At 38.3% G+C, this 72089-nt stretch overlaps 3 protein-coding genes and 1 long non-coding RNA gene across 5 annotated transcripts; 1 reads left to right on the top strand and 3 right to left on the bottom strand.

Moving 5' to 3' along the window:
- Nucleotides 1-8191: 8191 nt before the first annotated feature.
- On the bottom strand, nucleotides 8192-16678 carry LOC145784628 (uncharacterized). Of its 2 annotated transcripts, none has more exons than XM_082596496.1 (7): nucleotides 16516-16678; nucleotides 14557-14791; nucleotides 13739-13904; nucleotides 12805-13017; nucleotides 10064-10327; nucleotides 9462-9591; nucleotides 8192-9083 (listed from the first exon to the last, which is right to left on the bottom strand). In XM_082596496.1, the coding sequence occupies exons 1-7, from the start codon at nucleotides 16604-16606 to the stop codon at nucleotides 9079-9081; spliced, it is 1104 nt and encodes a 367-aa protein (XP_082452622.1). In that variant the 5' UTR covers nucleotides 16607-16678; the 3' UTR covers nucleotides 8192-9078. The 2 variants fall into 2 exon arrangements, with proteins under 2 accessions (XP_082452622.1, XP_082452621.1); XM_082596495.1 differs by having other exon boundaries at nucleotides 8192-8998.
- A 10651-nt stretch (nucleotides 16679-27329) lies between these two features.
- On the bottom strand, nucleotides 27330-28597 carry LOC145784880 (uncharacterized). Its single transcript, XR_014291066.1, has 2 exons — nucleotides 28393-28597; nucleotides 27330-27878 (listed from the first exon to the last, which is right to left on the bottom strand). It is a non-coding gene; the product is annotated as an uncharacterized LOC145784880 (long non-coding RNA).
- A 13006-nt stretch (nucleotides 28598-41603) lies between these two features.
- On the top strand, nucleotides 41604-59353 carry LOC145783971 (uncharacterized). Its single transcript, XM_082595732.1, has 20 exons — nucleotides 41604-41700; nucleotides 41994-42137; nucleotides 43036-43152; nucleotides 43772-43817; nucleotides 45075-45227; nucleotides 45878-45983; nucleotides 46268-47535; nucleotides 47656-47773; nucleotides 48170-48325; nucleotides 48972-50779; nucleotides 51087-51226; nucleotides 51372-51456; nucleotides 51834-51880; nucleotides 52188-52280; nucleotides 52899-53002; nucleotides 53264-53428; nucleotides 54235-54435; nucleotides 54888-55059; nucleotides 55373-55497; nucleotides 55992-59353. The coding sequence occupies exons 1-20, from the start codon at nucleotides 41604-41606 to the stop codon at nucleotides 56226-56228; spliced, it is 5382 nt and encodes a 1793-aa protein (XP_082451858.1). The 3' UTR covers nucleotides 56229-59353.
- Nucleotides 59354-59395: 42 nt separating this feature from the next.
- Nucleotides 59396-71752, bottom strand: LOC145784174 (CCAAT/enhancer-binding protein zeta-like). Its single transcript, XM_082595940.1, has 19 exons — nucleotides 71507-71752; nucleotides 70169-70279; nucleotides 69242-69578; nucleotides 68678-68803; nucleotides 68312-68418; nucleotides 67954-68107; nucleotides 67570-67660; nucleotides 65570-65746; nucleotides 65005-65111; nucleotides 64529-64659; nucleotides 63523-63644; nucleotides 63063-63347; nucleotides 61816-62076; nucleotides 61229-61420; nucleotides 60877-61032; nucleotides 60507-60568; nucleotides 60233-60316; nucleotides 59877-59979; nucleotides 59396-59679 (listed from the first exon to the last, which is right to left on the bottom strand). The coding sequence occupies exons 1-19, from the start codon at nucleotides 71624-71626 to the stop codon at nucleotides 59502-59504; spliced, it is 2904 nt and encodes a 967-aa protein (XP_082452066.1). The 5' UTR covers nucleotides 71627-71752; the 3' UTR covers nucleotides 59396-59501.
- Between the last annotated feature and the right edge of the window lie 337 nt (nucleotides 71753-72089).

Below are 72089 nucleotides of genomic sequence, written 5' to 3'. Positions count from 1 at the left end.
ACTTCTCACGTGCTCTTTTGCATTACCTTACCTGCAACTGTTCAAGAGTCTTAGATGGTCTTTTGTAATCGAGGATCGCTACTATCTCAAGTTACAGTATCATCATTTTCCCTGACTGCACCCCGAGGCTATCTCCGTTCGATCAACCATAGCTCTCATCTTCAACAAAGATACGCAGACTTGCTGTCCGAGTTGGATAGACGGAAAATGGTATACTTCTTAATGATGCAACAAATCAACCCAGCTCAAGTCTACCAAGTTTTTGATTGGTCAATTAACTCCGTTTGTAAACAGTCAGAAGATAGTAGTCTAAATATATAAAAATAAAAATGACGAAAAGTAAAGGAACTGATTGAAATATAGCCTAGACCACGGGTCGGCAACCTTTAGCATGGAAAGAGCCATTTGGTCTTGTCTCCATTAAACTAAAATTTGCTCGGAGCCGCACCATCTAACTGACCGCTTACAGCAAAAACCCTAACGCTTACAGGAATGCCTTTTGTTCGAATTATTCGGCCGCACCCTGTAGAACTGATTTGTAGTTACCATTCCAACAGCTGTCAACTTTTAACATGACTGGGAAACACAACTAATCAGTTCATGGTCAGATATAAACATACAGATATTCGTTTAATGATTTATTTCACGCAGTTAATGTGATTTCTGCTCCTGAACCTCATTGCATAGCGCATCGTGAGCCAGAGCGCAGAGATAAAAGAGCCGCATGTGGCTCCGGAGCCGCAGGGTGCCGACCGCTGGCCTAGACAGATACCATTCAATATCCACCGCTGCGTCAGCACATTGCTGAAAGATGTTATATTTTTTCAATAGCTTGCAATCTGCCACTGTGAAAAACATGCTAATAGATTATAATCGTTGCAAGACGTAAATTGAAAACCGTTTGAGGTTTAATGTAAACTGACGCTCATTTGGAGGAGCAGCTGGTTCTAAAATGAACTATTGAAATAAACGACCTATCCTTAGCTTGCGATAAACAACCTCATTGTAATCATTAAATTCTAACACTAAACAAGCTTTTGAATACTTTAAAATACCGCAATTCATGCATTGGTCACCGTACTTTTAAAACTGATGCCTATAACTGATTTGTAGTTAACTGAATTACAGCATGGCCCAAGATAAATTTCACTGCTCAAGTGCGACTGCGAGCTTCCATTTAATTCGGAAAGTCTCTAGGCGACATGCAGAACCGTGTGAGCACTATCTTGCTCTCCTTCTCCGAAATCCACTAATGGGATTCTATGTTTAGTGATGGCTCTTAAACATAAGACAAAAAGCGTTAGATTATGACCGCAAACTTACCTTGGCTTACTTCCCGGAAAACTTTGGTAAATATAATCTTCACTTTTTAAGCATTGTGGCATTGTGTTCTGTTCCTCCAGTGACTAGGATAGCAATGCGATCTACCATTCCCTGGCCGCTAGCATCGATTAATAATTTACCATCCCAGTAGGCTACAGAAAAAGTGGAATTTTCGGTGTGAACTGTGCCTTGATTGATGCAGCTGTTTTTTTACGTGTTACAATACGGGATCTTTTAATAGTGTTCCTTGAGAGAACAACTACCTCCAAACATTCTTCAAAGCGAAAAAAAATTGGCAGGAGTAAGTTTCAGGTTAAATGCAACAAGAAAATGCTTGTGGAGCATGACATTTCCAATTTTTTTTTTTGGGCCAGTCTACTCTGCTTGTTTGTTAATATAGCATCATCATCATCATTTTCAGCTTGTGAGAGCCAATTGCAGAGCGTAAGCCTTCCCCTTTTCATGCCAATTTACATGATTATGTGCTAGTTGGTACCAATTGGTTGTATTGCATTGTTTGTCAATGTCGTCCCTCCATCTTACTTTTGGTTTTCCTTTCTTTCTTTCGGTTTCTCGTGGTGTCCATGTTGTTAATTTTTTAGCCCATCTATTGTCCTGATATCTTGCTATATGACCTGCCCAGGACCATTTTAGTTTTTTGATTATGCTTAATATATCTCGTAATTTCGTTTGATTTCTGATCCATTCGGCAGTCTTTTTATCTCGCCATGTTAAACCCATCATGATTCGTTCATGTGCTCTCTGCATAGTTCTTAGTTTAACTGTTAATTTCTTTGTAAGGTTCCAAGTTTCTGCACCATATGTAGCGGTTGGAAGGAAGCATTGATCGTAGACTTGTTTCTTGAGAGAAAGAGGCAGTTTTGACTTAAATATCGAACTTGCTCTTCCGAAGGCTTGCCATCCAAGTGATATTCTTCTTTTGATTTCATCTTCTTTATTGGAGTTGGTTGTAATTTTTTGGCCAAGATATATATAGTGATCAACTTTTTTGATAGTCGCTCCGTCCAAAAGAATATTGCTGTCGATGTCTGCCAGTTTGTTAAACATAACTTTCGTTTTGTTAAAGTTCATATGAAGGCCAATCTTTTTGCTTTCTATTTTGAGTTCACTTAGCATTGTTTGTAGTTGTTTAGGTTGCTCAGATATAAGGATGATGTCATCAGCAAAACGTAAAGGTTTATGTATTCACCATCAATTTTGATTCCTTTTTCTATAATTTAATTAAATAATATATAATCCTTAATATATGGCGTTGTTAAAACAAAATAAATTGACTTGACTAAAATAACGCACCTCCCAATTGACTGAGAAAAACCATACTGATACTGACTTTTTGTTTAGCACTTAGCAGTTGATTTTAAGGAAGCTCAGTGTGATTAGAATGCTTCAAGCAATGCAGCGTGCGGCAGATGCACAACGCTGAAACGACGTAAAACTGCGTATATGTAGATCGAACTCTACTGAGTGGTACAAATTTTAAGGAAACGCCCAAATTCTAGCCAGCGTTTCAAATTCTTAACAAACACAGATTTCACAACGGCAATAATACGCAAGGAAACACAAAAAAAGCCGCAGGCGCTATTATAACCATAGTTAGCTTTGTATGTAACCAAATTAAAATTAAATTTGGATAGGTGTGGTTTAAATTTTAGTTTAGAAATACTTCATTCACAACTACAGAAGGATTTCCATAACTTATACTGTGAAAATTTGTGAATTTAGCCTAGTATCATACAGGGCTTGGAGCAGGCGTAAATGTTAAACTGCTTCAGCTCCGGAGCTCTCTTTTATCATAAATTAGCTCCAACTCCGGAGCTCATTGATGCCACTGCTCCGGCTTCATTACGTTAAAAACTGAGGTTTAAGGATGAACGTCAGTCAGTCGTCAGTACCATCGGTTGCAGCTATAAACATGTGACTGCTCTGCTGTCAAATCCCCAGCAACGTGGTTAGCAGGGGGGTCTAGGTGGTATGTATGGACCCGGGCCAGGAATATTTAAGGGGCCCGGATTTAAAAAATTTCCCGCGACTTCAAACATTATCAAGATCTTAATATAATCAGATCTAAAGGAATTGCCATCAAAGGTTAAAACAGCCCTTTCAGCCGTCAGATGGTAAAGTACCGGGCCCCCTTATGGGTACCGGGCCCACTTTAGCTTTCTGGTGATAAAATAGCCACTTCTACCACCAAACAGTAAAATAGGCTATGAATTTAGTCTAGTATAGTGATTTTCCTAACCACAAATATTTCCCGAAACACAAATTTCAAAATAAGCAGGCTAATATTTGTTCAAACTCAAAAACTGAAATGGCACAGGTAAGAAGATTAATATCCCTATTTCTGCACTAATAGACCAAAACCGCTTATCCGATTGCAGCAATCAGTAGGCTAAATGTTTGCCCTAGGCTCAAACACCTTTCCGAAATCAAATTGAAAACTTTATGACTGTCTGCAGTGCTGTAAATTCTCTTCTGGTGAGCCTAGAATGACCAGTGATACATCAATGGAATCGGGAAGTAATAGTCTAGCGCCATGTGACAAATAAAATTTAAAAAAAAACAACTGCTAGATAGAGATAGGAAGTTTTGCTGTTAAAGAAATTTTAAGATTGCGCAAGATTTGTTAAATGACAATGCTTAAACGACATCAATAAAAGTTTGTACACAACCTTTATATTCATAACTTTGTCGATGAAGGGGGCCCGAAAATAAATTGGTACCGGGCCCGAGAAACCCTGTCAACGGCCCTGGTGGTTAGTTAGAAAAGATGGCGCCAAAGAGGCAACGATTTTTAATTTTGTGAAGGGTTGCTGTTAGATTATGTGAATTCAGTCAATAGTAACATTCATAGCATATTATGAAATACATCGGAGCCGGAGCTATTTTTCAAACAATCTCCATCTCCTGCTCCATTTGAATTTCACGTAGAGCTCCGGCTCCAGCTCCGTTGAAAATGCACGGTTCTGGGGCTCCGGCTCCAAAGTCCTGGTATCATATAGGCTTTCAGCAGGCTAAAGTTGTCAACCTCCTAGTGGTGAGCCCTGGTAATTGATTCTTGCAATCAAGCGAATGACAACAAATCGAGACAGCAATTGTAGCTCACAGAGCTCCATGCAACTCCATCCTGTACAGAGTGATGCCGACCCAGAGCATGCGCCCTTCATGTCAAATAGCTGTTCAGGGCGGGCAACTTCAGTTGTCGTATGGGAAGGCATCACCTTGCTGCAGTTGACCGTGGAAGGCCTGACCAAGTCAAAAATCGACATTTTAGAACAAATAGTGAAGGCCAACCAAGTAACGGCTATTCTTCTACAGGAGACACACGCCACCAACAGTGCTGTTCTGAAAATTCACGGATACACATTGGCTGCACAAACTTGTAGTAACATCCACGGTATTGCCACTTTTGTAAAAGATTCTATAAAATGGAAGCCAGTGTCCTCCTCCCACCCTAGTTCTGCATTGGAATGGTCAGCAACGGAAATCAATGGTACAACTGTAGTTAATCTGTACAAACCACCTCTCACTAAACTTCTGCAAACCTCTATTCCCATGTTTCTGGCGCCATGCATATATGCTGGAGATTTTAATTGTCATAGTACCACCTGGGGCTATCAACACTCAAACCAAGACGGATTAGCTTTAGAATCCTGGGCATCAACCTGCGGTGTCCAGCTCCTGTTTGATCCCAAACAGCCTAACAGCTTCCGCTCCGGAAGGTGGTGCACTACAACTAACCCTGATCTGGCCTTTGTTAATCTAACTGGCCCAATACCACAGCGAATGATCCTCGACCCATTTCCAAAATCACAACACCGGCCATCACTGATTACCCCAGCAAACCCCATCGCACCCATCCCTACAAATCCAACAGTTAAAAGGTGGAACTTTCAAAAAGCAAAGTGGGAAAAGTTTACACAACAGGTTGATAAAGAGATAAAGAAACTTCCTCAACCCGCCTCTGCCGACATCAACGCATCCTACCGAGCCCTTTGCAATATCTTCTCTCGGGTAGCTAAGAAGACAGTCCCTCGTGGCGTTCGACACAAATTCATTCCCACTTGGGACAAAGAATGTGACTTACACTACAATGCCTTTTTGAGCGCTGACTCAAATGAAGATGCTGCAGTCAGTGCCTCTGACCTGATGAACTGTCTTGACAAAAAGCGATTAAAGCGTTGGCAAGATACAGTCCAATCAATCGATTTTACTCACTCCAGCAGGAAGGCATGGAAGACGTTCAACCGTCTCACTGGCCGCAGTTCAAAGCCATTTAAACCCTGCCCTGTATCAGCCAACAGCATTGCCCACCAACTTCTAGCTAATGGAAAATTCCCTGGTGCTGACAAGAAACACGAACTTAAAGTAAAACAGGAGTGTAGCAGACTTTGGAGTGCCCCGAGTGTTGATGGCGTTTTGTCAGCTCCTTTTTCTACCCAAGAGCTGCAAAAGGCGATCCAACAACTGAAATGTGGCAAAGCTCAAGGACCCGATCACATACCACCAGAGTTTCTAAAACACTGCGGCCCTACATTTCTTTCCTGGCTAAAAGACTTCTATTCAATCTGTCTGAACCGCAACACAATTCCAAAGATATGGCGGAAGGCCAGTGTGATTGCCCTACCCAAACCGAAAAAACCGTTAGACGACCCCAAGAGCTATCGTCCTATTTCTCTCCTCTGTGTCCCCTACAAGATTCTTGAGCGGCTCATTATGACACGCCTTGAACCAGTCATTGATCCGCAACTTCCCGCAGAACAAGCTGGCTTCCGCCATGGGCGTTGTACAACCGATCAAACAACTAAATTGACCAGTGACATAGAGGATAGTTTCGAGAGGGGAAATAAAGCCGGTGTCATATTAGTAGACTTAACGGCTGCTTATGACACAGTGTGGCACCAAGGCCTAGTGCTTAAACTCCTACAAAAAATTCCTGACAAACAACTTGTTCGCTTTCTCGCTAACATTATAGCAAACCGCTCATTTGTGTTGAAAACTAGCGACGGACAATCCAGCCGCCCCCGTCGTCTAAGGAATGGAGTTCCACAAGGATCTTGCTTAGCACCCATGCTATTCAATATTTATATTAGCGACATTCCCCAGACAAAGTCCACACAGTACAGCTATGCAGACGATTTGGCCCTACTATATACAAACAAAAATTGGACCAAGGTAGAGGATGTCCTCACCGAGGATATGAAATTGATCTCACAATACCTAAAGGATTGGAGACTAAAACTCAGCACAGCTAAAACCACCATCACACCTTTCCACCTCAACAACAAGGAAGCTGGCCGCCAGTTACGAGTCCCCCTAGATGGAACCTTTATCCGACATGACCCCTGCCCTACATATCTGGGAGTGACCTTGGATCGGCAACTCACGTATAAAAAACACTGTGACTCAGTTCGTGCCAAAGCATCAGCTAGAAACAACCTTCTCAGATGTCTAGTTGGGTCGACTTGGGGATCGAAAACCTCAACACTGCGCACTAGTGCCCTAGCGCTTGTGTACAGTGTTGCCGAATATGCTTCTCCAGTCTGGTGCCGCAGCACACACGCGGGAAAAGTAGATATCGCCCTTAACGACACCATGCGCATAATCACTGGATGCCTGCGTCCAACTCCCACAGACTTACTACCAGTGCTTTCAGGCATCGCCCCACCAAAACTACGCAGAGAGAATTCCACCGTACGGCTCGCATTAAAGGCAGAGGTCAATGATTGCCATCTCCTCCACAATGTATTCCTTGACGCACAACACCTCACACGTCAACGCCTACTTTCCAGGCACCCTTTTTCTCGACACGTTGTGGCGCTTCATGAAGGTCACTTTGACCTGATGAAGTCATGGAGAGATCGCTGGGAAACCATCTCACGGCCCAACCAGTTCCAAGTCACACCAGACACTACGGTACCACCTGGCTCAGACCTGCCAAGAAAAGAATGGGTGACTCTGAATCGCCTCCGTACTGGTGTTGGTCACTTCAAGCACAATATGTTTACCTGGGGATTGTGTGACTCACCGGCCTGTGTTTGTGGTGACCATCAAACAGCACAGCACATCATTAATCACTGTCCAGTGTTTCGACCTGCAGAACATGTGGATCTCATAGACCCTGATATGAAGACATTACTCTGGTTACAACAATTAGGAGATGTTGCCTGAACTGCTGCCTCATAAGCAAGAAGAAGAAGAAGAAGAAGAAGAAGCAGGCTAAAACGTCAAAAATCTATCTGAGGTGTCCTCACCTTGCTTCACTAAAACTATTTTCATGGCACACTTGACCTTATTTATGGGCAATTAAATGTTTCAATTTAATGTTTCAATTTAATTGCCAATTAACTAGGCTATTTGAGTGAGCAATGTTTACTTCGGGATATTACATTATTTTGTTAGTTTTTGTGTGACATAAAAAACTTTTTACTCCCTTAATCCACTTCTGAAACTGTAGCCCACGCTAAAGTCACTGGTTAGGTGAATCAATGGGTGGTTGAGCGAGCAAAGCAGGCGAAAAAAATTAGAAAAAATGGGAAAAAATTACACAATGTAAAATTACAAGCCTAACAAACTAAATGTGAGTGGGCATTCCGCATTTAGACCGAGGTGGGCCCCCAGCCGGAGGTTTGGAAAGCAGTAATTACGGCCTTACATGATTTAAGCTATTGATTATCGAGCTTTTGTAGCAGCTTTTTGCTGTCATGACACATTGAACAGACACAGACTGAAATGAGTGGGTCCCTGAACAGTCGTGCCATCACACCCCCCGACCGGGGCACCGGGGCGGTTACCACGGCCCTGGCAACATGATTGTGTTGGAGACAGCTCACAAGTTGTTTTTCTGACACATTGTATTTGTTATGAACATGACTAGCTTACAATAATCAATGAAAAATTTGATATATTTATAAAGATCATACAAGCTCCAAATTTTTAAAAACATTAACATATCAATCTGATAAAGTAATTAATCAAGCATAAACATTATGAAATTCAATTTTCTGCAAACAAAAATGCTTTCATTACAGTGAAAGTAGCTACATCAAGTAAGAACACACAATAAGTAATGATTACACTTTCAATGAAAAGATAACAATTTTGACTGAATATACCACAAAAAGAGGCGCAACGTTTAAAGATAGCATGTCAGGACAGGTGGTTAGGTTAAAGAGGTAGTAGAGGTTAGACTTCCAGTCTCAAGAGAGTAACTATAACGGTAAGTATGCGATTAGCCGTCTCGACTTCCTAGTAAGATGAGAGGAATGTAAAATACGTTCATCTGCTTGACCTCACGACGCATATCAGTCCTTTAGGCGGATGATGCGACAACCCTTTTGTCCAAAACGAGAGAAATGAAATTTTGTTGATGCTAAGCTGATGTATGTTAGAGTTTTTGTCAAAGTCCATGCACTATAGGCACGATTGACACCCACAAAATCAAAGTAATACATAACATAATATTTAACAATAACATTTTCTGGGTCGCCGAGCAGTGACAGCATCTGATTGAAGCTCGAAAGGATCTCAGCTCGGTTGTATGCGACTGTGTCTTGTGAAGTCATAAAGAAAAAAGTGTTCGAAAGTGAAGACGAAGATTGGTTTTCGTTTCTTCGCGTCTGTTAAACTTAAATCCGGAAAGACACACGCCTACATACTACAAAAAAAAACAATGATCAAAAGTATGGATGCTGCCTAACTTCCCAGATTGTAATTTTTGCCATCTAGTAGTACTCTTTACCCTGAAAAATACATTATTTTTCTTGAAATATTTTAGGAAAACCAGGCTAACGCAGAAAAAGGTATACTTAAAAATTTGTCTTGTTTTTACGTCTGAAGATGTGAGTTTTCATTTGCAAAAAATAACAGCTACGTAGCTTACAGCTGTCTCCTGAACAACGTCAACGCTGCACCTAATTTCATCCACACGGTGACCAACTAAGTACTATCATGCACGTTTAAAAAAACGATAAATTGTTACTGCTTCAATCAATGCGCACATAAGACTAGTGTATTTAAAAAGTATTACAAATGTTCTTGCTTTATTTAGAAGTTTTTCACATTTCTCCAAGCGGTCAAATTAACTTTAAAAAATGCAACCTTAGCCTATTAGTCTGCACCTCTAGAAGACCTCCAAACTCTCCGCACGAGATAAGCGAGGTAAATGTATGGACTGAACACGGCGTAGACGTAGACAAGAAACTCGGCCACAATCTGAAGGATTGTCACAGGAGAATTGTCTTCACAGCTCTGTACAGTACATTAAAAATATTAATATGCTACACATCAATAATAATTTGTTAATTTATAAGTTAACAGGATAATAAATGTTCATAGTTTTTGGTTATGGAGATAGTACATGAAGCCAGCAACACGACCAATTGTCGATACGAGTTTTATAACTTTGACTTTTTTAAGATATTAAGTTGGCAGGCTGGGTCTCAATTATTGAAAACCATGGAATTTTTTCAAAGTGTTCATGATAAAAAGAGTAAGTTAATTTTATCTGCATTTTACATTAATCATTCCAATATAGTCATCATCAGTGACAGGCTTTACTTGTTGTCGTTACGGCCGCGCCTACAAGTCACGCATTGGACTTTTTAGCCATAGGAGGGCTTGCAAATGACGTGATTTTAAACTACTATCTTCGTTCCGAAGTACTGTCATATATATTTCAATACAGAAGAACAAATACATGGCCTATTATAACACAACGCACCAAAAAGATGGAATTGATTCCTTGAAAGTTCTGTTTCAAGTGAAATGCGAAACAAAGCAACCAGGAAACAAAAAAGAAACTGGTCATTAATGCGCTTATCATTGTTAATCGGCGCCGACTCCTGCGAGTTCCTTCTTCCTGCACCCACGTCACTGATGAGCTTTGATTTTCGGTTTCTGACAAAGTCGTTAGTTTTTTCGGAGGGGTGTGCGATTTTTGGATGAAAGTCAATTTCCAAGCGCCCCAACTGAGTAAACATGCAACCTGTTGTAGAAAACAAACATTGTAAAAATCAGACATGTGAAAATTAAACCTGCATGGAGGAGCAAGCAACTCCAAACAACACAATTGCTTTGTAAAATTTATTGAACTGCAGCTTGTTTGTTTGTTTAATGTACATTGTACACTGTAAGTTGTTCAGAGCTGAATTGGGTTTTATGTTTTTGAATATGTAGCCTACAACTTAAATGAAAATTGGCTTTTGCTGCTTTTTTTCGCTTTTTGTTTGTCTTGTAGTTGGATTTGCTTGCTGAGAGTTATCGGAATTCGCTTGCTTGAGTAGGCTACCTGCACTGACTTAAGAAGACATAAACGTAAAACTTTCAATCAGTAGCCAACCTGAGGAGCAAGCTGTTTCAGTGATTGAAAAGTACTTTTTGCATGTGCATTTTCAACTTTTAATCTTTATCAGTCATGACTATGGCAAGTTTTTATTAATCTAAAAATAATAACAAAAATAATTGACTTTATTGACTTAGCGAAACTTTGACAGAATGAACCATTGTTTCTTGTATGTTATATTTAAAATACGGCTTTTTCTTCTTTGTGTACTATGCCTGTTCCAGGCGTTTATGCATAGTTTTTTTCAGTTATCCCAATATTTAACTGTATTAAAAATTGTTGCGGTCGGAACGTGAAGATGATCCTTGAGGTTATTGAGAAAAGTGACACTCTGTTTTCTACGATCTTGTTTTCCTTTGATCTTTCCACAAAAGCAGTGTGTTCTAATGGTTCTTTCCTCATGACATGGCCAAACAAACTTGCTTGTCGTTTGATGATGTTTTTCAAGAGAGTTCTGGTTTGATTGGTTGGAGTTAGTACGTCTTCATTTGTTTTGCGACTGATGTATGATATTCCTTGCATTTTTCGTTGCAACAAAAAAAGAAATTTAAATCAACGAAAAAACATTGAAATCTTCAACAGGACATATTAGATTCATTTGGAGGTAAGCAAGCAACTCTCCACAACGAACATCACGTTAAGCCATCCAACGAACATCACGTTAAGCCTACAGTTTACAGTTACGCAACTTTTAGCAAAAGTCGGTATTTAAGATTTTTAATGCAAAATTTTGTCCACTGCTTTACTACCTTACCATTAAATCGATGGTTATTGTGTTGTTAACCCACGGCTGTGGTCACCTGTGGCAGCCTACGTTTACTAAATTGAGGCGTACAATGAAAAGGAAGTTGATTGCTATTTTGCCACCAATCACTGTTTGGACCAATTAGCCGAGTAAGCAATTTTTCTGATTCCGGAAAAAAATTCTATTTCAAAGGCCCTATTATGATAACTGCAGACAAGCTTTAAAAATGATTTGTACGCACAAACCTTGATGACGCATGCAGAGTAATAAATTGTGGTGGTCTGTAAAAATGATAATGCTGGCAAAATTACTTTGGAAGTGGAGCTTTTCAAAACGCCTGTAGAAATGCTTGATGAAGAAAGTAAAATAAAAATACAAATAAGATTAAGACTTTATTAGTAGTAATTTAAGGATTAACTTTTATTTTAGCGTGAAATGCAACGTGGTCTTCCACTGGCGTAAGTTAAAAGTTGTGCCAAAAGACAATTATTGCTAAAGGAATCCAAAGAAACTCGTTGTCCTACCACTACCAATTACACCTTTGAGGCCTGATTTTACCAATCCTTTTTTATCGGGTTTAGAAAAATGTCAACTGTATTGACAGTTGACATGATAACTTTTGGGTGATGCTGGTCCTAAAAGTAATGGAAACATTGCGTTTTAAATTGAATGTTTTATCGGTGTTCAGCGCACAGCAGATATGGATACAAACAGAGAAGCAAGAGACAAAAGCATTGTTGTAACTTTTCTTATACTATTAATTCTTTTGATTTGTGTTTCATCAAAGTAATTCACAAGCCAAACCTATGTCCAAGGTAAAAAGCAAACTTCCCATCTTAATTTATAAACTTTTTTTATTATTATTTCAACAACACCACATTAGCTACAGTATAGGTTATTAACCGCTAGGGCAAGTTTTTCCGACTTCTTTTAAAGCTTTAAACAGCTTCTAAAATAAATAAGACAACATTCCTCAAAAATAAGAGCTATTTTCTCACTCTTTGCTTCCACAAAAATTTTCCCTACCAATCACACTTCAAATTTTAGTTATTTAGCCTATCTGCTTAGTAAAGCGCTAAGAGCAACGCGTTGGTTACAACGTTATATAAAAACACATCAGTATTATTTTAATTATTGGTATTTTCATTATTTGCCTTAAAATTTTGAAAAATTTACATGTAGGCAACTTGTCAACATCTGTACCAATAGAAATGTCGGTATATTGAAAAAAGTGCAACAGGAATTGGTGCAGTAGCTTCCTACTGTAGTCTGTAGCTATTGAATTTTTGACAAAACTAAAAATACGCACAGAAAATGTAGGCTTGCTGTTACTAGCGAGTTGTCACCGATTAGTCTTTTCCAGTATATCACTTACTATAGCAGCCGCCACATATATAACAGAGAAATATGTCAAAAATGCTTTTGCCAATATGCTGGAAACCGTGTGCACGGCAATGGGGATGCAAAGGACAATGGAAACCAACCAAACCAAGCCGGTGACGAGGTAAGTGAATACTCTTGAGCGAAATCGTTTGGTGAGAGACGCAGAAGTCTCAGAGTTGGATAAGAAGCGATCTATGCTCAGAAGCTGAAATAAAAAAGACAGTGTGTTTTAAGTCAAAAGTCTGATTCTTATCACATTGAAATCTTTTACGGTAGTTTTGCTTAAAATTCTATATTTTTTTCTTATCTTAGTGAAGTAAATGATAACAAGAATAAAACACTTTTCAATTTAAGACAAATAAAATTGTGGAATTTCAAGCTTATCAATCTATTTTACCTCACTTTACTCATAGTTAACATGCCCTTATACCGTATTTATCCTATTTTGCATCACTAAGACTATAGACTACTTCGCCCAATTTCACCTTCCCCTTGTTTAGTCCAAATGTTACAACCAGATAAACAGACAATGCTTTGCAATAAAATACCAAACACAGCATAAGTCCGACGACCGCATTTAAAAGCTAACCCGCATTGCTTCGTTTGCATTGCTTGTTTTAATGAATTTGCAATATGCTATCGGCATTGAAAGAAAGAGGCAAGGAGGATAAAAGAGATATGGTGCAACTAGATAGCATGCAATAAGGTCAAAGCAGCATCAGATTCTAGATCATAACAAAAAAAAATATGGCTTGAAATGTTAATGAATCTTGAACAATATGATTTGAGCTATTTTAATGAGTAGTTACAATTTATAAATTAAATGGACTGTTTTCATATAGCCTGGCTACAGTGCTGAGCTAAAGTTACAGTAACTAAGACAGTTGTTATTACTATTTTTTTATAACATATTGTAATTTTCTTACAATCAGAAAAAGGGCAGAAGCGAAGAAACTGATAAAAAGAGTGGAGCTTCTAGCAATGCAGATGCTGGCACTTGTTTGGATTTTTCTTCTGAATATTTTCTCGAACAAGAAAAATGTCAACGACAAAGTCAAAAGAAAATTTGCAATGGTGATCTGAAAGATATACCTGCAATATCGAAACAGTATTTTTAAACTTTAATAAGTAGAATTAAAAATTTTCATGCACGAAAACAATCAATATTTCTCAAAATTTATTATCTTATTACAACTTTTTGAATACACAAGTAAATTGCCATGCAGCAAAGGTCACATCGAATAAATGAACACCAAGTTTTTAAGTGATGATGACTTTTTAAACCATTGCTGATGGTCATCATTTTACCAATAAAAACTAGTAGGCATCATCACTTTGTTAACTTATTGGGTATGATTGGAGTATTATTGTTTTGTATTAAATGCTAACTTTAACATCGGAAAACTTTATCAAGTCACAAACACAACACATATTTGCAAAAACTTTAAAGTGAATAGCTTAATTGCTGTGTCAGGTATATGTTTAAATTACTGTAAATTCAGCAAAAAACGTATAAATATTTCTTTAGGTCTAATCAACATTTTTATGTTCTAAATAGGCTTCTTTGCTTCAATTTCCTGAACTTTTTAATAGTCAAATATATCTTGACGTTTATTACAAACCCTGAATTTTGGATTATAAAGAAACGAGTTACTTTGTAAACTGTAAGTACACTGTAGTCTGTAGATGATAAAATATTAAACATTATTGTTATTGAAACTTGTATCTTGCATGGGATACGCACCAATGTGTTGTGAGACTTTTTTTTCGACGAAGGAGTGAAACCAAGACAGGCACATTTCCAGCCAGACCAATCAAACACAACACAAGCGCAGAAATGACCAGCTGCCACGTGGAGTTGTATTCAACCGAATTTGAGTTTTTGTCGTCAATCATGGTAGTCAGATCATTGTCAACCTTAATGACTTGAAGAAAACTTGGATAAATTGTGGTGAAATTGAAGTCGGCATTGGTGGACCCTAAAAAACATAAAGAATAAAAAACGCCAGGTACAATTTTACAGTGACAAAGCTAAAAAGAAAAAAAAATTGAGGCAAAAGAAACTGTTAGGAGAAAAACGTCATCCAACATAAATTATAATGGCGTTCAAATATTGTAAGTAGTGATTTTTCGGAGTGGCTAAATAAAATTTCGGTAGGGTGATTGCTTTCTCCCTCAGGTCTCTTCCTTGATTACGTCCTTGTAATTTTTGTAATAAAAGCAACGATTAGAGTCTATGCTTTAAGCAAAAATGGGTTCACTGAACAACGCCTCCTGAAACATGAGCCTTGCTATTTTGACTGGAGAATAGCCTCATCAGTGGTGGTAGTAGCATTAGCAATCATTTGTGTCGAGCCAGTAATATCCCGTATGTTTGCTTGACAGACGATATCTTTCACACAACCTCATAGAACGGAGTCCAAGGTTATGATAGCAGGTGGTCGTAGTGGCTATGGGATTGGCCCATTCGTTCCAATTTACCAAACTGGAAGTTTTTGAAAGAAAAACTGATGAATATGAATCCTTATTGGATTGGGGTGGTGCAGCGCTTGTTTCCTTGTCGAGGTTAAAGAAGAAAGAACAAATTATTCGATTTCGTGTAATTTTGCGCCACGCATTAACTTTTGGACTCACGATATAGCTCCCTAATTAACCATCTTATTGAGATTTACTTAGAAATTCTCTTAATTAACATTAACAAAACATCGGACACACAAAATTAAAATTTAATAAAATCTTCGACAAACACTGATAAAAACGAAAAGTTGGATTAAGATATCTCATTAATTGCGTACATTTTTTTTTTAATTTTTTAATTTAAAAAAAAATTATGAACACACCATTATACAATCTGTAGTCTAAGTCAACAAATTATATAGAAATTTTTAACTTGAAAGTCGATAAGTTACTTTATATAGCCTAGTAATAAGACGTTCAGTCTTAACTCCAAAGTAGACCTACGTTTACTGCGCTAAGGAGACCTTCAGATCGAAACAGTGGCGTCCAGTCTGCGGTTATGAAAGTAGGCTTAAATAGAAAGGATACATTTTCCGCGGTTTTTAAAAATGGAGTTTCTTTCTAGAAATAAAACGCTAAATGTGACAACGAGACGTGACCTTATCGATCCTCTCGCTGTTCAAACACACGGGCTTTCTACTAAAATGCTTCACGCCATTTTGAATTGGACGATACGTAGAATATTTTTCTCGGCAGCCGATATCGCAATAGTAAGAATTTACAGCGATAGGCAGTTAGGCACGTGTTACGTAAGATTACGACAACTTGAATAATTATGAACAATCGGCTTGTTAACAAAATTTTAAACAAAGGAATAAAATCCAAACAACGATAAAAGCATAGTTGATTAATCGAAAAATTATTTTTGTTATTATTTTGTCATATAGTAAGCTAACGTAAGTTAAACAAAGCTCGGTTAGCTTTTTTGATTTATTAAGGTTATTTACAATAACACAAATTTTGCAGCAAGTTCAAAACTACAGTATACCTTTCTCTGTTTCGCCAGCCAGACTAACTGCACCAAATATAGCGCGCTGCGTCAGAGCTTAAATAACACGCCAACTTTTAGTTAATTTCATTTGCCCTGGCAAACAATATTCTCGAACTTAGTCTTCACATTAGTTGTAAAAATGTATCAAAAAAAAAAAAAAACAAACATTAACGTAAACAAACACCAAACACCTACCAACAATTTTGTAGGGCACGTATCCTTGTATGTCGTACACAAAGGTGTCGGGGTCAGAACCGAAAACGTCGTATACGTCGTAGCTTGGCATGGTTATAACTTTTTCTGTGTGGAGATCTATGCTATCTGGCAGTGATATTGAAATACCCTACCTCATTGAAAGCGTTTTCTGATGAAAAACCAAAGCAAAATAGCTTATATATTCATAAAATTTCATATTTTTGTAAACTCTTTTGTAAATTTTGTGTGCGGCTGAGCCTGCTTCACAAAACGTAAGTACACGACCAAGATTTTACTAAAAACTCCCTTTCTTATCTTTTCGTCAGCTCTTGCGCGGTCAGTTGATTAATAAAATCCAATCAGTAACTAGCTGTCAGTTAGATTGTTAATTGTTTCAACTTGTAACAACGCTTAAGCAATGTAAAAGGGAAAACTTTACTTGCTTGATGGCTAGCAAACGTTTTGTTGGTGTAACTCCATTTTCTGACTGAATCACTGAGTGGAAATAGTTAGACATCTTTTCACGACTGAAACTGTTTTTGAACGTATCCCGCTGGTTAAAGTTGCTATGCATTGCGCTGCACTGGTCTACTCAAATCAATTATATATTTTATGCACGCCATTTTTTTCACCTTTCATTTCCGTATTTGTGGTAACGGTTTGGCAACAGTTAAACAGCTGATCCCTGAATTGGATTCGGTTGCGCAGTAGGCCAGTTTGCAATAGATTTCTTTCCAACTCAGCATATTGTTGGCAAGGAAGGATATTCCACTCGTCACGCATCAACAAACTTCTCGCAACGATTTCCACAATCTGAGGGAGTTGAAAAACAAAGCGCACAAGCTCTTACCTTTGCATCACTAAACGCTGCCCAATTCGCAATATACCAAACTTGTTAGCTGATCAATACCATTGTGGTTGGTCAAAATATACCAGGAAACTGTTTACGTTGATTTCTTCTATTGATTAGCGATGAGTCAGAACATGTTGGTCTATGATATTTGAGTTAGATTAAATTATAAAAAAATGTTTGAGGAAATGATAACTCCAAACAGATAATGCAATAATAAGTGATGCGTGGACAAACTCACATGCCGCTTCAGTGTTAAACAACAAATCTTTCGAACCAAGATTGACAAAAAGCCATAGCTCGTGAGTCATGGGCATGATAAAGCGGAATACAGTGTCGATCGGAGTTCTTACAAACGCAAACCTAAATTTCCTCAATCTATATTCAAATTTCCTTAAATTGCGTAAAAATTCCCTAAATTTACCAAAACAATAACAATTAGGTGCAATGTTCCAGCACTATCGATTAAAAGGGTCAGAAATGCTTAATCACACACATGGCCGTTGAAAGAATGATTTAGGCCCAGTACCAATAAGGCCCTCGTGCCTCGATTCAACACACTTCTATGAAAAATGCATTTCATACAAAGAATACGACGTAGTCTGTTCAAGTACTGGGGGCCCTTGGAAAGATTACCGGCCCCTAAAATCACCCCGGGACCAGATCTGAAAGTACCTCCTGGACCCCCTGTCAACGCTATTGCCTGTGTCGTCAATAAAGTGCTGGACCACCAATAAAACAGCAGTTCTTTTTAACTGTCCTAAAATATCCGAATGTTTGTGAACTGTAGGCGTATGCTTTTTATTTTGGTGCATTTTTATTTTTGAATATAAACATTCCCGTCAAATGCAAATAAATAATGAAAATACTGTCCAAAATCTTCTACGATTAAAACGTTCTGCCACAACGCGAAAAGCAGATGATAGAAAGTAAATTAGATGAACGCCGTCGGCCAGCGTGGCCTAGCATATTAGGGCTGGAGAAGTAACCTACTGTAATAAACGTTTCAATGACGTGGGTTCGATTACCACTCTGGCTATAACTCTTTTTTCTTCTTTAAGTAGTAAAAAAAGTTCAACTCTCTGGCTGAGTGCTATAAAAGTTACAATGACTGAAGCATGGACTTCTAAATGGTCCATGACTGTAGCCACTTCCACGTCACGAACAACGCAACTTCTGATTGGTTCGAGGTTGGGTTGAATTAAAAAGAAGGTCATGATATCATCATAATTATCTAAGTGACTACTAAAAAAGGTTACAGATTAAAGTGAACCTCTTACACCACATAGCAGAAAGGGCTTTATTCACATATGTGCCACTAGGGCGTAGCCTTCACATCACATGATTAAACAACATTTTTAATCTTAACAGAAAAACAACTTGAACGTGTTCGGCCTCCACGGAACCATCATCATTAGCAACTCAACATGTTAAATGGTGCTGTCAGGTTAAGGAAATTTAGTTTTCAGCTGTATGAATATGATATATTAAAACTTTATTTGTTAACTGTTCATTTGTTGTTTTCCTGGATTTCCGGACTGTGGCTCAATGGAAGAAACTTGCTGTCGACAAAGCATTTTGCTTTATTTCTGAATTTCTCATTATCATAGGTCATACATTTACCTGTGAAGCTCAATAAGTCAGCCTCCACTTCAGTGCAGACAGTGCCAGATTATGGGCGTTGCAGGCCTAAAGCTAAAATCCTTGGTGGGTCTTGGCGTAGTCTACATATATGCATAAATAAATAAACAGACATAAATATGAATTAAATTTTGAAAAGTAGGTATAGATAGGCCTAAATATGAAATAAAGTTGTTTAAAAATATAGCTACTGAATGCAGGCAAACCTTTACGCAACGTCATTCAACATGTAACACAAAGTCCTTAAAACTTTGCAATAGTAGGCTACCGGTATTAAAAAATATTTTTTTGGGGAACAAGATGAAAAATTGAGAAGCGATTGCTTCTCCAAGCCCTCCCTCGTGGCTACGTCTATGCCCCTACACAAGCAAGCAAAGCCTACGGCTCTCTTGAACAAACAGTAGGTCTACGTGAAGCTGACAATTATCTCTGTTTGGTGGATTCGAACAAGCAATTGTTTTTCAATGAAATTCAATTTATTTTTCATTACTGGCGCGAACATGTAGAAAACGATAAAGTAAATACACGAATTTTGCACCAACAAAAGGAAAAGTTGTTTCAAAACCATTTCGGTTTAAAATATGCACCGATAAAACACTATCTTAAAAATGCACAGCCACCAAACCTAGAAAAGAAAGAAAAAAAAAAAACTTTTATTTCGTCGGTTGTAATTTGTAAAAATATCCTACAATAGCCACTTGCAAGTGTAAAAAAGGCAATTTAAATTTTACAATATAGGCTAGTAGCCTATACAAAAAAATTAAAAAAGTGACAAGTTTCCTGAAATTTTTACTTCGATTCAAAGAAAATGAAGAGGTGTACCAGCAAACATCTATTCATTGGATTGGCTCATGATACAAGAGAAGGATCCACAGAAGATACAAACTGATATACATAATCAACAAGTAAATAAAAAAAATAACAGTAACCTCTCAAGTAGGCTACATGTAGCTCCACACGAAGTGAAGTTTGCATGAATTTTGATTCTTTTTTTATTTCTTTATAAAGTGTCTAAAAAGCCATCATTAAAAGTAACTACGGACAGTGGCCAGTGTTTCAATCTTCATATTTCTTTAGCGTGCCGTACCGTATAGTAAAATGAAAGTAGAAAGTTGTTTTGAAGCTTTGAGATGATGGTTTGATGGTTTGAGAGTGATTTTAATAAGCTAATGAGAATTGATTTAATTTTTAATTTCGGACTGCAGCGAAACGTGATTTCATCGTTATGTAGAGAGATGATTTTTTTTAATCATATACAAATAAAACCTAACAACAGACGGCATTTAACATTAAGTTATATCAAGAAATAAAATAAAAGCTACAAACGTTTTCTGCCATAGCCTACTCATGTCTGATCTACATATACAAAATCGAAAAAAGAAATGCATGAGAATGAAACGGCAAGGCAGAGGACAGGCAAAGTCACATTACGCTTAATTGCCTAGGAAAAAACATAAATCAATGACGCAAAATTACGTGAAGTCATTTAGAAGATAGGAGGCGCCTGTGTCAAACAGCTGCCGATTGAGGCGAGGATTGCAAGATTTTATGAGCAGGGCCGCATGAATTTTAGTATCAAGTTCGGTGAAGCATTTTTGTACAATTCTAATAAACTCCAGGGATGATTTATTGTTTGAAAAAGTTTTAAAATCGAGTATATGATCTTTAATGGCGCTTTTTCTGTTGAGAGCAGTTAAATCCAAATGCTCCCTTACTCTTGTGGGCTGTGGCCAAATGTGCGACATTTGACATTGTGTCGACATTAGAATTGTACGTACTACGTAGCCTAATGCTTCACCGAATTTGATACCGTCAGGTCGAAAATCGTAGAGATAATTTTTGTTTTTTTCTTTTTCAAACAGAGCTATTTGGGACATATGATTTGACTGAAATGCAAAGTTGCTGAACCAAACGCCGAATGTACTTCATTCCGAAACTTTTGTAAAAAATGAAACTCCGAATTCACTCCATTTTCTAAAAATTGGGCAAACTCCAGCTCTCCACTCCATGATCACCTTTACCTTCTAGCACTCAGCCAGGGAGTTGATCCGTGCTTTGAACTTTGTTTGGTAATTAGGCTACAGAAGAAAAAAGAGTTATTAGGCCTACAGGGATGGGAATCGAACTCACCACATCAAAATGTATTCCCTGGCCCTCTAGGCCAGGCTGGCTACGGAGGAACGTTTGCTGAATTTACTTTCTATCAGCACTGTTTGCGTTTTTTCTCTGTTCTACCTCTAACTTCTGATTGGTTGAAATGCTATTCTACCTGCATAAAAAATGTTATGGTAAAGTAGCTACTTATTCCATCCACTCGCTGAATGGAGAGCAGTCCTAAAATGCGTTGCTCAAGCGCACACCCTGAGTCGAACCAGCTCCGCTTGATCTCGAGTTGAGCGCGTAATAACCAGTGTTGTACGCGTCAATGAAACAAATTGACGGCGTCAGCGTCAGCGCGAATTGCCTAAAAACCTTAGCCTACGGCGTAAAGTAGCCTACTGCGTCAGCTCTCAAAGAAATTGACGGCGTCAGCGCTAATTTCTAGCGCTATTTTAGCCAGGCCCTCACAAAACGGAAGTATTGCAACCAAGTTTAGGCGAACAATGGCTACAAATAAAGAGCAGGTTTTATGTTTTGAGACTGTAGTGTAATTAGCTGCTTAGCTAATTAAGTTAGTTATTTACTTGTAGAAACACAAGCATTTCAAAACCTTTGTGTGACAATCTGCTGCGTTCGGGACGCATAGCCTAATGTCCATTCCAAGTGAAAACATGCGTTCCACAGCAGCGCTGGATGGTATTGGTGTGTTGTTTCCTATTTCAAAAACAAGTCTTGAAAACGTTTACTCGAAGAGGGACCACTGTTCCAAGCGTGATGTGATGGTTTAGCATATATAAATCTTTTAACGAGGTCCACTGCACCAACATCGTTGTTTTCAAGGGTATAGAGCTCTTGAAATAAAGTATCTTCAACCTTCGCTATGGCATTTATTGATTTTTCGCTTTCTCTCTTTGATCCCTCGTTTTCTATACTGCTCACGATATGATTGATCACCATTTGGCGAACTTCTTCCGCTTGTATTCCAGGTAGCCTTTCCAACCAACGCGAAAGCAAGCAATTCTGATAAGTCGCAATGGCCAGATTACATCGTGAAATTCTGATTGTGAAGCGAGATTTTCCATGAAAACAAAAAATAACGCATAGCGCTTGACGCTTAAAGTTAAATCCAAGTAGTAAAAGTAAAATCGGCAAAATAGTTGACGGCGCTATCAATTCCGTCAACTAAAAAATAAACTGACGGCGCTAGCCTCAGCGTCAACAAAAAGTTGACGCCGTCAACGTACAACAGTAGTAATAACCACTGATCTAACGAGGCGGAGCGAAGAATGAAGTTTCCGATGGAAGGCACTTTAACATGCAGATATCCAATCCATGGACTTCTGTCCAATCCAACCACGAACCAATCAGATGCTACGTTATCTGTCGAATTGTGACCATTCCAGCATTCAGCCAGAGAATTAATTATTACTTTGAACTTTGTTTGGTAATTACAGAAGAAAAAATAGCTATAGCAGAGGTGGGAATCAAACCCACGTCAATGTAATGACTACCATCGTCCTAACCCAATGCGCCACGACAACCGATGGCAAAGCGATGATTTAATTTAGCTAGAATTTGCGTTTTTCCTTTATTCATCCGAAACGCAACCTTGATGACGTCATGAACAGCGTAGCTTCTGATTGGTTCGTGCTGGATTGGATATCTGCATGTTAAAGTGCCTACCGTTTCGGATGGTAGGCACTTTAACGTAGGACAGTTTTCCATACGAATCAGCTGATTTCAGTCATGTGACTCAGTACGTGATATTCCGATCTTCTCCGATCTTTTCCGATCTTTTCGTCCGATCTTCCCCAAAGATTTTTGATACAAAGAAAATTAAGTGAATGCATCGCCACAGCAGCGTGGCCTAATGGGTTAGGGTTAGGGCAAGGGAATAGTCATTTCGATTGCGTGGGTTCGATTCCCACCCTCTGCTAATGTTCTTTTTTCTTCTGCAACTGAACTGAGTGCAAGAAGGATCTTAAAGACTGTAATCAATTGAGTTTATAAGGTTACAATCATAATGGCGTGAGTCACATGACTGCAAACAGCTGATTCACGAGGAAACCTGTCCTACGTTAAAGTGCCTACCGTTTCGGATAGTTGTTGAAGTATTGTTGCCGAAGTATTTTTCCATCCACTTGATGCCGCTGAATGAAGAGCAGTTCTGAAATGCATTGCTCGAACGCACATCCCGAAAGTCGAATCAGCCCGCTTGTTTCAAAGTTTTCCTTACTTTCAATCATTTTCATACTAGGCCTACTAATCGAATAAAAATTGATTTTGTTTGCATTCTGAGCCAATTTCCATTCTGGCAGAATACCTTTCATCTGGCATCCATCACCATCCGACCGTTAGCTCAGTGGTTAAGCGCCTGACTCAAGATCACGCCGCGCTGGTTTGGCTCTCAGGGTGTGCGCCTAAGCAACGCACTTTAGGACTGCTCTTCATTCAGGAGCACCGAGTCGATGAAAAATTCCTGGCAGCAACAATTGGAAACTTGATTCTGCAAATTTCTGTAACCAAGCGTCAAAAGCATTTACAAGTATGCAAATTCAATCACTCATGGCAAACTAGACTACATGACTACAAACATGGCTACAACTACAAAGATAGACTACAAACATGGCAAACTACTTTTTTTCCTTTTCAAATTCCTTTCCACGTACAAACAATTTTAGTGTTCTTTTATTTTTTGTTGGCAACTCTTAGTTTTTTACTGCCCAAAAATTCGGTAAGCACTTTAATAGCAAAGTTTCAGTAATTGTCAAGAAAACCTGGAGCCAATCAGAAGCTACGTTGTCTGTGACGTAAGAACGTAAAAAACGACAAAATTTCAGTACCCTGTCGAGAGGTATGCAAATACAGACATATTGTCTACTATCAACGGTGAAACTGCGCATGATATTGTGGTTGCAGACTGTTTTTAACTAATGTAGGATGTTAGTTATACAGTTAGTTTGATCTACAAATTTCTGAGGCTTAGGTTAGCATGACTACAAGGAGTTAAAAGAAGATGTGAGTTTTCAAATTACTAAGGATTTGATTAGTTTATAGTTTGAAGTAGTGGTCTTTAAAGTTCATAAGTTTCAATGTACCAAGTATATAGGCTACAGCAGCTTAATAATTGAAGGGTTTAATTACTAAATATTTGTGGAAGCTTTAAGCTGAAGTAGGCTTGAAATTAGTACCGTAATTGGCAGATGCTACTTAGCCAGCATCATTTCCAAAAACATTGATTGATCGACTAATTTAGTTGACAGTTATTTAAAAAAAAGTCTATAAAGTTGTTTTATTTAGTGATACAACAAAACGGTGATAGGTTTCAATCTGTGATACTCAAAATAGCCACTCCCTAAAATAATTTATAAACAAAGAGCATAATTATTAGCAAGACAAATTTGAGTACCGGTAAGTATGTAGGTTCATTAATTTAAAGCAACAATGTCACAAAGGTTAAGTCCTGAGATTTAACTTAAAACTAGTTAGGCTGAAGGAAGATACAGCAGAATCAGATACCGTAACTTGTTTCATATTTGGAGAACCTGGTTTGTGACATATAATCTTAATTGGTTATGTTATTGACTGGAAATTTGAATCGAACCCCACTGGGAAATGTTTTCCTAGCAGCCTCCACCCTCTACACAGTTATAAACAGTATTTAGGCCACAGCCACACAACAACAACCAAAAAAATTTGGTACGTTTGATATCCATTGAGTGGTCACTTCAAAAATCTCCATTGGGGAATGTTTGAACTTTACAATTTTTTTTTTAATTTATATAATTTAAAATGTAATTTATTGATTGCTTTGGACAACAAAAGGGTATAGCCTATGCACTTGTATGTAAAAATTTACCATTGTATGAGTTCCTTCTTGTGTATTTGTAGAATCAAATATAGACATCACTACCTTGGCAACTGACAGACATCCTCAGATAAGCAAAATCATGAAAGAGGAATATCCGCAGATATCGCAGTGTCACGATTTCTTTCTATCTCTTACCAGGAAAAAGACTTGGAAAGATTCAATGACGTAGTTTAATGGGTCAAACCGAAAAGCAGTCAATTAAATTCACGGATAGTTCTACTGGTGAAATGATATATAAAAACGCTCGAAGGACTCCAACGAATGGTTCACCACTTCCAACAATTAATCAAAGTAATGGTAAACAGCAATAGATTCCAATGCTTGCGACTATTGATCGAGTTTAACGTGATCCACTCACAGCTTCTCATACGATTCTAATTTCAATCAGAAATTATATTAGCATCAACTTTGCTTTACAGTACTCGTATTCAATACTTCCACTCTCGATCAACAATAATCTTTGCGTCTATTAACAACTGCTACTACTACAATAATGAACTCTCATCACCAACTCATCATAATACAACTCCCATAATAATAATCTCAGAATAAACATTACACAAACTACACCACTATTTATAGTTGGCTGTTCAGTCCAGTAACTTCGAAAAGGTTACATCATAAAGAACCATCGTTCGGTCACGTAGCATTTAAATGTAAACAACAGAAGTGTCTAGAAGGTCACGTAGGGCCGAAGGTTGTAGAAAACACGTTACATAATACAGATTTCGTCATCAGAGGTTACTTTAGGTCAATACCCGATAATAACACATCGCACCAGAATTCTATAGCAAAACAACACGATCGTAGAAGATACAAAGCAAACCATCGCAAGGCATTGCACCTTGATTGTGACACGCAGTATGATATTTGGCACATGGCTAAGAGTATGTCTAAACATCTCAGCAAGGCAACCAAAAGAGCAGAATGTCATGATCTCAGTCCCAGTCTGCACATGGCAGTTATAAGGATGTTGTTTGTCTCGTTCCTATTAACAGACTGGATACAGGAATTTTACACAGGTGGGTTAAATAGGTTATGCTGTCTTTACACTTTATAATTAGGCTGTGGCTATATTTACACTATATAGTGTATCTGCACATTACACTATACAGTGTATCTATAAAGTGCTCTGCTTGTGCAAGATATAAATGTACAACATAGCTTCTGATTGGTTCCAGGTTTTCTCGACAGTGTACTGAAATTTTGTTGTTAAAGTGCTTACCGTGTCTTGGCATTTGAGACAGCGCCTCAAGTGGTGGTAGAGTACTTTTGCATGTGTGAGATTATAAATGTTCATAAAATCCAAGACTGTACCAGAGGAATATGCCCAGTTGTTTGAGTTAGCTGATCGTGGAGGTTTGTCTGCTCCTACAGATGCTCGACTGCACTACATTATTTTCTATATGTTTGTGTAGAGATCCTACCCCAATCAAGGAACTTCAAACATCCTCCGAAACCAGGCAACAATGAGCGACGTGGCAGTCGTGACACCCCCCTTTCAAGGGTTAATATGCTTGCCCATGGCAGCAGGGGACCTGGAGCCACCGGAAACACATAGGCCTAACAATGTTGGCGTTGCAGCAGTATTCATTATGTTTGTTTAATTTTCCAAAAAAATGAATATATACGGTCTTATAGTATTGGCGATTCCATGTAGCCTTATGATTTTAAATGTTATAGTGAAATGTTTATAATACTAAAGTTACATTTTATCAGTGTTTGCATATTTTTCCTCACCATATACTCAATTGGAAGTGGCTATTTTTCCACACTTAATGCCGTGGTTACAATCAGGTGTTTCCAGAGTTAGGATTAAAGTAAGGAAGGGTTAAGGTAAGAGTTAGGAATAAGATTAGCGTTTTCATTTTTGCCCAGGACTAAAAAAATTTACAAAATTCATGTTTTTGTTTTCAACAGCTTTAAACTTTTCTCAAATTAGACCAGAATTCCTTATCTGGCAACATTATTGAGGTAATTATTACACTATATAGTGTAAATATAGCCACAGCGTACTCAATTTTGTGCTGAGTACACTTAAAAGTTGTTACATGAAACACAGAGACGTTTAGATGTTATGTTTTGTTGATTTTCGTTTGAGTGGTATCCTTCATAAGGCCCATGCCGTTTTTGAGTCAGAAGTCCCCTTCTCTGTAGTCTCGGGATACCGCGCCTACAGTTCGAATGTTTAGCACTACCGCCAAAACTTTAGATATGGTGAAGTACTCTGCAGTGAAGGGATCTAATGTCGAGAGTGAACATTAGACTAACTACTCCGGCATACTGCGCTTTATTTAAGTTACGGTATTAATAGAAAGCCTATTTTATTCTTTAAAGTAATGTGCTATGAAATCGGCTTGAAAAGCATACGATGAAAGTATGCTATGATGTTTATTGTACAAATCAAAAACGCATAACAAAATACAACAGGAATCCTACTTCAATGTTTGCTTTTAGAATTGTTTATACTTTTCACAGTGCTACAGTGCACTCTTCGGCTTATGCGAATGTTTAGCTGTTTTGTTTCTACCATGTAAGAAGTCTTGTAGTGGCAAAAAATATAACCTCCTCATTCGCATCTCCAGCACTTTTTTTATAAGTTCATTTTTTTTTTTTCTGACCATTACAGCGAAAACAATACATGTCAACATAGCAAGGGTCTAGAAAAGTTCTTCAAAAGCGCCTTCGTAGAGAGTTTCCAGTTAATGGATTGCTGTATACCCTGCACAGTCCAAGTCCGGCAATAAGCTTTCTTCACAATAGTCACGATATGTATCAGGCAGATTAAGGTTGTTGATTTCATTGCACAATATGTCGGTGTAATACAGTACTGTAATACCCCACTTTTTGAAGAGAATTCCCCTGTCATAGGCGAATTTCACCTTCCAAATCTTCATTCAACTGTAAAATACAAATGAATTCAGTAATGCACCATTTTCATTAAGTGCCAGCATACCAGTAATGTACGTAATGCATATGTGTAAAATAAGTCACGTTCAATTGCTAGATAGGCTATATATAGTATGCAAAAAATGGCAGCCAAGGAAGAACGTTCATTACCGGTACCTCAAAATGTAAATATAGCTACGGAGTTATTGAATTAATGCACTTCTAAAGTAGCACCATCATAAAGGTGTATATATGATTGCATATTATGCTTTTGAAAGCTAACTGTTTCAACACGAAGGCTAACCCTGAAGCAGTTAAATATTTCATTGGCTAGATTTCCAAATTTCATACCATATTGATAATAATTATTATTACTATCTATTTATTTGCATCAGACCAATAAGTCCATATTAAAAAACAAAAAATACAAGAATAATCATAATAACCCAGCTAACTGAAATTGCTGTTGTGGAGAATTGTTAATGAGTAAGCTGCAAATTGCACATTTGAATTTAGTTCAACATACCTTATGAAAACATATTGCAAGTTCTTGTTCACTCCTATCTTGAAGAGACTCCAAACATTGTGACAACATTTTAATGGTTTTTTAAAACAATATAATAAAAAACCTTTCTGTACCCTATTGCTGCATTCTAAAATATATATATATACTGTATTTATGAACATGCTTTGTTTGTATTATGCATATAAATTGTTTTCTATATCGTGAGTGGCCCATGAGTAACATGCTAAATGTGACATATCTGAAATATAGAAGTGCTGTATTTTCTTTTCTATGAAGCTAGCTGTTTGCATTCAAAAATAAGTTACGGTACCAATACCTTAGCCCACCCGATGGTGTTTAATCCAAACATAGTTATTTTGCTTATGTATGGGCTTATGAAAATTAGCACAAGTATATTTTTAGTGGAATTGGCTCAAAATCAACCATGGTTACAGTAGTGAATAAAAACTCATAATATATAGGCTACAAATGTGTCATGTCAAATGCAATTCTTCATTTTGGTGCAAAATATCTTAAGTGGAACAAGAAAGGAGATTACATACATAACGTAACTTTATATTTGTATCAGTAGTAAACAAACAAATTTTTTGCATGAAATCGGCTTGAAAAGCATATGATGAAAGTATGCTATGATGTTTATTGTACAAATCAAAAACGCATAACAAAATACAACAGGAATCCTACTTCAATGTTTGCTTTTAGAATTGTTTATGCTTTTCACAGTGCTACAGTGCACTCTTCGGCTTATTACAATACAAGCTCGTGGCTCCAGGTCCCCTGCTGCCACGGGCAAGCATATTAACCCTTGAAAGGGGGGTATCGCGACTGCCAAGTCGCTCATTGTTGCCTGGTTTCGGAGGATGTTTGAAGTTCCTTGATTGGGGTAGGATCTCTACACAAACATATAGAAAATAATGTAGTGCAGTCAAGCATCTGTAGGAGCAGATAAACCTCCACGAACAGCTAACTCCAACAACTGGGCATATTCCTCTGGTACACAGTCTTGGATTTTATGAACATTTATAATCTCACACATGCAAAAGTACTCTACCACCACTTGAGGCGCTGTCTCAAATGCCAAGACACGGTAAGCACTTTAACAACAAAATCTCAGTACACTGTCGAGAAAACCTGGAGCCAATCAGAAGCTATGTTGTACATTTATATCTTGCACAAGCAGAGCACTTTATAGATACACTATATAGTGTAATGTGCAGATACACTATATTATAGTGTAAATATAGCCACAGCCTAATTATCTCTAAAATGCAGTTTGCAGAGAAAGAATATCAAGGAAATTCAAAATGGCGACAATGCCCTAACTAAGCATTGTTGCGGCATAAGTACACAGGCTACGTGATTACAAGTGAGCGTTATGGATAAATATGGAAAAGTAAAAATTGCGAAAGTTTTACATAACATTTAGTAATCTTAATTCTGTTATGTAAAACCAAATGGCAGCATAAAATAATGGGATGTTTGTTTTGGCCCGCCAACTACAATTTGCAAAAATGCTGCGGGCCGGATAATTTTGCTTGGCGGGCCAGATCCGGCCCGCGGGCCGTAGGTTGCCGACCCCTGGTGTAGAGGGTGGAGGCAGCTAGGAAAACATTTCCCAGTGGGGTTTGATTCAAATTTCCAGTCAAGTGCTACTGTTACGGTATATAGTTACGGTATCTGATTAAGTTACGGTATCTGATTCTGTTACGGTATCTGATTCTGCTGTATCTTCCTTCAGCCTAACTAGTTTTAAGTTAAATCTCAGGACTTAACCTTTGTGACATTGTTGCTTTAAATTAATGAACCTACATACTTACCGGTACTCAAATTTGTCTTGCTAATAATTATGCTCTTTGTTTATAAATTATTTTAGGGAGTGGCTATTTTGAGTATCACAGATTGAAACCTATCACCGTTTTGTTGTATCACTAAATAAAACAACTTTATAGACTTTTTTTTAAATAACTGTCAACTGAATTAGTTGATCAATCAATGTTTTTGGAAATGATGCTGGCTAAGTAGCATCTGCCAATTACGGTACTAATTTCAAGCCTACTTCAGCTTAAAGCTTCCACAAATATTTAGTAATTAAACCCTTCAATTATTAAGCTGCTGTAGCCTATATACTTGGTACATTGAAACTTATGAACTTTAAAGACCACTACTTCAAACTATAAACTAATCAAATCCTTAGTAATTTGAAAACTCACATCTTCTTTTAACTCCTTGTAGTCATGCTAACCTAAGCCTCAGAAATTTGTAGATCAAACTAACTGTAACTAACATCCTACATTAGTTAAAAACAGTCTGCAACCACAATATCATGCGCAGTTTCACCGTTGATAGTAGACAATATGTCTGTATTTGCATACCTCTCGACAGAGTACTGAAATTTTGTCGTTTTTTACGTTCTTACGTCACAGACAACGTAGCTTCTGATTGGCTCCAGGTTTTCTTGACAATTACTGAAACTTTGCTATTAAAGTGCTTACCCAAAAATTCTGGTGAGTCGCTAAGATGGCTTGCTCAAATCAATGCTTTCTGCAAATATGCCCACCATGTCTAGAGTAAAAAAGGTGTGCTGCTTGGCTAGCAAATAGCAATGTGTACCTTTATTGAGATATTTAAAAGATAATTGTAATCCTTTTCTGTTGACCGATGAATAGGTTACTCTTAGCCAAGTTTGCTTGCTTCAAAAAATTGTATGGTAGGCTACCAACAAAAGTTTATTCTATTTTCAACTTTTTTTTTAATTACTATATAAGGAAAAATGCATGCCATAATATAACAGAGGTATAAAAAAGCAGAAGCGACAAAACAGAACTTTAATATATACTTACCAAAATAAGGTACAAAGCTGTTATCGGTAGGTACACCTAAGACCAGCATTTTCGACTGCACCTTGGAGTTCTATGAGGAATTTTAAGAGTTTCATTAGCTACTACTACTAGCCTATCTAGTTTCAAGCAAAAAGAGCTGAATATGTTTTTTAAGCCATTAAGCAAATAGGAAGGTTGTTAATTTTTTATTAAAGTCTGGGTTGTTGCAAAACTATGGGTGCAACCTAATTTGTACCCTGAACAATTCGTACCCTCATTTTGTAACCTGAAAAGATTGAGAGAAAAAATAGCACAAGGCCGAAGTCGCCGATCGCAACAAAGCCGAAGTCGCTAATCGGAGTTTCCGCAAAAATTTTAAAGTTAGGGTTAAGCGGTAACTCCAATCCGTGTGCTATTTTGGCTTTTTTTAATTTTTTTTCTTGATTTTTTTCAGGGTACAAAATGAGGATACAAATTGTTCAGGGTACGAATTAGGTTGCATCCCAAAACTATCATTAAGTGTATGTCTGAGTTTATGGGTAGTGAACATAAAACCTTGTTGCTGTACAGAGGAAAGGACTTAACAAACTTATGTCCTATTTTAAGGGCAGAACATTTCATATCTCCACAAGATGGAAACAATGTTGTCCCGATAGCTCAGTTGGTTAGCGCGTGCCTACATGAACGAAAATGCTTCAAATAAAGTGGCGCTGGCTTGACTCTCGGGGTCTGCACTTGAGTATTGCGTGTTAAGGACTGCTCTCCATTTAGCAGCATCTAATGGATGGAATCATTCTCTGGCAACAATACTTCAGCAATCGAAACTTCAATCTGCCAATCTCAGTGACCAGGCCAGCGTGAGTGATTCAAAGCCTCTACGTTTACAAGTATGCAAAACTGCCGGTTAAGCTCTCGAAGAAGCTTTCCCGGTCCGAGGATCAAGATTAATGGAAATAAGCTATTTTGCATGGAAATTTAATGCAATAACTATCAAAACAAGCTAGCATTCACATGTGAATTTGCAATTATCGACGTAATTGCGTTCACTTCACAAATTAGCAATTATTTTGCAATTGAAAATAATTTGACAGAAAAAAATTAACTGTTTATTTATCAATAAGATTGTCACAACTTGTGTAAGTTTTATCTTGTTACGTGAACTATGTGACTTGTTTTTTTGTTTTAAATTTACATTTTTAGAAAAACTATGTTTTTTACAAAAAATAAAAAAACAAAACAATAACAAATGCCATTCTGACTTTTAAGCAACATAAAAATAGATTTGTCAACGCAAAGTGCTTTTATCAGGGTCCGTCCGCGTGTTGTTACTATCATCGCATTATTTAATGCGTGTTTTTTATGAATCATTTTTTTAGTCGGATCATGCAGAATTTTTCCGCCAGACTTACACTAGTGTTAGTACGGTATGTATTTTGGAATTAATACAACAATCACAAAATGCGCTATTGCAATTTTAATACAATACTACCAAAGTACTACATGCTTATAAGAGTATCAAGATATCTTTCTGATAAGAAAAGCAGTATTTGTTGAGGTTTACACAATTATATACGATTTTCAGAGGTCCTTGAAAAAAAAACGATCAAATTTACACATAGACTTTACTTGAGAGTTCTTATCATTTGATCCAACATACTCATGCAGGCCTTAAAATTCATGTTTTTTTCCGGCAGCCATCGTGGCCTATCGGGAGCTCCTTCTCGGCGGCCAAATCTGCGTGCTTGAAGGCCAAAATATTCATAACGATAGCACAAGTAAATAGAATTAAACTTGCAACAATGCTAAAATGATCACTTAGCGTTGTTGAAGTCTGGGCGACGTCCTGCAATAGAATCATTGTACTATGCAATAACTGCTTTATCGGGGTTGTAATCTGGTATTGCGGGACCATCTAACGACACTAAATTGTTTCAACTGCTCGCTGCTCAGTAAATTGTTTCAACTGCATACCCTTTCATAAAACCTGACCATTTATACCGATATGATGTCACCATTGAGGGAGTGAAGTTATTAACACGGGAACAAACAGCGGAAACATTTCTCAACTATGAAGACACGTGTTTTCCCCTCAAATGCCAAGTAACCTAGTTCTCTTTTTTAACAACAATTCAATGTCCGACAACATTGAATTGACATAAAAACGACAATATTGCCAGCCGATGTGAATTAGCACTTCAGGTTAACACTTTGTTAAAATAAACGTCGGGAATTACAAACAAGACTTACAGCGCTTGTTTTGTTTGCATTAGCAATATTCCATACATTAGCAAATGTTCTCGCACTGTACAACAGTGATGATTATGTCGCGCTGACCTAATTCTACGTCACTCTTTGATACTACATATTTTCGACAATTAATCCATAATCATTCTATTGCGAAATTAAATAATTAGCCAGAAGAAACCGGCGGCCAAACTTCGCCGACTGAGGAGGTAGCACCGGCTGTCATTCAAGCACTACTTAGCGGCCATAGCTGCGATGTCCACCGGCTGCTTTAAGGCTTGCTCATGCAAATTAGAGTTTTCCTGATCACACACACAAAGATCATGGTTGAACACTATATCAGATTTTTTGCACTAACAAAATGCATTTGTCTCATCGAAATCTTGCGTTTGTTAAGTTATTTATAGTACTTTCATTTTGCTTAATCTTGTACATTGTACCAAACCTCAATGACAACAATTTGGATGAAAAAATACTTATATTTATTTCACTGTTAGGGATGCTTTGTCAACTTAAATAACCTTGCAGTGTTACACAAACAAAAAAGTTGGCAAACACTGTCCTAGATCAATATGTCAAAACAATTGACAGAGGAACGGTCTTTTGGCATATTATAACGATTGTATGCTACGGTAGCCTACTATTGAATTAGCTAATTCCTATCTTTGGAAATTAAAATTGTTTTGATGTTTTTTCTATATTCATCAGTTACCGTAATACCGTACCCTTCACACAACAGTTGAAATAATAAAGAGTTTCTCTCTTTAAAACCTGAACAGCTATAATTTTTGACACGAGTATTTGCTTAATGCTTATGGGTATAGATTTTATTCAGTTTCGTAAGTTGCCCAATGCCCATTCGTCAACAACAAACAAAAGCAGAGTTAATTACATTATTAAGCTGCGCCCTTTTAGGGCAAATTTTTAATTTCAATTGGGGGGATATCTAAATATCTGTGTATGCCAGAAAAATGAAGGCATGCAAAAAAAATTTTTTTTTTGTCAATGTTTAGACCCTGCTGTCGGCCCCGGAACATTTGCAGGTTACCGGAATTTTAAAATCCTCATAAAATCTTAATCTTTTGTGCTAGGTAGGGCATGTTGGTATTCATTTCTATTGTTTTTGGATAATTAATCCATTTATTAAGTTTACAGACAAATTTAGACATGTTTTAAAATTTTAATTTTTGCAACGGTGGCAAATTTTCTTGCATTTTATGTAAATGTTTGTCGTTTCTGAAGGTTATGATAGTAGCAAGTTGGATTTACTGGTTCTGGTACATTCTGAAGCAATATAAATAGACTCATTAGTTAAACATTTTTACAAAAACAATGGCTGAGGAAGTCCAGATGAAAAAATAGTATATTATAATTCTTATTTATGTAACAAATTACATCACAGGCATGTAAGTATGTATACTGTTTCTCCACCCATTAACTTGATTCCGATTTTACCTTCCAGGATACCACGAAATATGCCTACCTGACTCATTCTATTGAATGTATTGTATTAGCTGAGTGTAAGAATGGCATAATGATCTTCAATAAAGGATGATCCTTTAGAAATAGTAAAGTATAAGTCACTGAAAACATCCGAACTTCCGCTTCGTTTAAATGTACTAAGACATTTTCTCTATCTCCGTACATTTCAATTTATAAATTCCACAACATCTAGTCAACTGCACAATTAACTCTACGAAGGCATCATCGACATATATTCATCTGCATGTATAGCAGCCACAAAGTGCAAGAAGACCATCATAGACCACATAAAAGAGCTTGAAACCAAAAGAAAGACTGTGAACAAAAACAAGAATAACCAGTAGATTCTTAGGTTCAATAATTTTTTTTTAGGAAGTCTTAACTTTAAAATTTGTATTCTAGCCTACAGGAAAATGTGTTGCTGAAGGTGTCGTGGATCATCTAACCTTAATGAAAATTAACATATCTAACATATGTGTTATTTGAGATGGTATAAACTCTAATACTGGTTGGAAGGATGGTTCAATGGCCCATATCGACGGAAGTATAGGAAGACCTTGTCAGCGTGTTATTTGCTTACTTCACCACTGGGAGTTACCACTTCGCAAATTTTTTGAACACATTGATGGATAAACTTCAGGGCCAAACAGTTTTAATGGCCCAATCGGAAAAATGCTTGCCAAAAATGTATGGGAAATGGAGCCAATACTATTTGAACCACTAAATAATAAATATACCAAAATATCCTGAAATTTCGGTTCAAGTTGAACAGAATCTCTCGAATGATGCAAAGCACCTGCATAAGCTGGGCATGGCGACCAATAGTGGAAATCTTCCAGAAAGTTTGATCAAGAAAAAAATTGGCCCACTGTGTCACTCGCGTTGGTTATTCTTGTTTTTGTTCACGGTCTTTCTTTTGGTTTCATTGGTTTCAAACTCTTTCATCTGGTCTATGATGGTCTTCTTGCACTTTGTAGCTGCTATACATGCAAGGTGAATATAATTATGTTGATGATGTCTTCGTAGAGTTGATTGTGCAGTTGACTAGATGTTGTGGAATTTGTAAATTGAAATGTACGGAGATAGAGAAAATGTCGGAGTACATTCAAATGAAGCGGAAGTTCGGATGTTTTCAGTGACTCATACTTTTCTATTTCTAAAGGATCATCCTTTATTGAAGATCGTTGTGCATTCTTACACTCAGCTAATACAATAGATTCAATAGAATAAGTCAGGTAGGTATATTTTGTAGTATCCTGGAAGGTAAAATCGGAATCAAGTTAATGGGTGGAGAAACAGCATACAAACTTACATGCTTGTGATGTAATTTGTTACATAAATAAGAATTATAACACTATTTTTTCATCTGGACTTCCTAAGCCACTGTTTCTGTTAAATGTTTAACTAATGAGTCTATTTATATTGCTTCAGAATGTACCAGAACCAATAAATCCAACTTGCTACTATCATAACCTTCAGAAACAACAAAAATTTACATAAAATGCAAGAAAGTTTGTCACCGTAGCAAAAATTAAAATTTTAAAACATGTCTAAATTTGTCTGTAAACTTAATAAATGGATTAATTATCCAAAAACAATAGAAATGAATACCAACATGCCCTACCTAGCACAAAAGATTAAGATTTTATGAGGATTTCAAAATTCCGGTAACCTGCAAACGTTCCGGGGCCGACAGCAGGGTCTAAACATTGACGAAAAAAATTTTTTTTTTGCATGCCTTCATTTTTCAGGCATACACAGATATTTAGATATCCCCCCAATTGAAATTAAAAATTTGCCCCAAAAGGGCGCAGCTTATTACATTATATATAATTCATTATTTTTCAAGTTTGTTTATATAGCTTTACCAAGCCTTAAAGCAACCGGCGGCCATCGTGGCCATGGTTGCTAAGTAGTGCTTGAATGACCGCCGATGCTACCTCTTCAGTAGGCCAATTTGGCTGCCGGTTTCTTCTAGCTAATTATTTAATTTTGCAATAGAATGATCGTGGATTAACTGTCGAAAATACGTAGTATCAAAGAGTGACGCAGAATTAGGTAGCGCGTCATAATCACTACTTTTGTATTGTGCAGAAACTTTGCTGTTGTATGGAAATTGGAAATATCTAGCTGCGATCATTAGCTATAAGTCTTGTTTGTAATTCCTAACGTTTATTTTAACAAAGTGTTAATCCGAAGTGCTAATATACATCGGCTGGCAATATCATCGTTTTTATGTCGTTTCAATGTTGTCAGACATTGAATTGTTGTTAAAAAGGAGAACTCCCCAGACAACAAATTTCATTATTTTTACCCTGATTTAACGACTCCAAACGTAGAATCAATAAAAAAATGACGGATTTTGTTGTTTGGGTAGGTTACTTGACATCCGAGGGGAAAATACTTCTCTTCAGAGTTGAGAAATGTTTCCGCTGTGGGTTAGTGACTTCACACCCTCCTCTCTCAATGGTGACATCATAAGGGTATAAATGGTCAGGTTTTATGAAAGGGTATGCACTATGCAGTTGAAACAATTTACTGAGCTGCAAGCAGTTGAAACAATTTAGTGTCGTTAGATGGTCCCGCAATACCGGATTTCAATCCTGACAAAGGAGTTATTGCATGGTACAACGGTTCTATAACAGGACGTCGCCCAGACTTCAACAACACTAAGTGATCATTTTGGCATTGTTGCAAGTTTAATTCTATTTACTTGTGCTATTGTTATTTGTATTTTGGCCTCCAAGCACGCAGATTTGGCCGCCGAGAAGGAGCTCTCGGTAGGCCACGTTGGCTGCCGCAAAAAAAACATGAGTTTTAAGGCCTGCTCTATGCAAAACTGTTTGTGCAAAGCTCTGCAATGACTTCGCTTGAGCACTACCAGAAACAATATTTTTTTTTTGATATTAGTTAATGATTCAAAATGAGAGCAGCTCATTCATTTTTTACTGCTTCAGTTGTGATGCATCTGTTTTTTAATATGTTATCACAATTGTTTTCATCATTATTGTTTCATTCTACATTTTCTATATCAAAAACAATTTTTAAAGTATATATATATATAAATTATTCATCAGCAAATGGGATTTGATCACATTTACTAAGCAAAGTTGCCTGCGATGCAGCTGCACTGTGCAACTGCTGGGTCTGCTACTATTCGGCGAGTCCGATTCGGCGAGTCCGATTCGACTAGTCCGATTCGGCGAGTTCCCTATTCGGCGAGAGCCTTTTTCGGCGAGTGCCCTATTCGGCGAGTTTTTGAAATTTTTGAAAGGAAATTATCGGGTACCGTAGCCTAATTATAATTGCCGTTTTTACATAGTTTTAACGTCGCTAAACGTTGAAATTGTGCAGAAAGGAATAAAAATAAAATGTTTGAACTATTAAATTAAAATTCGTCATGTCAGTTCAGTTGTTTTTATTTCTGACCATCATATGAAAAACAATACACGTCAACATAGCAAAGGTGTAAAAAAGATAGAAGCGACAAAACGCGAACGTTAAAACGTGCTTGTGACCGAAGTAAGTTATTGAGTTGAAAGAAACATACGCGCCGACTTCAGGGGGGGGCGGCGCCCCCCGTAAATTTATGGTTGAGGGGCAACAAAAATGGTGATGACAAGTGGTGTTTCAAATATAAAACACTTCGCGAAGGAGATTTAGATAATTTAAACGGACTTAAATGCCGAAAGCAAGAAAAGCCTACGTTGCTCTTGCCCGCAAAACAGCAGCTGATCGCATGGCTATCTCATACGGTATGGAAATTTCAAAGTAGATGGTAGAGTACTGCTGGAATAGTCACGTAACTATTCACTGCAATATTAAGTAAACCAGCTAAATTAGACGCGCTATTTTCAACGAGGTCTTCCCGCTGTGAGATCAATTGTGATTCAACAGAACGCATTGTTTTTGCAATGTATGAGAATTAAATTGAAAACCGAAAAAAGAAAAGGTGTTTAATGGTCTTGGTCGCAGATATTGCCTGCATTAACGACGTCTCTCACCGCTATTATCACCTAGCTAACCTGACATCATTGTTTTATGCGACCGCTAAGGTTTGACATCGACTTTAACGATCATGGAATGTTACGTAATAATAAGAACGATTATATCCTACACGCAAAAATAAAAAAATGATCTCCTCTTTCTGTTTTGTCTCGTGAGCTTTGCATATTGCTCAACAAGTGCATAAAGTTTAGAATTGACAAGAAATCATTGAATTTGAAAATTAAGTTTGAATCACTGCAAATAAACGTATTCAAAACTTTCACTTAAGCCTACGCGATTTCACAATCCGTAATCTACGTCGACAATGATTTTTAGTGCGTTCATTTTGAAAATTGCTGAGCTGGAGACAACAGCTTGTCCCGTGTTAGTTGAACTTGTCTTTTTGAGGTGAAAATCACTTGCGAACATCTCGACCTTTACTCGAGTATAGCCTACTGTATTCAATAAAAGACTATAAAGACTTTCGATAAAAAACAGAAGAGAAAACACTTCGCCGTTGTCAACGCTTTGAAAGTAAGTAATTAGCGAAACGAGGTTAATAAAACTGATACCGGGTTTTCACTCTGCTTGAGATCATGATTTTTTGCGTTTTATTTCGATAACTTCACTGTCTTGATCGTTGTTGTTCACTCGCACGAAAAGGAAATGAATCGGCTTGTTTTCCAACAGTTCCAATTATGAGCTAACAATATCAAAATTTTTACGACTAGGCGTACTGCGTGCGTAAAACTAATCCTTTCAAGCAGCGCTTCTAATAAATTCGGTTTGCGACCTATTTGTTAATATAAACACGACACTAAGCTTAATCAAAGACTATTTTAATTGAGTAAATAGCGCTATGGTTATGACGTTATCACCTTTCTCGCCCCCCAAGGTTTTTTGAAAAGTCGGCGCCTATGGAAAGAAATTTGGCACGGTCGCAACACCTTCAGAAAAATTTAAGATATGAAGGGAAAATAAAACAAAGAAAATGTTACAAAAAAAAAATAAAATAAATCATGTTTATGTCTGTAAGTTAGCACTTTTGAATAGTTAAAATGATTAGTTTGGATCAACAAATGTGTGGCCTACAGCTTGGATTTAAAAGAAATTATCGGGTACCGTAGCCCAGTTATCCCAACCAGCAAAAAATTCCGTTTTTACATCGTTTTAACGTCGCTAAATGTTGAAATCGTGTAGAAAAGAGAACTTTGCTGACTAGGATACGTTGAAGCTGAGAAACATTCACAGAAGCCCTTCGAATTGTTCCAAGAACCCATTTAGCATAACATTTCATTTGTACATTGATTCAACGTCTGAATACATTATCTTAAAAATGCAACGTATCGTAGGGCTTCTGTGAATGTTTTTCAGTTTCAACGTATCCTAGTCAGCAAAGTTCTCTTTTCTACACGATTTCAACGTTTAGCGACGTTAAAACGATAGGCCACACATTTGGTTAGCCTTTTCATTCTGTTACTACAATGGGTTCTCATTTGTTGATCCAAACTAATCATTTTAACTATTCAAAAGTACTAACTTATACACATAAGCATGATTTTTTTTGTAACATTTTCTTTGTTTTATTTTCCCTTCATATCTTAAATTTTTCTGAAGGTGTTGCGACCGTGCCAAATTTCTTTCAACTCAATAACTTACTTCGGTCACAAGCACGTTTTAACGTTCGCGTTTTGTCGCTTCTACCTTTTTCTACACCTTTGCTATGTCGACGTGCATTGTTTTTGATATGATGGTCAAAAATAAAAACAACTGAACTGACATGACGAATTTTAATTTAATAGTTCAAACATTTTATTTTTATTCCTTTCTGCACGATTTCAACGTTTAGCGATGTTAAAACTATGTAAAAACGGCAATTGTAATTAGGCTACGGTACCCGATAATTTCCTTTTAAAAATTTCAAAAACTCGCCGAATAGGGCACTCGCCGAAAAAGGCTCTCGCCGAATAGGGAACTCGCCGAATCGGACTAGTCGAATCGGACTCGTCGAATCGGACTCGCCGAAACGGGCCATTCCGGCAACTGCTTGTTCTAATTTACTGAATCAAGTTTTTAGTTTTTGATTTTCATTAGTCTAGTTTAGAAGATGGCTGATGGTATGTTTATGTGTTCAAACAAGATTGACTTGAATAGTCACATTGTCAAATAAATATCTGAATAAAAAAGGTGATTCCAAAATCTTTGTTTCAAGAAAAATATACTATATATATGGTTTAAAATGTTTAAACTCAAAAGAATGTCATTACACAATTAAAACACTTATCTCCAAAGTTAAAAAAGTTAGATTTATTGTAATTTCAAAGAAAATATGGTACTGTCCAACTTAAAAATAGAATGAAAAGCAATTTTTGAGATTATTGCAACAATTAATAATTATTTTGACTGTATTTTTGGACAATGTTTTGTAGTAAGTTGTAATTGTTATACCGGTAGTGTTTAAACATTGAAGTTTTTTTCTCAGAAACTTGACATTTTGTTTGCGTGTCATACTACAAACAGTCTCATGTTATCAAATCATACTGTAAGATTAATTCCATTGCACCCAGGTTTCATTTTAAGTTACAATGAAAAAATTCAAAAGTAATGAGAAAATTACTTTTTTCATACGTTTTGAAAAATTGTTAAAGTAAATATTGCATCTCATCTCTATTTTATGGAATGGAAGAATATGGCCAGCAAAACATAACTGTGTTAAAGAGGGAAAAAAAAGATGTACTGTTAACAAATAAAGGTTCACATTTATCTCGTATTTTTGGTGAGTAATTGTTTTTAGTAATAGCTGTTTCCATCACTTGTAAATTCATTTTTTTGTCACAAACCATATAGCTTTCTACTTCTTGTACAATGCACATATATGTTATTATATAACATTGCTACATGTTATGTGGTGTCAAAAGTGTAACATGTTGGTTGTTGAATGCACATAGCCAGGAAGATGTTCATTGTCATGGTGCGCAAAACGTTAGTAAAGTATTAAAATAATTGTCATTCATAGGCCTACAACTTTTTCAAATTTGTTCAAATACTCTTATCTGAATCTTTTTGCAGAGCCTAATGGGCCTCATACACCACACAGTGTTTCAAATGAAAATTTAGTTCAATCAACCATGAGTGTAGGTGGGAATTTCACAGAAGAAAGAAACCCACAGGACTATCAGCTGTTCAATGAGTCAGGTGTCTCCTTTATGACAGGTACCGGTAAACTAACATAGCAATGAGTCGAACACTCTGTGTTTGTTTAATGTTCTTTAATTATTTTTGGAAACAAGTTATTCATTTTTAAATTATATGTACTTCAAGACTGCTTCTTCAGATGACTTTAGCAGCTGAATAAGCTTAGATATGCTATGTTTATGCAAAGACGACCATTTTTGTAGATATATGTTGTTTTTGCATTTATGTCAAGTCAGATCTTCAAAAGCAACTTTAATTTTTCCGGTTGTTTTTGTGTGATTTACCCCTAGCTTGCAGAACCTGTTTTAGTAAAACGTAGCATTTTCTTATTAGAGAATCTTTAAAGTAACGATTAAAAGTTGCACTTACAAGGTTTGCTTAAACCTGAACTTAAGGATTAAAATAAAGTGTTTGGTGTCTCATGCTTACATGACCAGTTGACCACTGCCTCATGCAATATGTTTTTTACTTCACAAATTTACAAATTGTACATACAAACGACGACCTGTTTTAGCCTGATGCTACGATTTCGTTGTGGTAGTAGCAGTTTGCACTAGCTTTCGGAATACAGTTTCCTAGTCATGTGCTATGACAAAAGAAACTGTGTTCCAAAAGCTAGTGCAAACCGCTACTACCACAGCGAACTTGCAGCATCAGGCTAAAACAGGTCGTTGTTTGTATCTGCTGCTAAAAGCGAAACTCAATCTATTGTATATATGTTTTTTAGTTGAACATATTTTTTTGCATCTGCATATCACAGCATAAAACTAATATGTTTTAGATTTTCTGCTTTATTACATAGTATGATAAAGTAATGAAATCTGAAATAAACTGTTGATTTTCTAGCCAATATTTTGTGGTCAATATTATAGTCCCCACCTAACCTCTGTTACGAAATCCATCGTATGTTTGACAGCCTTAAGTCAAGAACAACCTCGACTTATATTGGGCATCGAACGTCCCGGGGCATACAGTGAGCCAAATTCTCGAGATAAAGCCATGGCGAACGATGAAAGCAGCCATGCTCGTGCAGGTAATGCAGAATCGTTTTGTTTCATTTGAGTATGCAATCGCTCTCTTGCAAATCAGTTTTTTTTAATTGATTAAAGTGTTGTTGTCTGTAAATTATTCCAACCACTAGGCGCTACTGAATGATTATCATCATTCCTTTAAAGTGCGTTGCTCAAGCGCTTACTCCGTGAGCCGAACCAGTGCTGCTTGATCTTGTGGTTTCTTCGTGTACAAAGTCTGGCGCTCTACCAGCTGAGCTACGGGCAAACCGCAGAAGGCATCTACTGGCGCCCGCGGAAATATCTACATTAATTGAACCTTTTCGGACGTTTGTCGTATCCAGGCTTACACCCGGTGGTTGAAGATTTAGATTAAGTGGACGGGAAGGCAAGGAAGCCAATCTTCGTGTCCACCTTCAGGCATGCCTTTAGGTGTTCTGCCACAGACACAGCCGCATGCTCGAGCGGTGTCGAACCGGCGCTCTTTCGATTGCCGTTCCAGGGTTCTCACCACTCGGCTATGCAGCCGGGTGGTTGGTTTTCGGACGTTGAATCAATATGAAAAAGCCTTGACTGGCTGGGAATTGAATGATATTTTAAAGGAGACCATTATTAACTCTTGTTATTTTGCACATGATGCAGAAATTGAGAAGATGCGAGCTAATGCAAGTGACCCTCATTTATCTGGGTAAGTCGTCAATAAGTTTCAACTATTTCTGCAAACACTAACTTCAAACAACTGCTGAATTTGTACATTATGATGTGTACGAATCTATGCGTCTGTGTTCCAAGACGCAAAAACAAAAATATTACGCATGTCATATTGTTACTATATACGTTTATACGTCAACAATAACATAGAGCAATTCACTCTGTTAAACTTGTGGAACAAGATATTACTCTAGAGCAGTGGTTCCCAACCTGGGGTGCGCGGACCCCTTGGGGGTCCTTGAGAAAGCATTTGGGGGTCCATGATTACCTTGATGAATTTTGGAGAAAAAAAACAAAAAAGCGATCTTTTTATTTTCATTTCTTTCTTTAAATGTAAATGTGTCAAGCTCAAGCCGCGAGAATAAACTGTACCAGTATGTATTAAAATAAATCTATGCTGCTGCCTACAGTGTGTACATTGACCTTAAACTACATCTACCACAACGCATTTCGATTACATTCTCATTATTTGAGATCAAAAGAATAATTACGCATTGAATTTCATTCAAAAACTGTGGAAGAATTTTGGTGCTCACAACTGCAAACCTACCCATTCTTGGCAAAGCAAGCGATTATTGTTTTGTTTCCATTCATAACCACTTGCCTTTGCGAGGCAGGATTCTCAGCTCTTGTTACAATAAAAACTAAACATCGAAATCGCCTGGACGTTGAAGATGACATGCGTGTTGCATTGTCAAAAACTCCACCACAGTTCAGTCGTTTAGTTCAGGAAAGGAAACAACAGCCCTCTCGTTAAATTTGCTTACGTTGAAAAAGTTTCGGCATGGCAGTTTGGGTCACCTTAATATTCAAATACTGCTGATATTTCTTGAACAATTCATTCATTTTCTTATTTGAGCAACTGTTTAACCTAATATTGGCCGCAGGAGTCATAGCAGCAATGCAATATGACACAGTACTGTAGTTGAGTGGCATAATTACAACAATAATCAATAGTATGTTAATTGAGTTTCAGGCAAAATGTAGGTAGGGGTCCACAGAATTAATAATTTGTCCAAAGGGGTCCATGACAACAAAAAGGTTGGGAACCACTGCTCTAGAGTCCAGAAACTTTGAAAAAATATTTAGAGGAAGTTGTGTACTCTTTCCGAACCGGGATGGCATGTAAGGCATGAAGTGACTTCCAGCGAAGATGTAACATCGGTTTCGTCTGTTCTTCAACAAGATTTATCTGCACTTTATTCTTTGTCTAATTTGAACTCGTTTGTACAAGGCACATGCTGAAGCCAAAGATGTATGCACCGCATTCACTCGCCTCCCCCAGCGAAGATCGCGCCAATTTTCCTTTGCGCAAGCCATCGGATGCTAACATGGCGTCAAGGGCAAATGCAGTGAGCATCAACAGAGGATGGAATGGCATTGATAGGTATGTGGCTGATTTTTTTGTTCATCACCTCTATTCTATTGGTTAAAGGTTTAGATTAAATGATTGAGTAGACAATGGCCCAATCTTCTCGTCCATCTTTAAGCATGTCATTGGAGTGTCTTACCAAGGACACTGTCATGTGCTCTGGGCCGGTGTCGAATCAGTGTACTTCTTTCGAGCATCTCTCGCCATTCATCGCTCAGCTGCCTGATTTTGATTCCTATCGTTGCTATACTCAGCGCTTGACGAATGGTTACACTTTCACGTACAGCACGTGCGTTTGTGCCACGATCGATACTACAAACTTGACACTGGCGTGACGACGCGGAAAATGATGCATTGCATGCTGTCAATCACGAACTTCTTTTCATAGACCCTACGTAGATGCGGTTTGATCATGATACGAAGTGTTCAAAGCTTTTCCATCGTGCGCATGTAATCACTACTATCGAGGTTTAATGTAGCGTTACCTTGTGGTTTGCTAACTAGTCGCTTTCACTGTTTTCTGCTACTGGTATGACATAATACGTTTTCCTTTTACACTTACGAAACTTAACTTCTTCATGGTTTCATAAAATTTTTAAGGAGTTTGTTGACTTCTAAGAATTATGTTTTTTACCTTAGAGTTACAAATCCTGTGCTCTTCACAGAGAAAAGAACCATCTCTATTCAATGTTTATTTGCAGTGCGTCAAAACATGATTTAGCAGCTTCTCCCCGTCCTCCTAGCCTGGTGATCTCCGAAGGCGATGTCGAGGTAAATGCTGCTGCTGTTCTACAAATTGCCGTAAATTGCACAATTGCACATCAAGCCACCTAAAATACTTCAGCAAATCAACGCTGCATTGGGATTTTTAAAACTGTTTCTTCACCAGGGTGTGAAAGCTTTAATGATATTCAAAATTTCAGTTTCAACAAAAATAAAGTGTTAAGTTATTGAAAACATGTGTCATGCGTTTGTGCTATAAAACAACACTAATTAATTTATATTTTCATTGATAGCTTTCAATTAACCTGACATTTTTGCTGCTCTTTTTGCAGAACAAGCGTATAAGCGAGAAAGACGGAAAATTAATCAATGCTCAGCAGCTGCTGTTGTCGTCTCCTGCGGACAACTACAACATGCAACTACTCGCACATAGCGCTCAACAGCATCAACAGCAAGTCTTCCTCATGCAACAGCGTCATCAGCAAGACGCATACGGCCAGGGCAGCAGCAGTGCTGCTTTGCAACAGCTTGCAAAATTACGACAACAGCAGCAGCAAGAACAAACTGCGGAGTTGTTGGAAGCCAGACCTCACCCGACTTCCAAGTCTTCGCCGTACCCATATCTCCTGCCTGTTAAAGATGACGTCAGAATAGCGTCATACGTGAAAACTGTGCCGCCTTCCCTTTTGGTACCTGCTCAGGCGAATGTTTTTACTACATCACTAGCACATGTCACTTCAGGAAGATCGCCGTATCATATACCATCTAATTATGGTGGCTGGGCCACTTCCGAACGCAGCACACCGGACTTTCTTCGTGGCCATGTCAGGGACCTGTCGTTCGGCTCACAAGGGAGTCCGGTGCATTCCATGCTGACGAGTGATGTCGCGAAAAGCATTAAAAACGAGCCTCCTCAAAGCGACTTAAAACATCAAACCACTTTTCCAGCTGTGATCAGAAACGACGGCCCGGAGTTACGAAGTCCGCTTGATCATCCTGAACACCAAATCGATCGGAAAAGAAATCGTTTCTTCTCTGATGACCAGGCATCTGGCCAGGGCGGTACAGAAGATGTTCAGAATAGTGACGACGAAGCTCCCCTTAATGAGCGGGATAAGAAAGCTGCAGCGGCTATCGGGGAACTGCTCGAACAAGATGAAAAAGTGTCAGTTGCACTTCCCTTCACTTCGTTTGGATCAAAGCTGGTAGATGCTGGACCACATCGTGCTCAAGACTTTTCTTCCTTACCAAATGTAGCAGCAGCAACTGCTCACATAAGGAAACTTCAGGAGGAAATTGCTCGAAATACCCCACCGCCCGCATATGAGCATCCGATTCTGCCGGAACAGGCACTTCAACACATGTTGCACACAGCAGTCGCACACCCAGCACCACCTCTACTGTTGGCTGCCACACATCCTACTTTGCCGATGGAAACTAACCCAATAAAACAAGAACCAAGCAGTCCTGTCGTTACAGGTGGACATTATTACTTGCCTGCATCAGCGCCGTCTGAATCAGCACAAGTTCAACACCCCACTCCCGTTCCTGAAAGTCAGCCCAACTTTATTTTTCATAGCACGGATAGACCACAGATGGGGTACGTAGTTGCGTAGGTTATGTCGTCACACTGATCTTCTGTTGAATAAAACTACCAGTTTTTATAAATAGTGATACAATGCCTGAGCTCACTTGTAAACGTTTACAATCTGTTTTACAGGGACCCGAGCGTGAAACCAAGTGAACGCATTAGCTCTGCGACATCATCTTGTCCTCCAAGTCAGCCAGAGCAAAAACATCCCTACAATCAATTGTCAGCTTCGAGTGACACGCCGAAGGTAAGCATTGATGGTAGTTCAGGTATTCGGTTTGTAGAAGAATTTTGTTCCTTCCATGAAGTCAGTAGCTGGTAACTACGTCTGTACAACGTAAGTTAACTGCCATTGGCGGAACAGAATACTGTTTTCACCATCCAGCAGACCAGCACCGGGTACCGAGTAACAGCGTGATTGCGTAAATTGATGATAGCTGGTTCGTACTGATGGTTAGCTTGAGATGGATGTCACAAAACAAAAATCAAGGCTTTGAAAAAAAAAACATTGTTGCTTCATTGAGTGAACAAGCCACGCCTGTGTAGCTAAAGCTTCACCGAAATTAGGTTCATCGATTTTGCATGGCATACTTATTACATTATAAAAGAAGTGAAAAACGTTTTTGTTTGCTTTTCGTGGCAGCCTTCTACTCCTGGGAGACCTCGAAAGTCCAGCAGCTCCAGCACAGAACGTAAGAAGCAAGAAGGCAACCTGACCTGCAATTTGTGCGGCCATTCATTCCGAAGTACACCGGCTTTGAATGGACACATGCGCGTCCACAGCGCATCCGACAAAAAGGTAAGGATTTCTTTAAACAGATGCTTTTAAATCTTTTTTTATTTTTAGAAAAACTCCTATTTGTTAACATGTAATTATCACTATTGGATGATCATACTCGTCCACATCAACGATACAGTACTAATTTATCAATTTGCAGTAGATAGGTTTTTTCGGATAAATTGTTCATTGAAAACGAATGAAGTCTCTTTATGTGTGACATAAAAATTGATTTATAAATATTTTATTAACTCGGCGTTGTTTTATAACAGCACGCATGAACTGGTTATAGCTTTTGTTTACAATCAGACTCAGCATGATACCAGGTCGTTGATACTAAATGTCTCCAGGATTGGTACGGAGACGTTTGAACTAAATCTGAACTTGCCTGCATTTTGTTTGGACGAAACTTGCGCATTCCTTTTTCCTATTCTGCTATTATTTTTCTGTAAGATAAACGTTCAGTAATGCTTGGTTAATGGTTACGGATTCTCTGGCTTCGATCATTGACCAGTCATGTTTAATTCAAGACGTTGTTTTAACACCTCTCATACAGTATATAAAATGCTTACACTGTAATTGTAACTAACGTAACCCATTTTGAGCTGATTTCTCATACTTCTACTTCTGCAGCTGATGTTACATAATAATCATTCTATTATCATAGCAAAACAAGGAGGTCCGAAGAATGAGAACTGTGAGTGCGGATCCCGCGAACACAACGTCACCTATGGTTACAGAAGGCTCTTCTGCTTTGTACAGAGAAAATCCCAAACAGTCTAACATCCCTGCTCCCGTTGACATACCAATGAGTGGAACCCCAGTTAATGACTTATCTCATGGTCATCAATACCCCCCCGACGCGCAAAGCATGGCCTTGCAAAACCGAGGCCACAATAGACTGTTGACAATGGCATCAGCGGCATGCTATCTGAAAACAGACACCTCTGGAGTGGAATCAATCTACCCCACCTCTGTGTTGCCACAAGCTTACGTTGTTCCTCCTGCTGTTCTCTTTCAGCAGCCGTCAGTCGTCAATGTGTTAAATGAAAACCAACTTGCTTTTAAGCCCGAAGTGACCCAAGCTGCTGCTGTTGCTGCTGACGGACAAGGAATGAACTATCCACAAATATACGCCACATCGTTTCAACAAGGGCTGCCCTTTGGAAATATAAGTTTCCTGCCAAATGTTCCTCAAGTTCCTCAGTCCCTTGCGATGTCAAATGCTGTTTATGGCGGCGTTCAACAACAGACTGTTGTGTCCGGTCTTGAGCGTGGTGGCATGCCTTTGAATACGCAAAATTACGTGGATCAACAACAAGGTGTTGCCAACATAGAAGTGAAACCCATGTTTACAATTACGCCTGAAGAAGGATATCCAGCCCAGTATGCCCCTCAACAAGTTGTCGACACTAATTCGTTGTCTCAACTTGCTTCCATTGCTGTAGCTGCTGCTAGCAGGGACCATGCTCCTGAAATAGGTTTGCAAGGTGATTTTCAAGCGAGTTATTCTCAAAATGAAGAACAGCCCACTATACCCGCTCCTCCTGCTCATGACTGGATGTCAACATCCGTGGCTTCCGATCCTCATCAGGATTGCATTCCACAGCAAGACATGTTTCAAAATTCCAACTTACAACCAGAAACATCCCCCATTCGATCCGGTCATGATCCTTATATTCTTCCAGTGACCGTGCCTGTTCCGGAAGAGCAACAAGAACAGAGATTCGGGGAATATAATCCCAATTCAGGAGGACACCGAGAGCTCCAAGTGACTTGGAAAGATAACATGGATGTTGGTAACCACCAGAACGCATTGATATCTTCATATGATGATCCCTTGATGCAGGAAGCAGTGAATGTTGCCAGCCCAAGCAAAATCCTTCCAAACTCCATGATGGGAGGAAATCCTCCAGCTGGATCATCACTTTTCAGTGGTGCTCGACCCTTTAGACAGAGACACCACAGCGAGGGAGCTCATCTGATTAAATCATCAGAAACGAGTCTCCTCAAGCAAATTCTGCACAGTCCGGTGCCCACCGTGAAGCTTAGAGGAACCCCAACGTCTTCTAATGATCAGGCTGTCACTTCAGGCAAACTGTTCAATTCAAGCGGTGTTTCAGAACCACCAACTTCTGGCGGTGTAGGAGAAAAGGCAGTGAAAATAACTCCTCCTCCTCCGAAGCCAAGCACAAAGAAGGTGGAGGAATTTTGGGCCGAACCGAAACCGATCCAGAGACGTATCCGGCGCAGAAGACATTCGGCAGACTGCAGGTTGCAGTTAAAGTCTGGTCATCCTCTAAACAGCCGTCAGCATCCACTTGCCAGTCCTAACAAGAAAGCTAATCTTCTCCGATCTGAAGTCCGCGTCCGTCCACGGCCACCACCTTTGGTAATCCCTTCCAGTGTGAACACATTCACCCCAGGAATTCATCATCCTGCTTTTTATCAAAGCAACCTCCATCATCGAAGAAGGTGCATTGTTAATTGGAAATCTTTTTTTTTTTGCTCAAGAGTTACGTGTGTCGTTTTTTAAGCATCACCTTTTTGGCAGTTTAATGACAATTCTCTCGTTGAACTTCTATTGTTCTACTGAAAGCTCAGTAAGCGCATGATGGCTACAACTTACTAAGCTAATTGCTAAGAACTGCATTTTGTTACCACAAACGTATTGTATGCAATGGAGCTGGTGTTGCTGTATTGTCATTTTTTTTCCTTCCGTCAAAGCGTCCTTCAAGCAGTGCACGCAAAATTAAAGTTCAGCTCGTTTTCATTTTTGCAGACCTAGTGGTGACAGCTGCTCCAGTTATAATGGGGCCGACAAGATCCCTCCCTATACACCACCACCTATGCTCAGCCCTCGCAGGGCAGGATCGGGGTTATTCTGCACCACCCCTATCACCCCGATGTTCAACAGACAAAGTAATTTACATGAACATATTGATGTAGTATTGTGTTTGCATGGTGGATTTGCACTAAGACCGTGCTCTAAGCGGTATTGATGTAATTCATCTTGAGATCGTAAAAAAGTGATTAACCCTTTCATACTCTTTTATGGACTTTTTAGAAAGCAGCGATGGAGCTATACCGACCATCCCTGAAGAAGATGAAACACAGGAAGAAGATGAGGAGTTAATAAGATCATCCGAACCGTAAGGATTTCTTCCTGTGTGATCCTAACTAGCAAAGTTCATTTATACTTTTTAACATTAACAAGCTTGACTGAACGACACAAAGGCTCGTTTTCTCATCTCCGTTCAGATGTTGGAACTTAAATGTGATGCTTTCTTATTGAATTGTGGTGCTTCTCTACTGTCTAGTCCCGTAGCAAATCTCTAGAATAGTTGTTTGAAAGTAAGACAGGAATTTCAACGTGAAATGCCTTAAATTGTGTTTCCCAATCCGCAAGCCTTCCAGGATTGAAGCTTTCCCGTGTCTAGAATACTCTTATATCTTCCCTCTAATGATCAATCGTTGTGGTTGTGCTTCCAACAGTTTTGCTGTTAAACATTGTTTTTCGTATTTGTAGAAAAATCAACATTGGTGCTAGATTTCAAGCAACTATTCCTGAAATGGGTAAGTACAATTCTGGACCTTGCTTCACCACTTCACATACCGTATATCAACTTAAAGAAGTTAGTCCTGCTGGTTTTGTACCTCTAACCATGTAAACAGTGTAAAGCCTGCTTACGAGTTACGATTACTAGACTTTCATACTATTACTGTTTTGTTCGGGTGAGATGAAACGAACGTAAAAATAACATCAAATTCTAAACGTGCAACTTTTATGCCAAATGCCACTTTTTGAAGGCAACTTCATTTTGCTGAAAGCGTATAATCAGACAATGACGTCACTAATCGTAAGTCTACGTATCATTGACAGCTTCGAAGAGCACGGTTCAACATTGCAAGCATAAAGCTGACAGAGTGTGGATACCTGAGGCGACCGCTAAAGACAACAATGCGTTCAAACGTGGTATGATGACTTCAGTGGAAGTCTTAATATCTATTATCACATTCGCATTTTTTAATTGTTCTATGAGCGAAGCTGCCATAACATATTGAAAGCACAGTGACAGTAGCCTTTCACTCCTCTTGATAGTCTAAGTTCGTGCAGTAGATTGAAATAACTTTCGTAACAGGTTGCTTCAAAGAAAAATAATTGCGCGTTTTCCAAGCAACTTTTTTGTTACTGTGCAACACATCGATGCTTGCAACCGCTTTATCGTCCACGTTGGTTTAATAGACACAGCTACTTCAAGTGTGACTCACTGTTGGGTAACAACTCACTGCAAAACCTGGTCTCCAATAAGACACTGCCTCTACTCTACATTATACTTTGACTTTCTTGGCTTTTAGTACTTTATTGGCAAAGCAAACTTTCTTTTTTCTTTGAAGTTCGTGTTTGTGGCGCTTGTGAACTGAAAAGATAGCCGTTTTGTGTGTTGGGCGCATTATCGTTGGTAACATTGTAATTTAATAACTGTCGGTATAGAATCCTGACATTTATCAACCTCGTATCTCGGTGATAGGTGTCGTCTTGGGCAAACGATTGCTACCAAGTTAACTAAACTTCGCTTTAACTTTCTTCCAGTGGAACAGTTAATGGAACTCTCCTGCTCCGCTGCTGTGCCGTTTGGAGGCTCCAACAAAGAATACGCCCTCGATTGTGTGATGCAGAGCAAGGGCAACATTTTGGTAAGTTTTCAACTTTCTTAAGTTGCTAGCGGTAAGATAAAGGTCATATTATACTCAGTTACTGAGCCTCAAGGAATGAGAGGATAAGTCTCAGTGTAATAGCTATCGACACAGTTATTAGTAGGGTGGCCAGTTTCCTTCAGCAACTGTGATTACAAATTTATTACACCCTGGGTAGAGGTAAGCGATAAACAATTAAAGTTACTGAAGAAGCTCCAACAAAAGCAGCTTTCCTAAACGAATACCTGCTTTTATTTTCAGGATGCAGTTCAAAGACTGGTCAAGCGCAAACCGGATGCATCCAGTTTGACCAAGTTTGGCAAGCACTACACGGGCTGTGGTAAAGCATGGTCTCCTCAAGAAGCAAAACTTTTTGACGATGCGATGGTTGATAATAGAAAGGATTTTTACGTGATTTCAAAAATGGTAAATATCTTGTAATGAAGCGCTATCTTCAGTACACATTGTGTGCTATTTACAGCTCGCAACTTTTTTGCTCATGTGAGCAGTTGAGCACATTTCCTTTGTGTTACGATGCTTTGCGTTGTCCTCGTAAATGGCAGCGAACCTTGAGACTGATATTTTTATATCTCTATTTTGCTCTCCAATACGTGATAACATTTGCGTTTTGTCGCTTTTGCTTCTTTCATCATCATCATCATCATAATCCATCGTCGGTTTGTTCCCCACTAGTGGGGATGGCCGATTGTTTCCGCGCAGCAATTGTCTTAATCCCTTTTCTCCATTTCACCCTGTCCCTTGCATCTTCCTCCTTCAGTCCGACTTTTTTAAACTCATCCTTCACTTGTTCTTTCCACGTTCTTCTTGGACGACCGCGTTTCCTCTTCCCATCCACCTTTAGATCTAGTGCCTTTCTAAGAAAACTTCCTTCCTCCCTCCTTATCACATGTCCATACCATCTTACTCCATTTGCCCTTGCCACTTGGTCTATGGTCTCTCTCATCTCTAGCATATCCAACAATTCTTCAGTCCTTTTTTCCCTTCTCGTTTTCACCCCACACATTGCTCTCACCATTACAGTTCAAGACGTTTAAGAAGTTCAAGACGTTTAAGAAGTTCAAGACGTTCAATCTACGTAATAAAGACGTATTTTCTTGAATGATAAACAAAGTAAGCAGAAGATTTACGACAGTATTTTTCATGTTGAAAAAACGCTGTGCAACGCATCTTTTTCACTAGTTACCTAAATCAATTCCTTCTGTTATTTCAAGGTCAAATCAAGAACAACAACAGAATGCGTAGAACGTTACTACCACGTTACCAAGCGCCTGCGTCGTCGCGTCACATTGCCACGTCGCTTCCGGGATCAGGAGAATGACAATTTGATGTCAATGCTCGAAAGCTCTTCTCTGGATCAGATTAAAGATGACTCTTTTTCCTCTGCTTCCTCAGATGAATATTCTCCTAATAAGGTTTTGAATGGATTTATTTGGGCCCAATGCTATAGTTTTTTCACCTTATTTTGGTATCTTAAACATCTAGCAAAAACTGGATTTCACTACCCAGGTTTAGTTGGTACACTGTGTGGTAGCACTGAAACACCTTTTTATTTGCTTCCATGTAAAGTTTTATAAGTCTCGACTTGGTCGTTTTTATGCTTGAAAACTAACAACACATTTCATAGCCCAGTGCGACAATGGGTGGGCAACTGGTCAAGCATCATTGCTCTCAACACGTAATCGTGTATTTTGAACTCAAATCGGACTCCTTGTTTAGCAGAAATAACTGTAGATGCGTTAACCAAGCACGGCAGTCGGCTTTTGGGGAACAGGCCTGCGTTAGACTGCTGGAAATATCAAAGAAAGGAAGCGTTTAGAAGTTGCTTTCTATCTCTCACCACTTAACCAGTCTATACTCATCGCAGAAACAACCCCATTCTGGTGCTGATGTCAATTCGTGGCAACCCCCTGAAAAGTTTGCAATTTTGTCCCCTCAACAATCTGCCACTGCCCACTACAACACTGCTCACCAACATGGCAACACTGCTGCTGCTGCTTCCCAGCAGATAGTCGCCAAGCATATAAAAACCCACGCAGGTAAAAAAAAATAATTTGGGTTCAAATTTAACATTAGAAGAACTGTGCGCCAGGTTTTGTCAAAAAAGGACGTGTAGTTATAATTAAGCTTCACAAAATGTTATTTGTAATTTTTTTCGTGATTTCAGTTTCTTACTTAATTAAAGATTGGTCGGTCTTGGACTGAGGAAGCTCTTTAAAAGCTTGAAATTGACTGTTTCACATATGTGCGCGGCCTTTATGCCACTGACTCAGTTTGGTCAATAACGGTTTGAATAACCCGCTCAGAATGTCATAGTTGAAGTGATAAGCCATCTACCTATTTCAATTTCAGCACGATTGCAACACCGTCAGACAGCCAGCCCCTCCCCTGTTGGCTCACCCATGTCCAACATGTCTAATGACGACCAGCCCGCCCAGATCTTTACCTGCCCTGTTTGTGGCAAGTCGTTTGCAAAGGTAAATTCCCGATTGCTTCAGTAGATTCTTTTTGTCTTAATTTCTGCTACCTCCGTTTGTACATTTGTGTCTACCTCGCATTGGTGAAAATGGTTTCTCATGAAGCTTTTGTTACCTAATACTTTCGATTACTCGAAGTTAAAGGTCCGACTCCTGCAATAACTGTTCCAACATTTGCTGATGAATCTGCCAACGGTTCATACCTTAATCCAAAGTATTGCAGTGTAATTAATATCTGCAAAGGTCAAAATCGTAGATTCAACTTGTGCTTTTTATACTATTTTGGCTTTAAGTCACACAGCTAAGAAACTTAAAGCTTTTGAGTCAAGAAACCGGGGTTTCAGTTATTCCAGCATGCAATACATTGTATGGTTATTTGGACAACAAAAGGTTAAAAACATTTTTACCATCCCGTTTTTTTTATTATTTAACGGCCAACTCTTTGTGAACGTTCCGTTGGCATTTTCTGATGGCGTTAATTTTGATAACCTCAGGTCAAGAGTCGAAACGCCCACATGAAGACTCACGGCAAGCAAGCTCAAGAGAAGCGTCGGCTGCGCGAGGAAGAAGCCGCGCGCCGGAACAAGCCGCTCCCGAGCCATCACCCCACCATGCCACCCATCCATCAACCCAATTTCCCCAGGCCCCCTACTCAAATGTTCCAACACCCCCAGCATCCCGCCATGCAGCATCCTCACCCTGCAATGCCTCGGTTCGGCAACAACATGTGAGACTGATCGTTCGCTTGCTTTGTGTCCATTAACAGTGTTCTTCTGAGATGTATCATCATCAAAGTGGGAGATGCAGACAAAGGTATTAGCAAGAATCGTCTAAAAAAACAAACGGCCCGCCATTTTTTTTTAAGAGTATTCAGCTCCTTTTGATGAGTCATCAGTTCTTTGCAAATTTCAGACGAAAGTTTGTCGCAAAATGATAGCGGTATAAAGTATTCATCACTCGTCACCCCAGACAACAAAAATTGTCATTTTTACATTGAATCAACGTCTGTGGACGTTGAATCAATGTAAAAATTATGGATTTTGCTGTTTGGGTTGTCGTTCGTCCTCCGTTTCCGATCAATTTCTTTTTACGTGCCTTTGTGTACAAGTTCACGCACTTGTTCCGATCATGAATAATTTGTAATTTTTGACTTGTTTTCTTACGATAATTGCACTGTCCCCCTGAAAAGTTCATCAATCGTGGAATGGCTGCGAAGTTTCTATCATTAATTTTTGATTAAATATTTTACTGTTTTTATTCTGATCATCAATTACCTTCTTCAAATCTATCGGTTGTGTCGCAATTACGCGACCTGTTTCATGGCTTGGTGGTTTCCTGCAATTCCACAGTTTGCAGAACAAATTTTCAAAGTTTATCTGGATGCACTGGCTTGGTCTATTTTATCATGAAATTTTACGCACCGGTATCATTTGTAATTTCTTTTCAGTTACAAAAGGAAATTGATGCAATGTTCACACTCTGAACGCAGGCCTCGAAATTCGTTTTTGTTGACGGCGGACAAACGTGTCCGGTCTGAGCAGCTATCTCGGCGGACAAATTAAGTCTCACGGCGGACACACCAGTTTAAGCGTCGATCGTCATGTTTAATCACTTTATCTTGATAATTCTTTGCCATTCGAAAACTATAGCTACGGTTTAGAAGGCTTTTTAAATTTTCAGCTAAGTCACTCTGAAAGGCTTTCATCAGACCAACGACGTTGGCTTGAAGAGTCAAATACGTTAATACGCCGCATAACTGATTAACTTCCACTGAACGAAGTCGTATGGCTTCTTGCGTCACAATGCTCTGGGCACGAGTCGGAAAACTTGTACACTAATGCCACTATTTTCTGCTGTGCAAAGTTTCATTAGGCTTTTTTCTTTAGGTTTATTTTGCGTGTCTTGTGAGCGAAAGTGAATTTTCCCTGGGCGTTTTCTTACTGTAATAACAAAACTTAACAGATTTTGCTGCATCTTGCTGTAATATAGCCTACTCGTATAATCTAATTCTGTAACCAACCTTGCCTTATCAATATTACTCGGAGATCAAAGCCAGACATTGTGACGTAAAGCTAGAAGTACCGGTATTCCCATCGATTCTTAGCGAAGAATTCGCCTTTGTTACGCTGATTCAATCTCATCAATCGTTGAAGCAACGTAAAAATCGAAAGTTTTCCTTGAATGGCTGGAAGCTAAGAGATATAGCCAACGCCCAACAGTATTCACATTTTCTTAATGCGCGGGAAATTATATTCTCGCAACAATTGTTTGTGCCAGGCAATGACGATTTGTATCGGTAGTTCCAGTGTTATTTTTCCGCGGACAAATATGACCGATCTAGATGGTACTTCCCGTGGACATCACATGCTGTGACGGCGGACATGTCCGCCGTGAATTTCGAGGCTTGGAACGGATTGTTAATTTTATTGTGATCATATTGGGACGTGGGTAACCTGTGCTCACATTTCTAATTCTTTGCGATTTATCTCCTAATTGCGTTTCATTATGTTCCATTCTCGTGGGAACCTTGATGATGAAACTGGTGTTCAACTTGGTCAAGGTGTGGGAAATTACGACCGCTAGTGTTCAACGTAATTGAATACAAACGTAGGTGTAGTCAGAATGATTGACAGCAATGGCAAAGCAGAAAGGCGTTTTCTGCTTTGCAAACTAGAACTTTATGTCGGGAAATGGGCAGTGAATATTGTTAACTCAATCTATTGAATATTGTTAGATTTGCCTTATTGCATTTGAAACTGGCGAAAAATGCAGTACGGTCCTCTTCTGCGCGTGTCTTTAATTTGATACAGTGTGTTTTGCGCGTTCAAATAACCCTGTTTGTACATAATCTAACAAAAAGCTGTCGCTATCATTGCTGTTTCGAAGATGCGCAATCAACAAATCGTACCTGCTCCAACAGTTGACAATTTAATTTTGCTGATTATATTATTACCAACAGTTTGACTTTAACCGCAAACGCTGGTAATTGCGACCACCTGATTATTGTGGACCTTGGAATTTTTCGTCGTCTTTTTGTTTTCAAAGAGAACCTAAGTCTTTCCACTGTACGCTTTTGAAACTACTCGTAATCACGTAACCTTTATTTGCCTGACAGTCTTGAATCAACCTATTGCTAGATCGTGTTGCAAAGTAAAAAGGGAAGTTCAATGTCATTTGGCGCCATTGTTTTCCTTTGCCGTCCATATCACGTTTTCTCCCACTTGTATAACGCAACGTGACTCTTTTGATCCCTCCTTGGGCAGGATATGGTTATGGAACAGCCTCTCAGCAGAGATGTTGCTGTCTGCGGCTTGACATTTTGCAAGTTTTTGATAGAAACTAATTGCGCTTAAAACAATGTGAAGTGTAAAAATGTTTCGAGGCTAGGCTGGGCCCACAGCATCTCTAGCGCAATAAGGTGTTTTAGCAAGTTGCTTGTAAAAAAATTCGTTGTTTTTATATTTTTTCAACGTTGTCAAGCGTTGGATTAATATAGAAACAACGTCGCTTCTGTGCTGATATTACCGTGCTTCATGTTCGACATCTCAAGCAACAAATCAGCCGTTTTTCACTTGGATTCAACATCTGCAGATATTGAATCATGTAAAAAAAGGACTGGTTTGCTGGCCGGCAAGATCCAGATTTAACTCAAACTAAAAACCGGATTATTTTACTTAAAATTATTGCCAACCTTTGCAAAACCATTTTGTTGCATTAAGTGCCATTTCTGTTCCGTTTGTGTCATATAACTTTTCTATAAAGTGCTGTCAACTGATTCAAGCTTTCTTCTATTGTACGAAACCCGTTATAATACAACATCTTTGTGATGAAGCTCTGTTACATTGATTCGACGCGTCAAAGGATTTGCTAGCTGGCATAGAATTTTTAATTTTACAGAAAAGGGAACGCAAGTTAACCTGTGTCGAATGCTTTATCCCCGGTATTGCTTCAAATGAACTACATAGCACGTTTCATGATCTTTATTTATGACATCGATAACACCATCATCGTTTTCCCGATTTTTTAAACGATTTTTTTCGGGAATTTGAGGATCTTTCTTTGCTCCTCCATTCTTTCTTCTTGCGGAGTGCATCCTTCTGCTGTTGTTTGGACTCCCAGCGCATTTGCTTGGCGGATGATTGGTCTTTGTTACTCACCGCCATACTGCTGGTGGTGTCGAACCTACGTTGCAAAGAAAACAATGTTGAATCAATGGCAAGAATCGTCTGACAAAGTTACAGGTTAGCAACAATGTCCGGTGTTATCCTAATTTTAAGGAAAATCAGAAAGATTTCGAAACGTTTCGATTCACAGTAGCATTTTTTAATCATATATGGTTCAAATATAAAATCTTGCTGCAATTTATCAGAGAAACTTACTCGCTAGTGTTTTCTTCTAACATCATGCCGAACTCGTCGGCCGACATCTTCTGCCGCTTCGCTCGTTCCAACGCTCTTTCCGCCTTCCGCTTCCCGGGTATGTCTGAAGAGAAAACAACATGTTAATGCCAATGCTAGGTTTTGGAAGCACATGCTGTAAAACGTAATATCTTGTTTCAGACTTCTTCCTTTGTCCAGGCTCAAACCTCACCATGAACTCAACTATGCTTGATCAATGAAATTCCTTGTAAAACCAGAGCAGTACAAAGAAAATTAGAATACCATCACTGAAAGATGGTTGTTTGCTCAGATGATGCAATTCATCCAATATAAGATATACACAACATGTACTGTACCTGTCACAAAAACTCCTCCATCATCCAACAAATCTTCTTCTCCATCCTCCATTTCAAAGCCGTATCCTTCAACCTCATCTTCATCTAAAGCAAGATGATTACTTGGCCATTGATTTGATGAAAGTACTGGCCTAACCGAAAACAGGGCTCCGAGCAAGATTTCAATCAAAATGAGAAACGTTTAGATATAAATGTGAAAAAACGTATATAGAAAACCACAGGTGCACAGACACTAATCCCTCACACACCCATCAAGTTGAAAACATAAACTTACCGAAATCAGCATCGCTGTCTTCGTCAAAATCATCGAATTCGTCAGAATCTTTTACAGATAATCTAAAATGTCAAATGCAACATCAAAGTCCAGTATCTTGACATGACTGCGATCACGTCTACAGTAAGTACTACATCTTAATTAATAACTATGGAAAGAATAATGCTGTTAGAACTGCATCAGTCACCAGTAAGTGGGATTGTATAGTTTCAATATCACCTGCAATCTTGCATGTTTGAAATTATTTCAAACAGGAGGTCGCTTATTTTTCTAAGAGGAACTGAGTAAAATTCGCGATATAGTGTGCTTTAAGAGAAAAAATGCAGAACCCAAGAATTGGGTACAACCAAAAATCCAATGACTCTTTTACTTGTTTTTATAAATGTGGTCGGAGAAATTGAGCTCTTGATCTATGCGCTTCTGTCCTTCGGAGCTGTTCATAAACTCATCAAATTCTTCATCTGAAAGATCTGTGATCTCGACTTCTTTTCCTCGCTTTCTCCGTCGAGGTTGATTTGAAAAGTATCTGCATCAAATAAACGATAATAAATGTTGTCCTGCATCAGGCGACGATTCTACCCAGACAGAAAATCAACGTTTTTTCACATTGATTCAACGCCTGCAGACGTTGAATCAATGTGAAAAAACGGTTGATTTGCAGTCTGGGTAGAGACAAAGATTTACCACAAAGCAATTTCTAGAATGTACATTGTACAACCCACCTTTGATAGAACACTTCTTCGGGGTTAAACTTCTCCTTTTGCAAAAATTCCAAACTGTTGACAGGCAGAGCGTTGACAAACGAAGCGTGACGCTTCCGCATGTGAATGGACACGACTGATGGCTGTTTTTTCTTGTTTTTTGCCTTGTCATTGTTTACCTTGGGATTCCGGTACACGAACCGATCTAAAAACCTTCAAACAGCAAAAATTGTTATAAGGAGGATTGTGACAACTTTTTTCTTTCTCAATCTGATGACGCGCGGTGACTTGACGTCCAGTCAGCAAATCAGTCCATTTGTACGTTGATTCAATGGGTGCAGACGTTGAATCAATGTAAAAAAGTACCGATTTGCAGGCTGGGCGGTTTCGTTGAACAAACAGATAAAAGACTTTTTGTTCCCTCTGTTAGTTAGACATACAGCCTACCGTCACAACTGCTAGATAAACACCGAAAATGTCAAAAACTACTTGATTCACAATCCACAAACTACCTCAAGTCGTCATCACTAAGAACTAACATGTTTAGAAGGACAAAATCATGATAAAAGCAGACATGGCGAAGAAGAATGTTTTAAAAACCTACTCACTTGATAAGGGTGTAGTCTTCTAAAGGGTCTCCTTTATTGGGCTCAGCAGTGCCACCAGGGGTTAGCAATTTGCTTGCATAAATGGCAACAGTGGGATGGTAGTGCCTGGTAAACGCGTGGAGCTCCCAAACGGATGTCTTCTCGCTGCCGCAGTACTGCGGATTTCTCGACATGGGATCGTAGCCGCCGGAGCCAAACTTCATCGACTGCTTGTGCTTGTGGACCCAAGACCCCTTCTTTTCTTCAACTTCCTCGTCGGCACTGCCAGGAAATATGCCCATGCTCAAGTACTCGAAAACCGTTTGTGGTAAAGATTGATAACAAGATGCCGGGTAAAATGAGAATAACTACTCGATATAAGATGTCCTGCTTCGTGTTGTGAAAGGTTATTATTGTGTTAAATGTTCGAGGCCTTTGAAAAAGAATGAGCAGAAGTCAACGTTTTTGCTCTATAACAAACGTCTAAGTGTCCAAGAGGTTAGCGATGAAAATTCTGTTTCTTGTTGCTCAAGTCCTTGTGCTAATATGTTTTACAAAATAAGCTCGTGATATCGTTGCTGTCGGTTGAAAGCAAATGACTTACGTAGGTTCAATAAACAAAAGAACAGCACAGTGTGATGTGTTTGAACTGTTGTCTCGTCGCAGCCCTGCTTAGTTGCTTACGTCATAATTATATGTGTAGATCAGTTATTCATTTTCATTGTAGATATGATAAGCAGTTATTTTTTTGTTACTTGATAAGGGCTAACGTGTTTATGGCCGAAAACGTTTGTAGCTTATATAGTTTATGTTCAATTTTAATGGATTATGTTAAATGCCGTGCGGTTGCTTGGTTGTTGTATATGTCTGATTGTCTGTGGATGAAGAAAGTGACCTCTTTACCAAAATTGAATTATGTGTGTGTGTGTGCTTTTGGTAGTTCTGTCACAATGCTTGCCTGCTGGTTTCATTTCAATTGTTCATTGAAGTCGTAGAGTGGTGAGCAGTACCCGCGACTTTGCAGTGCAGTTTTGTTAAAGAGTTTCATGTTAAGTGATAGCATTTAATTCCGTAATTATTATGTTTATGATAGTTTAACTTACAGTCTACTTGAATTTAGACATAGCAATAGTTCAATGAATTAAAACCTTCTTAAGGTCTATGAATATTTATCAATACATTCATCAGACATAGGATGCCGATTTATAAGAGAATAAACTTCGTGAAATGCTAATTTATGATTATTTAAAATAAACGTTAACACAAACCCCTCCTCTGCGTCCGATTCATTCTTGACGTCAACAAAATGCTCTTCTTCATCATCGTTGAACAATGTGTCGGCTTCCTTGAGGGCGTCTCCATTACCAAGCAACCTCTTGCCGCTTCCCGTCAAGTTCAGGAACCTACATTCCAAAGATGGTCTAGCCCGCACCAGCTCAGCGACCATGGTTAAGACGGCAGCGCAGAACGCAGGAAGTTGCAAGGAGCAAGCTTGCAGCGTTCTCTTGACAAAGGCCTCAACACGCGGCTCGCTTGGATCGGCTTTGAGTGCCCTGAAAGTTTCCACAATGGCTTGAAGAACTTCACAATACTTTACAAGATATATTAGTGAAACCGGTTAGCAATAATCTAAAAAATTATTGCTTTAGCAGCCAAGCTCACATGTTTCAAAGAAATGTTTAAAGACAAACAGCATTCTCATTCAAACCACACTTAAGCTCAACATACCTATAAAGTAAGTTCAAGAACATGGGGTGGCGGTGACTTGACAAGGGAAGCTCATTGTGAAAGAGAGCAGCATACAAGGCATTGTTGAACCGATCTGATGTCTCACCTCGAGAGTCGTACACCTACAACGAACATGGTTTAAAGTTTCAATCTATATTGAAAATTCATCATGGGTGTTGAGTACGGGAGTTTAACTTGTGAGTTTTTTTTCTCAGCAATTAAGTTTAATGAGCTGTTTTTTTTAATAATGAATTTAAGCACAAGTGTAGAACAATGTATCAGCTGAATAGCCAAGTGGTGAGAGCCCTAGTTCGACGTTCGATAGGGCGTACGCTCAACAGCATGCCTTTGGCATGAACAGAACGCTGCTCTAGAGAGAAACGTTCACGGCCCTTCTTAGGGCTATGGTCTGTTGAACTGCAGGGCAATGAAACATTGATGCTTCAAAATCTTTAAACGTATTGAAACATTTCTCCTGCAAAGATTTTGAACAGGAGTTTGAACGTTTCAAAACATCGTGTCGATTAATCATGAATCGCCTGCGCATGCGGCATTGGTGTGATGGTCACTTTTGTGTATCTCATTCGATATTATCAATCCGCTTCAAGAGGTTATATGTCATATGAGGTCATATGTCACATCACAACGTCATATGTTGTGATGTCAAGTTTACTGCGTCTATGAAATCACGTCATAATGACGTCCGTGTAGTGTCTTCCTTTAAATTGATGTGTAAAGCAAAATCGAGAACCGTCAGAAACGCCCTTAAAAATCCAAATACGAAACTGTCACAAGCCAACTAAATGCTGGCATGCATAAGATTCGTAACATAAATGTTATTCATTCAGCAATCAATTTATAAATACAACATTTTCATGAAGCTAAATACTTTTTGAAACTTTGCAAGCCAACACAATGGTTTACAATAATTTTTCCAGCTTTGCAAACAAACTATTACCGCACTCCAGGCTCTATTAGTTAACAGAACTGGTAAGCTTGTTATTACCTGGAATATCAGCACAAGCGACTGGATGGCGGTGCTTATGCTGGCAACATGGACGGTACGAAATAGAATATCCAATTCGTTCATGATGGTTTCGTCGGCAAGGTTGGCGTACGGGAAGGCACGGTTGACGCCTGCAAGAGGAAGGCAAGTGACAAAATTAACGAAATATGGCAACAGACGCTGGTTGTATGGGCACAGAAACAAGAAGTTAATGTTCACAATGTTCAACAATATCAACACATTGTCGGCTGCATGACCGAGTTGTGAGATCCTTGGCTTGACGTCCAGAAGGGCGCAGGTTCGACACCGTTCAAGAGCATGCGGTTGTGTTTTTGGCAAGGTATTTAAATCAATGTCTGAAGGTGGACAGGAAGATTGGCTTTCTTACCTTCCGCCCACTTAATCTAAATCTTCAATTGCTGGGAGTAAGCCTGAAAGCGACAAAAAAAAAATCGACAATCGGGACAAAGACTAACCTGTGAGCAAGGCACTGAGCATTTTGTTGTCAGAGCTATTCTTCTTTTTGACACGCGACTTAAAAAAGCTCATATAAATCTGAATCAAATTCTGGGCCACCTCTTTCCTGAAAAGTTAACAACACAAAGCAAATTTAAGAAATGGACAAATAAAAGCAAGAAAAAATTTCAAAGTTAGTCTGGGTGGAAAAAATATCTTTCCTATGCAAAGCGTTTCATGTGCTGATGTCCGACTTCAACGCTTCTTACAGCTCTAGGACGTAAACATTTAATTATCAACACCATACATCATCATCATAATCCATCGTCGGTTTGTTCCCCACTAGTGGGGGTGGCCGATTGTTTCCGCGCAGCAATTGTATACAAATGAAAACAACTGTACAAATGAATACAAATGAAAACAACTGTACTGTATATCAGCAGTTGAATTAGAACAGAGAAGCACACAACACAAGCTTGTTTGAATCAGATCAAAGAGCAATCACAGAAAGTACAATTTAACAAACGTATTAAGAACGTGTGGTATTATTTTATCAAATTTCACTTGCTACGTACAGGACTGTACCTGTCATGACTAAGTATTTGTGAACTTAAAAAGCACACGCAGTAGTACTGGGCTCGGGAAGCAAGGGTAGGAATCAGCAAAAGATCTCGGACTTCCTTGACAATGATCGCTTGCATCATAGGGTGGTTGCTGACGACTCGGTTCAGCATGCTGAGCGCCTTGGAAGCAATTTTGTATCTGCAAAAACCGTGCAATGTACTAAAAACGAACTGCTCGAGTTTTGTACTCAACCTCGGGGTTAAAAATACAGCGTAGGATTAATGTCAAATAAAATACATTTCATACTTAAAGGCCTACTAAATAAAAATTTCAAACGGGAATTAAGCATTAAAATGCGTAAACTGAACATTCAAGAATACATTTTAAGAAAAATTACCGAAAAAAAATTGTTTTCAATGGCGCTGGCAAGGCCCAAAGTCCAATGTTTCATTCATTTTCTCTTTTTTTTTTCAAAATAACCAAAACTGCAAACACTGCTCGAGAATACATCCCAAAAGACAGCAATAACAAAAGCCACGTTACCACATCTGATGTTTAGAGCAAACTGTCTGATGTTTTGATGTTGAAATCTGATGTTTTGATGTACATACATACATAGCCTACAGTCAAATCGCCCGCAGTAACAATTATTGCGAGATCAGCTGATTGCTAGTCTCTAGTGACGCAGACTGTACAGTCGCACGCTTCGCTGCTCAAACCCAATCTCGTTTTGAAAGCTCTGACAAAAGCACGCGCGCAATGGTGGTCAGACCGCAATGGGGCAAAATTTTATTGAAAATCGTTTTATGGTAGCATGTTAAACACAAAGAACGTGGAAAATCGCCAAATCAGGTTTTTCCTTTAGTATCCCTTTAAAGCAGGGGTCCGCAAATATTTGTTGACGCGACCCAAAAAAGAATACTTTTAATTCTTCGGGACCCAAACGTTTCGGAAGCATATCATTTTGCTCAAACTACTTGGCAAGTTAGCATCAATTTCAATACAGTCATCTCCGCTTATTAAATCCACATCCAGACCGGACAATTTTGGAGTTATTAAGCTAGGGACAATTCTCTGGCACTCCTATACTTTCAGTAATTTCGGAACGGACCAAATTAGGTTTAATAAGCGGGTGGACCTATTAACTGCGGGTTTAATAAGCGGGGACTAGGCTACTACCATTGAAAGTATAAATTTTCTTGTAGGCTACAAAATTGTATGAAACTTATCACATCACAGAGTACATTTATTTTTGCTAAACAAGTTATATTTATAATAAGTTTAAACTGTTTTGCGACCCACAGCGGATGGTCTCGCGACCCAAATTTGGGTCGCGACCTACTATTTGCGAACCCCTGCTTTAAAGCATGAGTCCAAAATGAATCAATGTAATGAACTAACAGATGCTTCTTGGGAATTTTCATACACTTGATATGCCACTGTTTGGGGAAACTTAAAGAATATCATGGCGATTTGCATTGTGGGTGGGTGACGCAGCAAACATAGTTCAACTAACTTAGCCGACTGGGAAAGTTCTTGCAAAACTACTATAACGTCAAATAGAGTCTTGTCACATAGAACCAGGAGTTGTGAAGCTGCATACTGGCACTGGTTTTGTTGCTTCGTATGATAAACATTAGGCAAACAAAGCTTATCGTTTTTCGTCACGTCTACGTTATCTCAAGGCAGTGGATGATGTCAAATGTTCTAGTTGCGTAAAACTTTCCAGATAAAGACAAATTGGTGTTGCAACTTTTTAGTCTTCATTCAGCGACATGGCTACTTGCTTTCTTATTGCGTGTTATCGTCGTCAGTCGATTAACAAAAGGCACCATGCTGCATTGCTGCAGTAACACAGTGAATCACTAAAATAAAGCGCGCATTTAGAGCGACTTCAAGATTTGTTACAAAACACTCGTTTACATTGACAGCACATCTGCATTCTGCAGACGTGGAATCCATGTAAATCGGATTTGCTGGTTGAGTAACAAGACAATCGCATGCACCGAGGAGTTACTAACTTTGGGTCTCCAAGCTTATTGACCAGCAGGTTCAGCAATGTTCCTTCTTGCTCAGGCTTGTTTGTCAGCAAATCCAGCGCAATGGACATTGCTGTAAATAAGAAACCTCTTTAACAATGAAAAACTTGAAGCTGCTTCCGACATCGTTCGCACACCGGCTAACAAAATAGTATTTTTTTACATTGATCCAAGCCTTTAAACGTTGTATTAATGTAAACTACTCAGAATGATTAACTGGGTCATCAAAAATTTAACGACTCCTGATTCTGGACAAAAAAAAGAAGCGTTTGACAGCCCCCGACCCAGAGTCACTTGTAAACAAAAAAGAAACAGTAGAATTTTATCAAGACCAAAACGGGTTGTTTTGGTTACAACGAAATTTACCTTTGGTTTTAGAAACTTCCATTGTATCTCTAGCAAGTGCTTTCAGCAGATCAACAAAGACTGCAATCAATTCTTTCAATCGGTGTTCAAAAGCCCACAGAATGAGTCGAGTCTGGCAAGATTCCACGGACCATTTGCCGTTGCCGTCTTCGGCCTAAACACTCTTTTTAATGTAATAGTCTCTAGCACAAACACAAATGGCTGTGATTAGAAAGAAAAAAAGCTATAATCTAAAAACCAGAATGAAGTCAGCGTAGAATCGGTCAACAATTCCATTCATGACAACACAATCAAAAAGTAGTAGTACAACGCAACACTTTTTTAAAACATTAAAAGGATCCATCACAGATTTTGGTACCTGTAAAGACGCATGCGCAACGTCCAGAGGATGTTGCAAGAAGTTTCTCAACTTCCGATTATTCGGAATCAGATCTCCAAGCAACAAATCCTTGATCGCTTCAAAACCTGAAATATACTCTACATTAGCATTTAAGCATTTGCTAATGTGGAGCAGTCCACTAAGTGTATTTCCCAGATAACAAAAATTCGTCATTTTCCCATTCATTCAACGTCTGCAAACGTTGGATCAATGTAAAAAGGAGTATTTCGCTATCTGGGTTAACATAAAAATTGCCAAACAGTTTCAAATCATATTGAGAAAAAATGTTCTAAATTTAGGCAAGCATGGAAAGTATTTATCTCCAGGACTTCTCTGTTACCGTACCTTTTATTGCCTCCCGTTTTCCTTTCTTCTTTGCCATGGCTAAAAGATTTTCAAAGCAATGAAAGTTATGGACGGGCGATTTGTGCAGCATTAGAGAGAGCGATGCCACCCTGTCGGATAGGGTTCCTGAGAAGACGAATGCAGGTTATTCCTCATTCTAACAACAATTGCATATGGGAAATGCATAAAAATTGCATAGGCAATTTAACATCCAGGAAAAATATATTTTACCTGATAATATATACCAATTAGAATTAGATTCTGTGATCCGTGAATTAACCTGCTCTTTAAAGTTTTCAAATATCTATGATATGTGTTTAAAACTTCTTTGAAAATATGCTAATCGTGAATGGAAAGATATAGTTTGATAAAACATGATTTACTTTTGTGTTGCAAGGCCATGATAAAAATACATCAGATGTAAAAACGGACGTTAGAAGATCTTAAATTTGGCATCAGGTCATGGTTGGCATGAATGTAACCAGCATCTTTCAAATTTAATTTTTCTACTTTTAGCAAATGAAGAAAAAAATCATTTAGCAAAATTTGAAAACAACCACGCACCTGCTGAAGCAACAGTGTTTATCCAGTCATCATTGCCTTTACTGCTTTGGTTGTGGCCTTTTCCTTTATGTAACGATACTTCATTTTCAAACAATGTCATAGCATAATATTTGATGGTTTTGACAAATGTCTCGTCTCCATCAACATGACCTCTTAAATCATCTTGAAATCTTTCAAACCAAGGCTCAGTGGTCTTTATGAGCAAGCGTTTGGGCAGTGCCTTATAAGCTGTTTCATGCTTGTGTTTCATGTCTTCAGTATGTTGCGTTTTCAAAACAGTGTCTTGATGTTTAGTCTTAAGTCGTTGCTTTGGTTTCTTTTCGACTTCCTTCTTTGCCTAAAAATATATATGAAAAGAACAATAAGTGCCATTAATACAACAAACAGCGCTCAATGCCTAGCAAAACAAATTACATCAAAATTAATTACTAGTTCATTAAAAACCTTAACAGCCTGTTTCACCTCAATAGGATCATCAGAAGGATCTTATTCAACTAGAATTCCACACGAAATGAATGCTTTTTAATGTTAGTTGAAGAAAAGCATCCAGAAATTGATATGTAGATAAACAAAGAATAATTTACTGAGGGGGTTGTAATTTATTGCACAAAATACTGCACTATGCAATGCATACTTGTATGTTAAATGAGAATAATTTAAACAGTGTAAGAATAACAGACTGACTAACATACCAACTGCTGTATCATGAAACATAAAAACGTCGATATTGGAACTGAACGTAATCTTGATACATGTTTCAACAAACCATGCCAGTTATTTCTGTACAGTAAATCAGTAGTTAAATTTCAAAACACACCTAGTAGCAGTATAATCTTCCAGATTGTTGTTTTTCGATTACTGAGGAAATGCTGTACCATGTCAAATTGTCACAAATTAAGCTAATAAAAAAACTGAAAATTTGCCGACCTTCCTTGAAACGATCTTTTTAGAAGACGAAATTCTCTTTGGAGCCTCTAATGCTTCTGGAGGCAAACTGTCAAATCCAAGTTCTCCTACCAGTTTTTCGATTTCTTTTGCCTGCAAATTAAATTTAGATTTCATGAAGTAATGTTGATACAAAATCATATTTTATCTGCTAGAAGGAAGGCTGTACCAAAAATGAATGATGGTGATTAGTGAGATGTTAGTTAGGGAAAACTTCGATCACATTAGTCAACTTTTTCAAATGCCTCGGCTTTCATTGCATGCTACAATAAAATTTTTCGAGAATATTTTCGGAAATCAACCACATGACCCTTGAGGGTGTGGTTATAATAGCTACAAGCGATAATATATTAAGTTATCCCAATATCACTAACACATATACACTATACAGTAGCCTACAAGAAATAGGGATTAGGGACTCATAGGGAGGCTTCAAAATTAGAAGCTTTTCTCAGAAACATATCCCGCTTTGAAAATCCAATTTGTGCACTAAAGTGTTAACATTAACAATGCTACAAAAAGCTTCACTTTTCTATGGACAAAAAGTCCTCAGAGAACTAGCAAATTGTACTAAACATTAGCACAAGACAATGATAGCCTACATACGAACCAGTGTGTATTATTATGTATATGTATTAGAGTGGTTCAAAAAAACACAATTTTCTCGGAATCTTCCTCCACAAGGCTTAAAATGTGCCATTTTCCCATAGAAGTGCCCTTGATGAGACTATTGCCGGTTTCGAGTGTTTTTCAATAATAATGGTAGATGCCGAATTGCCGATAGTTTAGTATGAAAATAAGATTTTTGCTTTGTTGGGTGTTAAGTTAATAAATCTGTTTACATACACACTAAGTTTAATTCTGCATCATTTAGAAGTCTAGCTCATTCTCTGCTGTGGTTTTCAAGATGATAGCGGGCATTTCCCCCTCTGTAATTCTTGTACACAATATCGGCCTGTGTGCGATAGGGTTTGACATAGGCAGAATGTGGTAAAAAAGTGAAAATCTGATTGACCTTTAAACGACTTCCAATCAGTCTAATTTTTTGCAAGGGCACTTCTATGGGGAAATGGCACATTTTAAGCCTTGTGGAGGAAGATTCTGAGAAAATTGTATTTTTTTGAACCACTCTAATATGTATGTATGTATAGTATATATGTATGTATATGATATATACATACATATGATATATATAATATATGATATGATAAACTATTAGTCGTGAAGTCTATTCCTACATTTAATACAATAACCACATCTTTATACATTAACAAGTGCTTGTCATTGCGATGAAATCACATCAACTTATTAGAAATATACCTTAAAATGCTTTTCCACTCCCTTTTTCGGCTTTTCGTTATCAATATTCTGAAGCATCTTGAAGTCTTCCTTAGTTCCACCCAAGGCAAGGACATCTTCAAGATTAAGCACTTCACTCATGGTTGTGTTGCTGCTTTACAAAATTCCACAAATCGAAAGGCAAACCAGGCCTGAGCTGGGTCCAAGTTTATTCCAGACAATGAAGGTTGATAATTAGAAACACTAGAAACTTACTTTATAAAGCAACTTCCTTAAATTTATTAAAGTAAATAAATCAATTCAACTCAAGTTTGTCAAACACAGAATGGCCTGTTTCGGTGAGTCCGATTCGGTGAGTCCGATCCCTTAACGGGGAATTTTTTTATTTTATTTTTTTAATTATTGGGTACCGTAGCCTAATTATCATTGCTGTTTAAGGGTTTGGGGTTAGGGTTAAGGTTAAGGGTTAGGAACTCACCGAATCGGACTCACCGAATAGTAGCAGACCCTGTCAAACAAAACGCATGTCGTTGATGGAAAAGGCAATCTTTTCTGCTTTAGGAAATTTACCATTTGATAGCCTAGTTTACCCATTCAAATTTTA

This window comes from Aplidium turbinatum, chromosome 15, assembly GCF_918807975.1.
Source record: "Aplidium turbinatum chromosome 15, kaAplTurb1.1, whole genome shotgun sequence".
NCBI lineage: Eukaryota > Metazoa > Chordata > Ascidiacea > Aplousobranchia > Polyclinidae > Aplidium > Aplidium turbinatum.
The sequence above is the reverse complement of the archived record's forward strand: the minus strand, read 5'-3'. Positions and strand labels throughout refer to the sequence as shown.

Excerpts from the sequence above, each read along its gene's own strand:
- LOC145784628 (XM_082596495.1), bottom strand. The coding sequence starts at position 16,606 with ATGCCAAGCTACGACGTATACGACGTTTTCGGTTCTGACCCCGACACC. Across the intron at positions 13,018-13,738 it reads CTTCTGCCCTTTTTCTGATT|CTTCTGAGCATAGATCGCTT; the intron begins GTAAGAAAATTA and ends TTTTTATTTCAG. Across the intron at positions 9,592-10,063 it reads GAATCAATTCCATCTTTTTG|AGCTGTGAAGACAATTCTCC; the intron begins GTGCGTTGTGTT and ends TGTACTGTACAG.
- LOC145783971 (XM_082595732.1), top strand. The coding sequence starts at position 41,604 with ATGGAAGAATATGGCCAGCAAAACATAACTGTGTTAAAGAGGGAAAAA. Across the intron at positions 47,536-47,655 it reads ACGGATAGACCACAGATGGG|GGACCCGAGCGTGAAACCAA; the intron begins GTACGTAGTTGC and ends TCTGTTTTACAG. Across the intron at positions 53,429-54,234 it reads TTTACGTGATTTCAAAAATG|GTCAAATCAAGAACAACAAC; the intron begins GTAAATATCTTG and ends TGTTATTTCAAG.
- LOC145784174 (XM_082595940.1), bottom strand. The coding sequence starts at position 71,626 with ATGAGTGAAGTGCTTAATCTTGAAGATGTCCTTGCCTTGGGTGGAACT. Across the intron at positions 64,660-65,004 it reads GCTCAGTGCCTTGCTCACAG|GCGTCAACCGTGCCTTCCCG; the intron begins GTTAGTCTTTGT and ends TTCCTCTTGCAG. Across the intron at positions 60,569-60,876 it reads GACCACATTTATAAAAACAA|ATTATCTGTAAAAGATTCTG; the intron begins GTAAAAGAGTCA and ends TTGACATTTTAG.